Source organism: Arachis stenosperma, chromosome 5 (assembly GCF_014773155.1).
Source record: "Arachis stenosperma cultivar V10309 chromosome 5, arast.V10309.gnm1.PFL2, whole genome shotgun sequence".
Lineage (NCBI taxonomy): Eukaryota > Viridiplantae > Streptophyta > Magnoliopsida > Fabales > Fabaceae > Arachis > Arachis stenosperma.
The window spans coordinates 128,181,939-128,254,027 of record NC_080381.1 but is presented as its reverse complement, the minus strand read 5'-3'; the positions used below and the strand labels follow the sequence as shown (position 1 = coordinate 128,254,027).

Sequence of the window (72,089 nt, the reverse complement as noted above, 5' to 3'; positions counted from 1 at the left end):
AAATCATGGAAGTAGCCTCATTTTTTGTGTGGTAAGGTGCCAAATTGCATTGTATATTATCTTGGGATACAAATGTGTCTAAAGTTTTCATAAGTTGCTGAGTTTGGCGTCACTGCAAGATATTGGCCTGTATATATTTTGGGTGCAGTTTCCTTGACTTGCAATTAGATAGAGTTTACCTTTGTGCTGAAAAATTTCATCCATGATTACTAATTCTTGTTAAAAGTTTACCCTTGTTAATGTTATTGAGGTTTTACTAAAAAATCTGAGTTGTAGTAATTGGTAAATTGATGGATTTAAGTTCTTGTTGAATCAGAATAAATCATACTTTGAAAGTCATATACTTGAACTGAACAGGTGAAAAATCCATTAGAACAGAATTCAGTTGTTGGAATTACAAACTACATTGATTTTGGGTTTGAGCTACAAACAAGGTATTATTTTTGGCTTAACAAGTATATTCAAAGCTTTTATACATGTGTGCTAATGTGGTGAAATCTTTTTTATTTTATTTTTTTGGTGTAAAGTGTTGATGATGCAATAGCAGCAAACAATATCTCCGACTCCACTTTTCAAATTGGTGCATCCTGGCAAGCTAATAAAAACTTCTTGCTGAAGGTAAAACAATATGCAATGTTACATAATTTTCTTTTGAGTAAATAGAAATCACTCAAGTATTTTTTGTCTCATATTTTCAGGCAAAAGTTGGACCTAGTAGCTCATCACTGGCACTTGCATTCAAGTCATGGTGGAAACCTTCTTTCACTTTCAGCATTTCAGGTGCCTATAGTGGGATTTTTCTGTTCAATCATGCTTATTTTCCCGTTGCATGTGTGCTTTATTGGATATGGGGTAACAGAATCTGATGCGGTGACACTGACATTTCTATCCTAATGATTTGCTTTGTATTTATACTCTACTTATCCCAGCCCTGTCATAAACGTTGTTTAGGCTGACATAGATAGTCATATTACAATATTTAATTTAAATTTAATACCTCTTAAAATATTTAATATAAATTAAACTGGTATGTTAGTCTAGACTATAATTATTATTTAACCGTTTGTTATATTTTCAAACATTTTGACATGATCATCTGTGCCCTAAAAGTATTGATTTAGACTTAGATCATAGGCCAATTGGTGGCAATCGAAACTACGAAAGTAATTCTTTTCACCGTTTATTTTGGGTTGGGGGAGGGTCCTTGTTTGCTAATTTTCTTGTGAGGAAATTGTCATCCTTGTATAGTTGTATTGAATTTGAAGTGCTGAGGACGTCCTCTTCTTTTTTTTCCCCCCCGCAGCCACAAGGGATCGTGCTGATGGTAAAGTACAATTCGGGTTTGGTATTCAAAGTGAAAGTCTTCGAGAAGCCAGGTTACTTTCTTTGCAAAATTTGATTTTTTTTTCAATTCAGTTAAATTATCTGCTAATAAAGTATCACTTTTAGTAGACATGCTGGTTTTCTGTTATAAAAATGAGAATTCCTTTCAGCTTTTTGCTTCAATTTCTAAAATTGTACCTTACAGTGGTAAACTTGTACATGTACTTGCACTTTGTTTCACTTGTTTGCAGTTATCAAAGAGCTGATCCTAATTTTGTAATGCTCACTCCAAGCAAGGAGCACCTTGCAGAGGGCATTGTCTGGGAAACAGGGAAGCGACCTATGCTACAATCTGACATAAATGCTGGGCATTTTGATGGCTTGCCAAGAGAAATGAGACCTCTTGATAAATTTTTGTAACTTCTTTTCCTGTTGGCGATAATGTAGAGATTAAGTGTAACAGGTGAATATGCTTTCATAAAGAATGTAGTGTAGAGTCACCGCATTCAACCAATGAGTACCGAGTAGAATGTTAATATGAGATTTTGCAGTTTATGGTACGGATTTTTGCGACTCATTTTTTTTAGTAATGGACGAAGTTGTGTAATAATTTGTTACGGAGAGGTGATGTGTTTTAATCTAATATGAAGGTGTATTTTTTTTTTTAATTGAAATTGCCAAATCGGAGTCCAGATTTACATGAGGCAATATTTGAACGTGGGTTCGAGAAGTAGGAGACACAAATCGGAGATTCCAATTTGTAGGGGGTAAAATTTTTTTAAATTTTCTTCCAATGGCAAATTGGTCGGTCAGTTTATTGAAAAAAAAATTAATTCAAAAATATGAGATTGGTAGGTTAGATATATGAAATTGGTGGGTTAGATATATGAAATTTAAAAAATTATAAATTCAAAAATATCAATTTTGAAGATCAAATTTGTTAGTCTTATGTATAGCTTCACCTGGTCAATTGTACATAGTGCATTTTAAGCGTGGCAAGCATCTGTCCCGTTTCGTTGAAAGTCCGTTTTGCCCTGTCTAATGAGGCAGTCCTAAAATTTCACTCCCATCCCGTCTAACTGCGGGCTGGTGGGATAAATCCGTCAATTTTTTTTCTTATTAATTATTAAATAATATATATAATTTTACAATTATTTTAATAAATTTATAATTTCTAAAAGCATAAAAATTATAATTTTTATATTCACAAACATTAAAGTCTTTGTAAATATAAATATTTAATAAATATAATTATAAACCAAGTTTTCATCCAAAACATAATTATAAATAGTCTCCAAAGCAAAATAAACGTAATCCAAAACATAATTATAAATATTGTCTCCAAAGCAAAACAAACATAATTCAAAACATTCCATTTTCATTTTTATTCTCTTGTAAATTAGGTTGGATAAAGTTGGATTTTGGCAAAAAAATTGCAAAAAATCCCTTGCCAATAAAACACTAAGCCCGACAGGAAAACCTGTCCCGCCCTGCCAAAGCCCGTGGTTTAAGCGGTGCGGATTAGGCGGCCTTTTGCTATTTGACAGTCCCAATTTTTCAGTTTGATCCGCCTTTTTTGGCGGGTTACGCGAGTCGACCCGCTGGGTTTAGCCCCGTTTGCCACCCCTAGTTCATCTTCTTCCCCTCAACTACTTTGTTATTTTCCAACTTCTACTAATAGTGTAAGAATGAGTGACAGTGAGTAAAAAAAAATAGAGAGTTATGTTAAAAATATATTATAATAGTTAGATTTTATTACAAACAGGTGACAGAGTGAAATTTATATGTGAGAATCCGTCTGATGTTGTTCCTTTCACATTATCATTTGAAGAATTAAAATGTGTGATTTGTGAAAAGATAGATTCTTAAATATCAAAGATGGTATCAGGTATTTTGTATAGGCATCCTATATCAGTGTTTGTTGGCTTTGTTTATTTTCAAACAAAGTATGTCACCGACGAAGCAAGCATGCAAGACATGTTTTCAATCTATTATGAAACTAGATCACAAGTGTCATTTATCGAACTGTACATTAGGTTCGAACAATCTGAAGTTGATTGAAATATTGAATGGAGAGACTACAACAGTGACAGCGAGAAGGAATTTGAAATCAACTACGAGGTTGTTGATTGAAATGAAGACCACGATCAAGCTTATGGCACTATGGAAGCAGATGTGGCAGAGGTAGCAAATGAGCTAGCAATTCAACATCCGTTTGAGAAACTATTTTTCATACGTGCGTTGGATTTGAAAGCTATGTTATACACTAGAATTTCCTGAATACTTGAATGCAGGTATGTGATTTGGATAATTAACTTCTTTATATAGTTAGTCAATGACTTTGTAGTTTAAAATAAAATTGGTATTATTAGATGTATAAAATTAGTATCAAAATATTTGCATTTCTTTATTTATTTATGTGTAGTAATGTCATTTATAAATCATATATTTTTTATTCTATTTATATATATTTATATAAATTATAATTTATGTAAATTTATAATTTTTATATTATATGTTTTAATTATATTTTTATTTATAAATTATATATTTATTTATTTGTTACTTTTATGTTGTATAATCATTTAATTACTTACGGTGTTGAGTTGATATGAGGTAATAAATAATGTCAACTAGATAATATTTGTCATTTTTGTATTTATAAATCATTTAATTAAATAATATTTAAGTGTTTATACGATTTTTATATGTAGTTTAAAATTATCCTTCCATTGTGGTAGATGATGAATTCGTTGTGAAAATGGAGTTCAGTACTAGAGAATCTGTAATTGTAACAATCAAATATTACACCATTCGCAAAGGCGTAGGCTATTGGGTGTATGAATCTGAACTCCTGACATTCTATACTAAGTGTACATAGTATGGCAGAATGTGTGATTGATTGATCAGATTTAGCATGATATGATCCACAATATTGTTAGGTGATAAGGAGGTACAATGACAGTTGATGAGCGGATATTTTATACGCTTTTTGACATCATTTTTATATAGTTTTCATCATATTTTGTTTAAGTTTTATTATATTTTCATAGGTTTTAGTGCTAAATTCATATTTTTGGATTCTACTTTGAGTTTGTGTGTTTTATGATGATTTCAGATATTTTCTAGCTGAAATTGAGGAGCTTTGGAAAAAGTCTGATTCAGAGACAGAGAAAGGACTGTAGATGCTGTTAGGATCTGACCTCCATGCACTCGAAGAAGCATTTCTAGAGCTACAGAAGTCTAAATGGCACGCTCTCAACGGCTATGGAAAGCTAATATCCAGGAATTTCCAGAAATATATAATAATTAGCTTTCTTACCCTAAACTAGAGCCATTATTTCTCAAAATCATTCCAAACTGGATTCCATCACAATTGTAGAAGCAATGAAACTCTTGATAAAGGCTGACCCATCTATAAAGGTGAAATATGTCATTGCTGAAGTTTAGTAGAAGTTTAATTACACTATAAGTTATCGCAAGGCATGGTTAGCAAAACAAAAGTCAGTGAAAAAAATCTTCAGTAGTTGGGAAGCTTCTTATGAAGTGTTGTCCAGATTCTTTGAAGCCATGTATCACAAGGAGCCATCAACAGCCATCCATATTGAAACCATGCCTGTATACTAGAGGGATAACCTAGTTTCTGATATCCAGGTGTTACATTGAGTCTTCTGGAATTATTACCCTTGCATTAGAGCATTCAGACACTGCAAACTAGTTGTACATGTAGACGAGACTCACTTGTATGGAAAATATAAGGGTTGTTTGTTGGTTCTAGTTTCACAGGATGATAACAACAATATTGTGCCTATTACATTTGCCATTGTGGAGGGAAGACTTATGATGCATGACACTTTTTTCTCAGTAACTTGCGACAACATGTGGTGACACAGGATGGTGTGGGTCTCATCTCTGATCGAAACGGTTTGGTTAGATCAATCGTTGCTCGCAATAGAGCTTGGTTGCCTCTAAAAGCTTTTCGCATGTTTTGCATTAGGCATATAGAGTCCAACTTCTTGAGAAAATTTAAGGCACCGCATCTCCAAAAGCTTATCGTCAACATAGATAAATAAAAAAACACTAAAATTTTTAATTGTTATAGTTGTCTGTATTGTGATCATTATTTGTATTTAGTAATTGTATGTTTTTTTTCTTATTATAAGATATTCTAGAACAGTAGAAGAACATGCTCATTTCCAGCATTTACGCGAGCAAAGTGAGGCTTACACAAAGTGGCTGGATGAGATTTCTCGCGAACAATATGCTTTGGCATTTGATGGTGGATACCGATGGGTCATATGACCATAAATTTGATCGAGTGCATCAATTCAGTTTTGAAGGGAGCGTGCAATCTCCCCATCACTGCACTTGTGAAGGCAACATTTTATTCACGAGGAAAAAAGATTGAGACTGAGGCTTGAATTAATGTTGGACATGTGTTCTCTGAGCTTGTGACTTCCAAATTTCATGCAAATTAGCGCGCAACGGAAAACATTCAAGTTAATTGTTTCGACAGGCAGAATAAAGTCTTTGAGATGCCCAGTGGTGTAGAGTATGTGGTAGATCTACGTCAGCGACAATGTGATTGTGGTGAATTCCAGGTGGATCGGATTCTATGTCGCCATATCTTTGCTTTTTGTGCAAATCAACTCCTGGATTGGTAGGTGTTCGTTCATGAGGTTTACAAGATAGACCAAGTCTGAAGGGTATATAAAGCTAGATTTAGCCCACTCGAAAATCCCACAACATGGTCTATGTATCACAGACATCGGTTTGTACTAAATCTATTCCTCAAACGAGTGAGCAAAGGATGATTTAAGATAACTCGCTTCTTAAATGTGATGGATACGCGAATGATACGTGGTCTAAGGCATTGTAGCCAATGTGGGATTGAGGGCCACAACTGTAGTGGATGCTGTCAAAATGGTAGTTCAAGTGGAGGTGCTGCACAAAATACCTGAGGTGTATGATTTTGTCTTGTTTCATTAGTAGTGTTGTCCTATCATGTTTGAACTTTTTTTTGAAACATATCGTATATTGAGTTTATGTCATGCATAATTGATAATGCATCATTGATATAAAAATTCAATATCAAACTACATGTCATCGATTATAAAAAATGTAGTCACACACTACTTTTTAATTGCCCACTTCAGCTCTTTGCAACAATTTTTGCACTTTTTTGCAACATTGTTGAATATGGATATGGTGAATCTGTTTGCACTATAGCGTGGAGGATCAAATCTAGAATTGTATCATTTGCCTCGAGTAGATGGAGTTGAGTGGTCACTTGTGGCTGCACCGGTACCACCTACATGAAATATAAAAACATATATATCAACCGAATAATAAAATACTACACAATAGAATATAAAATTTCAACCTAAGAACAAAATACAATTAACTTTAAAGATTTATGTAAACACAAGTACAATACCTGTACTAGCCCAGGGTCATCACCACGGTCATCATCGTCATCAACATCATCATGAGATGTATCAACCCCTCAACCCCCGTCACTCCTACTTGAATCAACAGATAGTTTGCCTCTAGAGTTTTATGAGGTAGTACGACACCAAAATCTCGAATCCAATGACCTCCTTCCTCGGAGAATCACACTTAGGCGCGTTGATGTGGGTGGGAGGACTTTGCTCTAGTTACACAATTGTGATTGGCCCAAATTTGTTGCCATGAATCAAAGCAGTTGGTTAAATGATGCTGGGTCCCCTATTGCACATGTGATACTCCTCAATACTGTTGATGCAGAGAAAATGATGGTGTAAAAGGCGATGTGGAATAGGTCTAAGGAACATATAGAATTGAAAACTGTTGAGGTGGCTCTTGTAGTGGTAGTGACTATTGGGGTTGTTGCAGCTGTGGCGGTGGCTGCAGCACTCGCTGGGGTGGCTGATCGCCACAACATGTCCCTCCTGATATTTTTTTTTTTTTTGCAAGACAAGACTAGACAAGTGCAAGTGATAGCCATATTTCGTGTGATACCAATACATGTAAAGGTTCAATGGATGCTACAAAGGCATAGGATTCTTAGCTAGGACATGTTTGTATCGGTTAGTCCGTTGCATTATCCAAAACAAGTGTTTGATAAACCAATCAAAGTTTTTAGGTCAGGTTAGAACCTCACCATGTTAGCCATCCAGAGACCTCTCCTGATATTAGGACACTCTGCATAAAACCAAATTGTCTCTTGCTCCTATTAGTTGCATGCCACTCAAGAGTCTCGAATGATATCAATGGTACTGTTGCGCTTCAAACCAGTGAATGATGACATATATCTTTTGGGATGACGTCTGGCTCTATTTGATTAATACTGTAAGCTTCCCAAACAAACTGAACGGATACAAAACATAGGATTATTAACCAAATAATATGAAAGTTCAACATACATGGATATCATATCGAGATTATTTTATATTGTTTTATGAGAACATATATGGCCTTCCCCTACCTTATCTAACAATTCTGTAAAATGAGCAACAGTATGAATTTTATATAACCGATTAGCACGCTCCCAGTTACGCCATCTGACGTTATTTTTTAATTAGTAAACATTTTTATTAGACATTAAATACAAAAGGAAATACAGTGTAAAATTATTAACAATTAATGTTACCAGTTAGCAAGTGGAAAATGTCGCAGGACACTAGGAATCGGGATAAGAAATGGCATACGAATCCAAGTCCAGATATATAACGATGTTAGTGGACTGTCAATCTCCTGACAGTCAAAGCGAGATGTGCTACACAATGCTTTTTACAAGTGTGCTAAGGATGCTGGTCCCCAGATGATTTCGTGAATCTGAGAAAAATTATGAAGCAGCGGCATAAATTTTTAGTGAATTGCTGACCCAGACTTATCAGCAAATAATATTGACCCAAACAACAACAAGATATGACACTTCACATACCTCTCAATGGCAAATCGATCATTCAAAAGTAATCCAGTTTTCACATTTCTAATCCTGTTCAATTTAATATAACTTCCTCTACAATCATTAGTCCTAAGAGCAACCCCAAACTAATGCATGCATCTGGCTTCCATGACCTCGTGATTAGTCATGGTTACTTCTGTCACAGGAAGACCATCTATCGAAATGTTTAGGATTAGAGTCATATCTTCGAATGTCACAGCACATTCACCAGTTGAAAGATGAAAGGTACGAGTTTTTAGGTGCCATCTCTCAACTAAAGCTGTTACAAAGGCCACTGACCTTGGATCACTCCAATGTGAAACACATGATAAAATCCAGTGACCTGCAAAAGAGGCTCGACTATTGAATTATATATATCTGATGGATTCATGTGAATACACCTCAAACTTCGTGTATCCTACAAATAATGGACAAATATTAACTCACAATTCTAATTTATATTCTCATACAATCTAAAATAATTAATCAAATTATCTACAAACGCTAAATTAAACTCTATTAACATTGCTTGATTAAATTGTTATGGCACTGACACTGAACAAAAACTACCAAAGATCCCAATATCAAATATTATTAGTAAAATTAACCAACAAACTAAATTCTAATTTCCATCCTAGTCTAACAAATATAATTAATAAAGCTATAAAATAAATCTAATTTTTATTAAGATACTAATTGTTATCACTAACATAAACTAACCAGTTGTATAACTAATATTTGTCAACACACAATATAATATATTCTAATACTACCATTTAATTACTATAAACAACATTAAATCATAAATATTATTTTATATTCATACTAAAAAAATTAGAAAAATTACTTACATAATTAGGTTAACTAAGATAATTAACAATATGAAATTTAAGATAATCAACTTCTTTAATTTTTTGCTTCTTAGGCATTTTGTGGTTTGGCTGAATTAAAAAATTTGGTTGCTAGTGGTGCATAGAGTATAAAGGTAGTTGAGAAAGTGTTGAAATGTTGAGAGTGAAGAAGTGAGGGAGGGAAGAAAGAAAGGAGACTTGCACCCTACGCGACCCAGCCGCATGCGCGACACTTCTACAATGGTGTGCAAATCTAAGGTCCAGAATTGCGGAACACCTCCTCACTGTCCGATTTCATCAGATTCAATCCTGTGCATCCAATTAGTCAAGGTGACAAATTTGAGGCTCATATTTGTGAAGATGATTCTATTTGTCTGATCTCCATCATTTTAAATAGCCGTCCGATTGATGCATGCATTTTTTCGTCAAACGCAAATATAAAAGTTTGATTTGCTCGGAATAATAACCCTCTGATTTGTAGCGAGTTAAATTTAACCCTCTAATTTGTTCTTCGTCATCTTTCATACACAAGAATAACACACCAAGCCTTACTATTGTCACTACAATATAAAAATTTAGAAGTGTAATTTTTGCTTCTTGATTTATTTTATTGTAAGAAAAGTTGGTTCGAAATTTTAAAATTTTTTCATGCTCAAGGTGAGATTTGAATTATCCACGTTTCATAAAAAAAAGATGAGCTCCTTCTATTTAACCACATTTTTGTGTTAATGGATAGAGCACTCTTATCTAAACTTTACTTAAAAGTTTTTTATTTTAATTATTATGATTAATAATGATAAGAATGTGAACATTTTATACAACTAAATATATTTTCATATGAAACTAATAGTAAGGAACTTTTAATAATGTACTTCAAATAAAATTTATATCGATATAAAAGAGTTAATTGATGTTCCATGCAAATTGTTACTTTTTTTTTGGGTAATTCATGCAAGTTGCTAATTGAATCTAAACTTGTTATATTTTATTTTTGGATAAGATATCTCATTCTTAAATCTTGAAAATAATAAGGTATGTTTTTGTCTACAAAAGATATCTAGCTGGGTTGGGCTAGTCCAAGAAACTGAAAGAACATCATAATCAAATTGGCTATGAACTGAGTTCATGACCAAAAAATCAAAAGAAACTTTGAACTGAGTTAGACTAACCGTGAGGTTCTTACTATAACAAAATGAGTAAATGTTGAAAATGGTTCTTAAATTTCAAATTGCTACTCAATTTAGTCCTCAATTTTTAAAAATGACCAACTAAATCCCTGAAATTCCCAGAAGTACATCCCCATTAGTCCATCGTCTAAACATTGATGATGTGGAGCGTGAAGTGTCATGTGGGCATTCTAACTGTATGCTGATATATACCAAACTTGATTTTGATTCAAATTGGTATCTGAAAATTGCTTAATAATACCCAAATTAGTCCATTTTCAATTATAAAGCCTTAATTCCCAAATTATTGTCTTCTTTTCTTCGACCTCTCTGCTGTCTTTTTCTCTTCTTCGATCTCTCTGCTATCTTCCAGTTTATCTTGTTTTCTCGTTTGCATGAGTGATGATGGGTGGTAGGGAGAGAAGACAAAGTAGCTCAAGTAGGAACAACTCTGCAGTGAGACCTTATAACAGCAAAGGAATGCGCAATAGGGGAGGTAAGAATGTTATTTTCTGCAACTGCAGGCTTCAGATAATGATGAAGTACTCAATGACAGCAGAGAATTCTGGTAGACCATTTTATGGTTGTCCAAACTATGAGGTAAGGTTATGTCTCTGAATAAAATTAAGATGGTTTCACTGAGTTTGGATTCACCTGCGTTTTTTACTTTGCAGTATGGAATTCATTGTAATTTCTTCCGCTGGACTGATGGATGTGAAAAATCAGTTTATGCAATACCCATTTCACAAGAAATTTTGCATTAGTTTAATTGGAGGATAATATGCTTAAAGAGTGATGTTAAAACCTTAAAGATGATAATGGTGTTGCTGGCTTTTGTAGTTACCTTTGGTGTGTGTTTAGGTTTAGCTTGTTGGATTTTATCGTAAATAAATGATGAATGTATTATAAAATTTTAAATTTCTTAAGTGGTATGTAATGTCTTGATTAATATGCAAAAAAATAAAATACTAATTTTACATGAGTTCAACTCTTGATTCTCATCGAATTTCTAGATAGTCATTCACCTTCTTTATTGATTGCATATGCCCATTGAATTTATGGACAGTTATTGCTCTAACACACTTCCAAAGCAAGTTCTTTAAGTGAGTCCTTTCATTGTTTCTAGAAGTTTTGCCACAGGAGACACGGCACAGGTGATGCACGCATGGCATAACCCCACACAATGTTAGGATCAGACCCTACAAGATAATAAAATAGTCATTCAATATACGTTACAATCACCGATAACACAGATAACTTAATTCGGAATAGTCTTTCAATTTTTTGTTATTCATACAAAATAGTCCTTCAAATTGTGTTCATTAATTCAAAATGATCCTTGAAATCATATATCGTGCTTCTAATTGAACCTTATAGCCTATAGGTTACCTTCTATATGTTAGAGATGAAGCACTAACTATACTCTGTCTGATCTCCAATATCTTCATGCAAGAGCTCAAAGAACTACTTTCAGGTGCCTTTGTTCTCAACATGAATAGTAGCCCATACAATTGGATATACATGGTTATTTGCGTCCTAACCCATGACGCACAATAACCAACCTCTATAATAGGTATTCAAAAAATTACCATCTAGTCTTACCAAGGGTCTACAGTCACCCACAAAATATTTCTTGCACCCATCTAGACAGACATAAAACCTTTTAAATACACCGTCTCTGTTAGGCATTGGACTAACACCTAATTTGATAATTGAATCCGGATTAGATCTCAACAACTTCTCTGCATAATCTCTGAGTTTATCATGTTCCTACTTGGCTACTTTAGCTTCTCCCCCCACCACCCATCATTACTCACGCAAACAAGAAAATAAGATGAATTAGAAGATAGCGGAGAGGTCAAAGAAGAGAAGAAGACAGTAGAGAGGTCGGAGAAGAGAAGACAATATTTTGGGAATTAGATATTTATAATTGAAAATGGACTAATTTGGATATTATTAAGCAATTTCAGATACCAATTTGAATCAAATTTAAGTTTGGTACACATCAGCATACAGGTGGAATGTCTACATGGCACTTCACACTCCACATCATCAACGTTTAGACGGTGGACTAACAGAGATGCACTTTTGAAAATTTCAAAAATTTAATTGGTCATTTTAAAAAATTGGAGACTAAATTAAGTAGCAATTTAAAATTCAGAAGCCATTTTAGACATTTACTTATAACAAAACAAAGGTTATCAAGACAGGTAATTAGTAGGCAACCCTGATTATAAGTTGTAACCCAATTGTAATATGATGGTTGTTTACATATTAAAATTGGATCACTGCTTGAAATGGTTTGGTTCACTTTCAATCCAAGTCACATATCCTGTTATCTATGAACCAAGCAATGATGGCTGATTGGCTGACCGTTGTGAACAAATGATGTTTCAGGAAGGTTCTCAAATAACTTTGCCTATGTGGTTCAGTATTCAATTCTTTAATTCTAGTCCGCAAAATGTTGGCCGTTTTTAACCTTCCAAAGCCACACAAGAATTCTTTGACAATCTCAAGGGAAAATAGTAAATGAATTTGGAACATATATCTATCTGTATCTAGATGATTTAATCAAATGCTTTCTCTATGCAATTATAAAACAATTTGCCTCAAAATTTATTTATTTAAGATTAAATATAGATGAAAACTTACGTTAAATTAATAATTAAAATGATTAAATAATTAAATTATTATTTAATAATTTTTAACTATTAATTTTACATAAAAATAATAAATACAGGTGACCAAAAACATTTTTAAAATTACATATGCTTGTTACTATTATAGTATTATTGATGTTGAAATATTAATTTATTTTTATACATATTTTTATGTGTTAAAATAAGATCCAACGTAGCAAACATAGGCATAGAGTGAGTGAAACTGAAACCTCAAAAAGTCATCCAACGTAGCAAACACCAAAAAACAGAAACACACAGCAATGGCCACTTCCTGTTCACTCATCTCCACATTCTTCCATTTTTCATCATCACTTTCTCGCTTCACAAACACCAAACCCCATTCTCATTCTTCTCCTTCTCTTCTTCACCTTCCCAGACCCCTCCATCAACCCACCACCCTCTTCTTCCTGCGCCCTCAACAACCTTCTCCATCTCCCTCTTCAAAACCAACAACAACAACAACAACAACAACCCTTCTTCCAAAACTCTCCTTTTCTTCTTCTTCATGTACTTTTTTGGATTCCTGCTTCCTCTTCTGCACGTCGGTGGCGCTCTCTCTCACACTCTTCCTCACCGGTGCTGACTCAGCATCTGCTTTCGTTGTAACCACCCCAAGGAAGCTCCAATCTGATGAACTCGCCACCGTTCGCCTCTTCCAAGAGAACACTCCTTCTGTTGTCTACATCACCAACCTTGCTGTCAAGTAACTATTTTCTCTCCAAAGTTTCAATCTTTCTGCTTTTTCCACTTTTGGGTCTTCATTGTTCGTTCTTCTAGGCTATTGTTTGTGAATGCAATTTGGCTTTTGTTTTTGTCTTTGAAGAATTAGTTCTTTGTTGTTTTAGGCAGGATGCATTTACCTTGGATGTGTTGGAGGTTCCGCAAGGTTCCGGTTCTGGATTTATTTGGGATAAGGATGGTCATGTTGTGACCAATTACCATGTTATCCGGGGTGCTTCTGATCTCAGGTTGGTTGGTTTTGCATCTTTGATACCTTTGTTTTCTTTTTTGGATCCAGCTTAGGTGTCTAATTTTTGGAGAATGTCTAGTTTGATTTATAATTAGTTAGAGAGTACTAGTAGTGCCACACCCAATTCAATGGATGACTATAAGGTGTTTTCATGTGTAAGTTGTATTTGACTTGTTCAAATGCCCATTCTCCCAATAATAAGTGTAAGCTCATGTTAAAATGTTGATAAATCAATGGTATGGTTAATAGATTTGCACATGACCTCCTCATGTGCGATTTGCAGAAGAGGAAGTGCTCTGCGCTCCGCATTACCGGCCAACAATTGTAAGGGTGATACTGGTAAAAATGAAACCACCAATCTCCCTCTATAGTGTTGGCAGGGTAATTGGAACCCCTATCCTTGCTGTGATACCTCTTGTTAGTATAGTTTCTCGCATAGTTACGGGCAAATGTGCAACTTTATTTCGTTTGGTTTCTTGTAACTTCGTCTTGCATTATGGTTGCACCCATTGCAAGCGTCGCAAGTTGGGGCTTTAAGCCTAATGAAACCAACAAAAATATTGCTATGAATAAGAGTAATACTCTAGAGTGTAATGGAATTTCTTCTTGTTTCGAGTCATTTGGTTCAATGATACAAAGTGATAATATTGTGTGTTGTTTTGCTCCTCCTTCAGCAGATGTGTGTGTTGGCATTGAGTTAGATATATTAGGCAATACTGGAATCTTTGTTTATGACCCCATTGAGTCAAGTGTTTAACAGTGAACACACATTCTGGGATGGTTTAAAATATGTCTAATGAATTGATTGCTCATGTTGAAAGAGCTGCTAGTTTTGTGCAGGGTCACTCTTGCTGACCAGTCAACTTATGATGCCAAAATTGTTGGATTTGACCAAGACAAGGATGTCGCTGTGTTGCGTGTTGAGGCACCCAAAGAAAAACTCAGGCCTATACCTATTGGGATTTCTGCTGACTTGCTCGTTGGTCAGAAAGTGTTTGCTATTGGGAACCCGGTGAGATCTTTTATACTGATTGATGGTGACTGAAACTATACATTAACCCTGAATGTTGCAATCTAAAGATATGGAAATCCTGGTTGAGTTTACTGTTATTTTTAGCTCAAAAAGGGGTTGAACTTTAGTTGATAATGAAGATTCAATCTTACTGCAGTCGTCTTTAATCTAACATGTAGTTTGTATAATCATCTATTCAATTAATCAGCAATGCTTGCTAATGTTCACACATTTTTATCAATGCTAAAAATTATGTTAAATAAGGTATTAGTGATCTGAGTTATAAATGCTTTAGAATTTTTACTTTGTAGTGCCTTCCAAACTGAATTATGTAGCTTTTAAATGTTCACAACTTGAATGCCATGTGCTTTAGTTATTGAATGTCAAGGCAATCAGCTATTAATGTATCTGACCTTGATTCTTAACTTGCAGTTTGGACTTGACCACACTCTTACAACTGGTGTCATCAGGTATGAATGCAGAAAATTGAATATTTTGATGCAAATTTCTTCTTTTTTAACCATTACTTAGGAAATGATATTTTCCTTGGATACTCACTTTCCTCTCCTCATGTAAGATCATACTCGAGCCTTTTATATTGGTGTCTGAAAATAGCAACAATTGTCCTGCCCATAATTTTACAAAACTTTTGTAACAAATTTCAAGATGCCATGTTTCATATTGTAAATTATCTGTTTGTCGATGTATGTTTGCAGTTTATGCAAAGGCTATTAAATTAATAACAAATGAGATCCCATCGATTATACCAAAAATAAAAATATGACTGCATCCAATGTTAACCTGCTTCTATGATTGGTTAAAAGCTATATTAACTAAGGGAGAGTAGGATAGGGGGAAAATTAAGCTGCAGAGACATTCGTAACGCGATGAAACATTGCTAACACTATATGTTGAATACTTTCACAAAGGGGAGAGATATAATCATTTCCTGAATTAAAGATGCTATATTCTCTTCCATCATCATGTGTTAAATGTGATTTGTTTTCAAACATGCATATAATGATACTTCCTCAAATATTTCTCATGTTACTTTTGTATTGATTGTCTTTTGCTGGTATATATACTTTCTCAATAGTGGACTTCGGCGAGAAATTAGTTCCGCGGCAACCGGCCGTCCAATTCAAGATGTTATACAGACAGATGCAGCTATTAATCCTGGTAACAGTGGAGGGCCACTGTTAGATAGTGCTGGAAATCTCATTGGTATAAATACAGCAATTTATTCCCCCTCCGGTGCTTCCTCTGGTGTTGGATTTTCTATTCCAGTGGACACTGTGAGTTATAACTCTGACCTTTCTTATGCTTTTCTCATCGAGGCAGCATCTGACGTTCTGCCTAAAGTTGGAAACACTACTTTCTCTGTTGTATTCTCTAAAATATGTCATGAGATTATTGTTTTACATATTTAGGTGAATGGAATTGTTGAACAATTGGTGAAGTTTGGGAAGGTTACAAGACCTATTTTAGGAATCAAGTTTGCGCCTGATCAGTCTGTGGAGCAGTTGGGAGTTAGTGGGGTGCTTGTCTTAGATGCTCCTGCCAATGGTCCAGCTGGGAAAGCAGTAAGTTTTTATTTGTGCGCAATCTTTGTAAAGGAAATTCATTATGATGAAGAAAAGAAAATTATAAGAGTAAACACACTAACTTCTTTTGAGGTTAGGTGATATATATCGTAACATGACACTTCATTTCTAAAAGTATAAACTAATGTTTCCTGTATGCACTAGCTACCAAATTGTAATTTATAAACCAAATTACACCATAGTTAATGTAGTTGTAGGTTGTAACTTGGGTCATCTCTTAGAAGGAAGGGTATATTGTAGTTGATTTGGTTTGAAATGGGGTTTTGGTTTTGTGCAATAAAATAAAGGGCAATTTTAAGCAAGATTGAGAAGCAATTCAAGTCAAAATAGAGGTAATTCAAGAATTGGAAACACTAGCACAAGGATCCTAAGAGTTGAATAGCCTATTCTCAATTTGGCATTTTATCAAGCAGGCATACATAAATCACCTTTCTACAATTGTAATCTCTTGAGTTTTAGTCTGGCCAAGAAGTAGCAATAAGCAACCAAGAATCAAAATCTCAATCCCTAGGAACTATAACCAATCCAACATACAAGATAATTGTATTAGCAATTCTCAATCAAGAACTATTACCCTTCACTATTCATCAAGCATTTGACAACTAATCAATTAATATACACTTAGCAAATCAATTCATTATGCATAGATATCCGTAATCATGAATAATAACACACAATCAACTCACATGTCACATACTCATATCAATTAACATAAAGATATAGGTGGAAGTAAAGGAAGAGAGTGGAAAAATAGAATTATGCATTAAAGTGAAACGGGGTTCAAGACATCTCTATGAATCCCTTGGAAACCTTGAGTTGACATAATGTGTTTAGCTCTCTATGCTTATCAAGTTACAAAGCTCATAATTAAGGCTATGAAATGTAGAAATTAAGGCTAGAAAATTAGTGTAATTACCATGGGAAATGGGAAACAAGAAGTTCAGGTATGTAAGTAAGAAATCTAAGGAAAAATAAAGAGGAAAACAATGGCAAATCTAAACCCCAAGGGAAAATCTAGAGAGAAGTGAGAGCTTCTCTCTCTATTACTATGAACTAAAACCTAAAAATGAGTTATGAAATGAATCAATGTGTCCACCCTTGCCTCCTCAGCCTTTTGGGATCAAACAAAGGGCCCAAATCTCGAGTTCATGTGTTTCATTAAATCTCCGCATGAAACTTTCTTTGCCTAGGCAAAGGTTTGTTGCTTAGATGACCCCTTCGAGTCAGCAAAGGTTGGTCATTTGGTTCTGTAATTGTGTCTTAGAGGAGTTCATCTAACAGGGCTATTCAAATTTATATTTTGCAGGGTTTGCAGTCAACAAAGCGCGATTCGTATGGTAGACTTATTTTAGGTGACATCATCACATCTGTGAATGGTAAGAAGGTGACCAATGGAAGTGATTTGTACCGAATTCTCGACCAGTGTAAAGTGGGTGATAAGGTATGGTGCTCATTCCTTCCCCCTATTCTTCATTTCACCCTATAATGTGTCTCTTGTTCATTTTAATATTAAGGCTATGTTATTCTAAAATTTCTTTTGAATCCTCAAATTGCCAACAAAGAAAAATAAAACTGTAGGAACAAAATCATATAATCATTTGATTTGCATGTAACTAGGCAAGGTAAAATATAGCTTCAAGCAACATGTTCTAGTGTTCTGTTCATTTGGACACTCAATCAAACGCAAATGTGCAACATTCTTGATATACATTATAGTTGTTTAGTCAAACACAATTAAGTTAGCATCTGATTTGTTTTTGTGCCATATAACTTTGTATTGTAAATTCTCTATCATGAGTTTGTCTTGATGAGGATGCAAAACTTAAATTTTGGAGGTGTTCCAAAACATTTATATTTTTTCTTAAGCTGTTTTGATGTGATGTGTTTCTGTCTAATCGCTCTGCACTAGAGATCAACATTTAGGGTCTATTTGGATTGACTATTAGGAGGAGATTAAAATTATTTCATTAATCAACTATAAGGATAATTGACTTCCTCTTCATCAATAATTCGGAAATTATTTCGATGTCTATATGTATTAATATAATTTTACGGTAGTATTTTTTGTTTGAATTGTACAAAATGGTATGAAGTGATTTATTTATTTGATAATAAGATTTGTTACTTGAGCTATGTTTCGTATAAATATCACAATCTTATTATGAGTACAAACTTGATTTATAATAGAAAGCAATGGTGTGGTTTGATCCATGTAACCGATTTCCTGATTTCCGAGGGGTGTTGGCGTTGGTGATGTGATGGTGTTATATGTATACTACACATTTAATAAGATTTTATTTGCCAAATAGCTTCTCTTTTTTGCTCTTTTTCTCATTTTATATGGAAAAAGAAAATGAAATTAATTTGATGATGATGATGATGATGATATTTCAGGTGATTGTGGAGGTGTTGCGAGGGGATCACAAGGAGAAGATCCCTGTGATTCTTGAGCCAAAGCCTGATGAATCATGATACAGAATTCATATTACATGTGTATATAACATTCATATGCCAACGAAGCTATTATTAGTTAATGCTTTTATTCTTAGGTTGTTTCTTGACCAGAAGTTTAAAATGTACATATGTACCATGGCACTAGTTTCTCACTATCCTTGTATCTTGTTTCTTTATTAAACTTTGTATTATAATTCGCCACGTTTATTTGTCCATGATGACGGCCAAACAATGGTTTAGAATTTTCGCAATTCAAAAGCTAGAGTTCGTTATGAATATAGTTCAAACTTAGAAGGTTGTCGCAAAAATTAAATCAATAATCAGGAGTCGAATCCCGAATTATTTTTCCTTGGACTTGCAATTAAATGCACATTATCGGTTATGGAATTCAGGGGTTTTGAATATGAATGCGAAAAAAGTAAGATAACTAGAAATTAAGAGTAAATACTCTTTTCGGCTTCTGTCCTTTTTGAAAATTGACTATACGCCCCATAACCTTTATAAAATACTAAATCGGCTCCTATTTATATACTCCGTGATATCAATTAGCCCTTCTGTTGGTTTCTCCGTTCAATGTTGTCGGAAAACGTTGAGGTGTAACGTGCAGCCCGTGACGTGGCGTTGGAGCATCATACGTGGAATGCTCTGTGGACATTTGGACAATTAAGCCCGTGTACACTCAGCAAAGCGACGTCGTTTTGCTTGGCATCCTTTTGCTCGTTTGGGGTGAAATCTCATTCTCCCCCTTGTGCACACTTCAGTTACCATACATCACCCTCGTTCTCTACTAAAAATTACGAAGAAACCCTAAGAGAACGAAACATTTCCATCTGAGCAAGCTGACAGAGACTTCCAACAGGCAGGTGTTGACGGTGCTGCAGACGGAGGAACTGACGGTGCTACTAAGGTTAGTGTCGCTATCTGATCTTGAAGCTTCGTTAACTTGTGTTGCTCCAATTTTTTTTTTCTGAACTTAGTTTTTGTTAATGATGATTTGGATGAGTGATCATCCCATGCATGTTCTAAAATGTTATAATGAGGCCTGATGGAAGTAGTTATTAAGTTCTAATTATTGCACATTGTTGTTCTAATAGATGTCATATGAAATAGTCCCTGTTTTTCATCATGGGGGGTGGTTTGAACGGGATGAAGATGATGTATTGTACTACCACGACGGAAGTGTTGAGACATTTCCTCCATTAGACATAGATTATGTTAATTTCAAGGATTTGGAGGAAATGTTCAAGGGTTTAGGGTATACAAGCTACAAACAGATGTATTGGTATAATGGCAGTGCCTCTGATTTAGAGTCTGGGTTGCATGTTCTTAAAGGAGATAAGAAAATCAATGAAATGTGTGATAAAAAGAAGGAGAATGTGGAGTCGGATTTGCTGGTTATTTATTTTGAGCATGATGTTAGTCAACCAGTATATGGGCCAGATGTTGTTGAGGTAGATTCGTCTTCTTCGGATGACAGATATGACACAACTGAAGACGAACCCTACAAACCCCCTCCACCTGGATTCGAATTTGATAGAAGTAGTAGTGATGAGGAAGTTAATGTACAGAGGAAGAGTGTGAGGAAGAAGCAGCCTAGTGTGAGGATGAAAGAGGCAATGGATGCTGGACAAAAGTGTACTAAGAAGAAGAGTTGTGTTGGACAACAGACACCTAAAAAGAAGAAGAATGTGCCACCTGGTAGTTTTGATGATAAGGATATGTCTCCTAGGACTAAGAAGAAGAAGGCAAAAATGTATGTTAGAAGAAAAAGAAAACATGTTCTATCCCAACCAGAAGCAGACAATGTGCCAAACAGTGGGCCTAGTGGAGATCAAGGTAATGGGCCAACTGAGGTTGACCCAAATGATGAGGCAAGGGATAAGCCCAATTCAGATCCAGTGGTTGAGGAATTGGACTCAGACCTAGATAAGCCATATCAATATGAGTCTGAGGCATTTAACTCCCCAATATCCAGTTCAGATGAGGAGCATAAGGCAAGATATCCTGACTTCAATGAGGATGCAGAGTATGGTGAGATTCAGTTTCATGTTGGACAACACTTTGAGACCATGGCAATGTTCAAGCAAGCACTTAAGGACTACTTTGTATATGAGGGTAAAGAGCTTATGTATTTGAAGAATGAGCCCAAGAGGATTAGAGCAAGGTGTGCTGAGAAGGGTTATCCATGGCTGGTGTTTTGCACTCATAATAGTCAGAGTCTAAGTTTTCAAATCAAGACATTCATTGGAGAGCACAACTGTGGCAGGAATTTGAGCAGTAACATGGCTGATAGAGCTTGGGTGACAAGTAAATTGGTAAAAAAGTTGGTAACTCAACCTCTAATGACTCCGAAAGAGGCACTAGAGCACATGAAACAGGACTATAATGTCCATATACATTATAGGATGATATACAGAGCTTTGAAAGCTACTAGAGAGCAAACAATTGGAAAGGAGCGAGAACAATATGGAAAGCTACATGACTACTTAAATGAAATTCACAGAAGCAATCCAGGTTCCACTGGGATGATTGATGTAATTCCTCAACCAGAGGGTCGTCCACTGTTCAATAGGTTGTACATTTCACTGGATGCTTGCAAGAAAGGCTTCAAGACGGGCTATCGCCCTCTGATCGGATTGGATGGATGCTTCCTAAAAGGGTACTTCGGTGGTAATCTTTTGTCAGCTGTGGGGCAGGATGCCAATAATAATTTCTTTGTAATAGCATTTGCTGTAGTTGAAACTGAGAACACTGATTCCTGGAAATGGTTTCTTTCAATCCTGCACGATGATCTTGGTCCAGTGGCTGCCAATGGGTGGAACTTCATGTCCGACCAGCAGAAGGTAACATGCATTCCTTCTTTGTGTTTCTTTTTGTTATATGGTATGTGTGTTGTGCTTACTTGTTAATTCAACTCTTGGCTGACTTGTTATTGCAGGGGTTGGCTAAGGTATTGCATGAGGTAATGCCACAAGCCCATCATAGAAATTGTGTCCTACATATATGGAAAAACTTCATCAAGCACTTTAAGGACAAGCACACAAAAGGACTAGTTTGGAAGGCTGCTAAGAGCACAACAATGAGAGAATTCAAAGACTCAATGGAGCTTGTGAAGAAGGTGAACAAGGATGCTTAGGAGTATCTACGGAAATTTGATCCCGGTGCATGGACGAAGGCTTACTTTAGCCATGGCCCGAAGTGTGACAATATCACCAACAACATGTGCGAAGTTTGGAATGTTAAGATCGTGGAGTACAGAGAGAAGCCAATTTTAACTATGTGCGAGGAGCTTCGAAGTTACATTATGCAAAAGATGGTAGGGCACAAGCACAGGTTAAGCAAATGTAAGGGTAAATTGGCTCCAGTTCAACAACTAAGGCTGGATGAGTACATCATTTCTGAGAGCAACAAGTGAACAGCAGAGTGGGCTGGGGATAAAACAAGGGTATTATTTGAAGTCCAGAGGTATCAGACAAGAGTGGCTGTCAATTTGCAAAGACAAACATGTGCTTGCAATATTTGACAACTAACAGGTTTAATCATCTACTTATTGTTTGGCAATAATAGTTATGTGATTTAAGTACATATTGACTCAGTAAATGTTGCATTTATGTATCTATTCTACCAGGGTTGCCATGCAAGCATGCAGTAGCTGCTATATCAAGGTTAAGGAAACAACAACTGAGGCCAGAGGATTTTGCACACAAATGGCTTATAATGGAAGTTGTACGGGCTACTTATGGGGACTCCATTAAACTAGTGAACTCTGAGGAGTTTTGGAAAGAAACGAACAGGCTGCGTCTAGAGACACCAATCATTAAGAGACCCTCTGGGAGACCAACCAAAAAAAGGGCTGTTGATGTGGTGGCTGAGTCTCAAATGCAGCAGCAAGGTCACAAGGTGAGGAAGTCATTCCAAGTAACATGCAGTAAATGTGGGCAAAAGGGACATTACCACATGACTTGCAAAGGTCCTCCTGCAAATCCGAATTGGCAGCCAAAGCGAAAGAAGGCAAGGCAACAACAAAATGCAAACCAATAATCACAGCCACCTCTAGATCAGCAGGAAGTACATGTTAAAGGAGTTCTACATGTTTTTTTTTCATTGTAGTAGTTGTTATTTTCTCCATTAATTGAGCAGTATAGTAGTTGATATGTTATTTTTCATTTGCACAAGCTGGGGAAGGAGTTCCAACAAATGTCCCCCAGAATGTTACTGTCACATATATTGATCCAGTGGTAGTCCACTGTCTTAGATCCTAAACTTACTTAAGTTTTTTTTTCTGTCATGGCTGAACAACTTTGCTTCTCTTGTGTCTTTCACAGGCTAAAGCAAAAAGGCAAAAGAAAAATGTCCTAAAGACCTCCAACCCAAATTCTATCCAATAAGAGACAAGAGTTGAGATCCAATCTTTACAGTCTGCCCCACCACCAGTAGAGGTAATGTTATTTTATAGATTCATGTCCAGCAACTACAAAATTTTTTGGCCCAAGAGCATATACACTAAATTGACTTTGTTTTCATGTGGTTTAGGGTGTGAGCTTCAACAGTGAGCCCTCAACCCCTGCTACCCCAACTAAACTCAACCACGGGCCAAATTTCAGACCTAAGCAAGCAATAACTAGACCTCCAGTACCTACAGTTCACCACCCTCAACAGTAGGCCACAACCGCAACAGTTTAGCAACCTATGCAGCAGGACAAAGCCCTAATAATTCAGCCCCCTCTACAGCAAGCAACAACCCTAACCACACAACCACCAACTCAGCAGCAACTTCCAACTGAAGGAGCAACTGGCTCAGGGACTGCCACAACTCTCTTCACGTTTATCCCCACACCAGGCCTAAATGCACCCTCACAGATTCAAGCCAACATATGGGTTTAGGCCACCAAGACTTCAGAAATGACCTAATCGTAGTTATAGTTATGAATATTTTGGTGTCAAGTTGTAAGAAGTAATACACTTAACACTACTGGAACATGTTTTTTATTTTGTGAATTCAGATATGTGCTGATGTTTTTGGCTGAATATGTACTAGCCTTTGTGCTTAGCAGTATGAATATAAATATTATACTTTTAGCTTATACAACATTGTGCATACTTATCATGGATTCAGGCTTTACATTCTTACCAAAAAAAATTCACATTCAATTCATATAAAATTTGCAATTACAGAGCAAATTAACCCAACTCTTAACCTTGTCCATGCATCACTTACAGCAATACAATATACCTTAAAACACTGCAAACATAATTGCTGTTAACAGAATTAACATTGCCAGCATAACAAATACACCATGGGTATTACTACATTTTTTTTATTTTTCTTCATATTCATCCTCAATCTTGAATTCCAGTTGCTCCAATCTATTCTCCAGCATCATCATTCTTTCTTGAACATCATTGTCATCTTCATGCCCAAAACGTTTAGCAATCAATTCGTCCAGCCAAACAAAATAGTTGCAGTGACGTTGCTCCGTCTGCAATCACCATTATAGTGAATACAACTTGTTAAACAACACAAGAAGTTGAGTACATAAACGGAAGATGGATGCACACTTACGCAATAGTAGGAACAACCCAGGAAAATTCTGTCTGGGTTCTTGGCTGTCCCAGACTCTTGCATGATTGCATACATGCCACACTTGCATTTAGGGTGCTGGAACTTGGCCTTCTTACCCTCACTTGCATTGCTACTCGAACCCACCATAGCCTTCCTCCAGACACGGCGTGTGTTAGAGGTTGAAGATTGCTATGGATCGCTCATACTTGAGGCACTAGTGTTAGGGTTCAGAAATGAGGGAGACTGAGATTTCACCCTAAACGAGCTAAAGGGCTTCTTTTCAAAACAACGTCGCTTTGCTGAGTGTGCAGGGGCATAATTGTCCAAATGCCCACAGAGCATTCCACGTATGATGATCCAACGCCACATCATGGGCTGCACGTTACACCTCAGCATTTTCCGACGACATTGAACGGAGAAACCAATGGAAGGGCTAATTGGTATCACGGAGTATATGGATAGGGGCCGATTTGGTATTTTATAAAGATTAGGGGGCGTATAGTCAATTTTCAAAAAAGACAGGGGCCGAAAAGGATATTTACTCAAAAATTAAAATGCAACCAACAATGAAATTGTAATAAGTAAAAACAATAAGCAAGTAAACAACTATCTAGTAAGCACGCAATTGAGATAGTAACAATTAAGAGGTAACTATACCAGGAAGCAATGGAAAACTAAGAGGCTAGGAGAATAGAATTAATAAAAAAATATGGTAATTTAAATACTTAAAAAGCTTTGACTAAGGTTGAGAATTTAAGCTTCCTATTCTTGTTATCAACTATAAATATGACAATTATTAAGAATTATTCCCACTTCGTCATCTCCTAACATCGAAGAAAAATCAAGTAGACATAATTGATCTCAATCCATAAATCCTAATCAACTTACCAATCAAATTTGGTAAAAGATTAGTGTTAGTAAAAACCAAATCAACTAATAACCCTAAATTACTATTCAGTATTGGACATTGATAATTCAAGGATTCGTAATTACTCAACCCCAAAACAAGAATTCAAAAATCTACATCTCATGGAACACTTGGTGTTGGTGAACAATAAGAGAAAACATTATAAAATTGTGAAAATTAATCAAAATTAAATCTAGTTACTACCAAATATCAAGGCTACTTATACAACAACGCACCATTACAAATTTACATACAGCATTTGCCCTACTCTTAGATATTCCAAAAAATTTAAGAGTCAACCAATAGTCAAATTCAAACGAAGTTTACAATGGCACTGGTATTGAAGAGAAAATAAGTGAACGACTCTCAACAAGAAAACAAAAAAAATATAAAGGAAATGGTTGTCGTCCTTGATTATCCATGTTATGATGAACACGAGCTAAAAGGGGTAAAAATCTACCCCACCTCCCCTTTGAATAGTGTAGTAAGTATACATGAAAAGAAGGTCTATAACAATGAGCACTAAATAAGAAAAACAACAATAAAAAAAAAATCCATCTCTACGACCTTGTAATCTGATCTCCTCAATGAGACGAAATTCCTTAGAGTTTATCCGGAAGACAAAAAAAAAAGATAGTATGAACAACTATTCCTCCTTACTACGAGCAATCCTTGCACGATGTCTTAGTTCAGCTCTTTTCCATCTAACAATCAAGTAACACAAGGAGAAGAGTGTGTTGATCTGCCAGAGACAAAGATACTTCAGGTTAATGTATTGAATAAGAAACGAGGACCATCATTTAAATGAGTTACGTGATGGAAAATACTAACCAGAATTATCATAGCAATGACAAGAAGGGGCCCCGACCAAAGAACAGACATGAATAGTCCATTTGGATCAAAATAATTTTGACTAGAGAAGCTTTTCCAGTTCATCCTCAGAACAGTGTTAAGCCTCTCAGCGAGATATACACCAGCCACTGCATCAGAACATTCTCTCAGTAAGAAATGATACATGAAGAGAAAATTCAAGAATATCTTCAACACTGCCATTCAACCGCACAAGGAGAAGTCTCAATGAATATAATAAAGATGTTTAAATGGAATTACAAATCACGGAGAAATTCATTGATATCTTCAAGATTTAGTGACTTCCACACAGATGTTTATGAATATTACATAACTAGACATCTCAGTTTTTTAAGCTCAAATATCAATGATTCACCTACTTAACAACTTGTTGCAACACTGTCATACTCCCAAGTCCTAAACACATTGCTGCATTGTTGCTACATTCATTTAGTAGATCAAACAATCAAAACGATATTTCATATCAGAATCACTCACCACCGGTTAATGGTTAAGATCATCCTAAACAAATATATCTAGTTTGGTAGGCCCTCTCCCTTATATGACAAGTTTAGAAATGTTCACAATGATCAAAGCAAATACGACAAGAGAGAAAAAGGATTTGCACACATGAAATCAAAAATCAAATCATAATGAAAAACAGTAATCTGAATTTCACATAAAAATTGCACACTATGAATAGGAAAGAAGCTATAGCTAACTACATGAAAGGTAACAGATCATATTCATACATGTGAGAAGGAACAAACACATCTGGAAGTTAGTTTTCCTCCTGGTGATGATAGTCACAAGAAGCAACACTATATGGAACCCAGCCAAACCAATCAACCATGGTTCCTGAGACACAACCAACCAACCGTCTTAACTAACTGGATAGAAATAATAACAGGATCAACAAATCCATATTTCACACTATTAATTAATTAACATGCAGATCCACACAAATTTGGAATTCAATTGCTGAATTAACTTACCTTCCAATCAATGGCGTGGAAGAAGCCGATGAAGTTGTCGTAAGCGGGGCGGAGGCCGGCACGAAGCTCGGAAGAGAGCTTCTGGACGAGATCTGCCATGAGATCCATGTGCTCCTCCACTGCAGATTTCACCTCCTCCATTCTAACTAACTTCAAAGCTATTTGTGAAGTCGATGAATCTGCACTACAATTTGAAACTATAATAATGACTATAGCAATTAGACTCAGCTGCAAGCCTGCAACAACAACTGCAACTGAAGCTAGACTCTTCTAGTGAATCTTCGCCAAACCCCCAACCTTCTTCTCAAGCTTCTCATTGTGGGCCCATAACTGGGCTGGGCCCAATATAAATTTTGGTAACCAAAACAAGACCAAAAAAAAGAATGCTCAATGCTCTATAATGGAGAGATGTTTACTAAGTGTTAGTCAGGATCTAAAAATTGGACTCGTCATTTAACCGTTTTAGTTATTGACTTACTAGTTTATTAGTCTAATTAGTTAACTGTGGTTCAACCAAAATAAACATTTGATAATAAAATAGTAAATAAAATCTAGATAAACATATTAAAATATAATTATAGTCTAATATAAATCATAAAATGTCATTCAAATTTAAAACACTTTATCAATGAGATTACCAACACGATATAATATTTCTCTACAAATCACCTATGTTGGAAACAAATAGTTTATTCTTGACTACAAGTGCAGTAACTTGTCTTTGAGATGAACTGTATCAAGAAAATGAGAACAGAATTCTACTCCTGTAACTTGTCCTTTACATATAATGCAGGTTCCTACGAATAGAGATAACATCAAAGGGCTTCCAAGTCACAACTCACAACCAGGCAGCACAATAAAAGAAATGTATCAATTTCCATGAGTTCAGAGGCATATTCTATTGCAAAGTTTAACATTTTCTTAATGTGCAAAGGATAGAAGTATGGGTTAATAAAAAAATGTTTTATTAGTTACTTGTTATATTACTATTAAAAATTATTTTCAATTTTCTACAACTTTTCAATATCCATGGCACTGCATTTTCTTACTTCAACAAGGTTGTCAATATAAATCATAAAGGAAGTCTAAATAATTAAAATGCAGTAATAATTTATTTTGGAATTTAGATCTAACAAAATATAGATAGATCATGGATTGCTATTGAATACCTCTATGACCATCAAAGATACCAAAAGTATAAAAATTATTTACATTGCAAAATGAAAATTTCTCGTTGCTCTCCTTAAGATTATTAACAAGTCACATTCTCGTTTATAAGTTTTCATAAATAAACACGTTTTTTCATAGCATAGAGTTCAATTAACATGCAATCAGAGTCAGAAATCAATCACCTCTTTCAAACACGACTTTAAATCAAAAACAGAACAACACTCAGAATATGAGTTTTGTAAAAATAAATTAAGTGAAAAAAAATTAAGATAGAAATTAATGGTAAGTAAATTTGTAAAAAAAAATACTTCTATTAATGACAAATAAGCAACACAAAAATTAAAGATAAAAAATAGAGGTGGAGAATAAGTGTTGAGACCTTTACTAATATCTAAGGTTTTGAGAACCGGACAGATTATCAAATTATTCTAGTTACTGGTTCACTAGTTTATTGATCCAACTGATGGTTCAACCGAAAAACCGTTTTAGAATAAAATAATAAAATAAATTATAAAAAACATCCTAACATATAATGATAGTCTAATATAAATCTTAAAATATCTTTCAAATTTAAAACATTATGTAAAATATCATCAACCAAATCCATATGATCTTATCAAATTACAAACTCAAAAGTTAAATAGTAAAAAGAATATCTAAATATTGAATACCAACATGAAGATTTATTTGAGCTTGCATCATAATGAGACTTTATTTTTGGCCAATAAATACTCCACTTTTAGAGTCTTCGATACAATCCAAGGCCTTCTTTTCTGCAAGTGGCTCCATGTATTTGTTCTACTTTTTCTTTTTCTTTATTTTCCCTTACACTTTTCATGAGGAGTCCAACACTGTTTTTTTTTTTAACATTTGCCCATTATAGAGGCAAAATCCTCTTGTTTCTTTAGTAATGTTGAGTGTTTTGAGCCGTTCATGTAGAGGCGTTTGCCAATCATTGGTTTTTTCTTTTATGGATATCCTTTTTTCTCTGACAGAACTTTCAATTGTTCAATGTTCCAAAGCATGTTGTCTATTTTGAATAGTGACTCTACTCCTCAATGTTGCTAGAGTATCTGCATGCTTGCTTTTTGTTGGGGATATATGCTCAAATAAAATTTTGTCAAATACCTTCATCATGCACCAAATTCATTCTCTGCATAAGGCCAAACTTCTTTCCTTCATACCGTACCCTCCTTGAATATGTTGTATTATTAGATTGGAGTCTCCTTTGATATGGAGTTTTTTTACACCAATTTCTTGAGCCATCTTTAGACTGAGTATTAGAGCTTCATACTCTACCTCATTGTTGGTACAACAGAAATCCAATCGAAACATGAAAGATAGATTTCTTCTATGAGGGTCTATAAAGACGACTCCTGCCCCTCCTTGAGGATTCGAGGGTGTTTCATTAAACATGAGAGTTAATATTTCTTCTTCATTGCAAGCATGAACAATCTTTATTGTTCTTGAAATTTGATCCGACAACTCTTCAATTGTTTCTTTTTCAGGAAAAATTGATAAAAGGTCAGCCAAATCTTGGCTCTTAATGGTGATGGGTGTCACCAATTTCACATCATATTTGCTTAATAGGAGTGTCCAATGACTCATTCTCCCGTTCAATATTGGCTTTTCGATTAAAAATCTGAGGCCTTCATTTTTTTATACAACTTCTACTTTGTGTGCTTGGAAGTTGTGTTGGTATCTTTGTGAGATGTACATTTGTTCTGATCCTTTCATGGCTCTATTTCTCTGGTGAGGAATATATTTGTTCTGGCCCTTTCATCGCTCTATTGACATAAGCAATGGGTTTCTCTTTGTCCTCACCTTCTTATGCAATTAACCCACTAATTGCTTCTTCTCCTACTGCTAAGACACCTTCAATGGTGCACCAGGTTGAGAAAAAGTCATGGTGTGAATAGATGTGAGAACGTTCTTAATCTTATCCATTATAATTTGGTGGTGTTATTCCCACTTAAAGGTGTTCTTCTCTCTCAACAAAGGTCTTAGGGGTCCTAAGAGATCTCCTAATGCTGGTATGAACCTTCGAATGTATCCCAGCTTGCCTATGAACTTTTAGAGTTCCTTAATGTCTTTAGGAGGTTTCATGTCTTGGAGAGCTTTAATCTTATCCTCGTCAGTCAAAATACCTCCTTTGTGGACTTTGAAACCCAAGAATTTTTCAGATGACCGCCTGAAAATACATTTCATGGGGTTCATCTTGAGTCTATACTTTCTACATCTAGTGAAGAAAACTCTAAGGTGTTCTGTGTGTTATTTCTCTTATGTTGACTTAAAAACCAAATCATCTACATAGTCTTCCACAAAGTCATGCATTATGCCATAAAATATAGTAGTCATGGCTCTTTGGTAGATTCCTCCGATATTCTTTAGGCCAAAAGGTATAATAGTATAATAAAAGTTGCCTACTAGTGTTCGAAATGCTGTCTTTCTTTATCTCTCGGAGCCATTCTAATCTGGTTGTATCCAATAAATCCATCCATGAAGGATAACCTTTCAAATCCAGTTGTAACATCTACCGTTCTATCGACATCTGGCAGAGAAAAATCATCTTTAAGGCAACTTTTGTTTAGATCCCTAAAATTCACGTAACACCTGATCTGTCTATTTTTCTTTTTCATTGGTACTATGTTGGTTAACCAAGAGGGCTGTTGTATTGGTTTGATGAATTTGGTAGCGAGTAACCTTTTGAGTTCTTTCTTTACTTGAGACTTTATTTCATTGGAGTATTTTCTGGGAGCTTGCTTGACAGGGGCTGCTCCTTTCCACACAGCTAGATTGTGGGTTACCAGGTTTGGATCCAGTCTTGGCATTTCATCATAGTTCCAAGCGAACACATCTCTAAACTCTATTAATATTGCTATCAAATTCTTTTTCTCCATCTCCTCTAGAGATTTGCACACGAACAAAGATTTTGGGTGTTCTCTAGTCCCTAAATTAATATCTTCAAATTCTTCTTCCTTCTGCTTTGCGTTATCTTGGAGTTAGAGAGGGGTGTTTCCTATGTTGTTTTGAAGATGTTCTTTCTCCTGTACATTTAGGATGTTGGGGCTAAGAGAGTTCTAGTGATTTTCTTTCGCTAGACCTCTGAGTTCCTATAGGATACACCACCTATACGCTTCACATAGAAAAATTTCCTTACGAAGTCCTAGGTCTTCAACTGTTGTTGCTTGTCTTTTGGTATTTTCTTTTGGTGTTTTCTCCATCAAGGTATTTTTTCATGCTCCTTTTTGTCTGGGTGTTCTGATGGGAAATTCCCGTACAGGCCTTATTTTGTTGATCCCTAGCAACGTAAGCTCTTCATAAAAACTTGCATCCACTAAATGTGCTTCTCTTGTGTCAAAGGGTGTTACAGTGATTGAGATGCTAATATCCTTTCCTCTCAAGTTAGACTTTATGCATTGTTGCCAACTCGAAAGAACATACCGATGTAAATGAATTCATGGACGTCCCAGCAGGATGTGGTAGCTAGAGTTTTAATCCACTACATGAAACTTATTGTTGGTCTTTACGGGGCCAATTTCTAAGACAACATTAACATACCCTCTGGATCTCACACCCATTCCATTAAAAGCATTGAGCCAAACTTGAGTAGGCCTTATCTGATTAGTAGAACCTCCCATCTCTAAAATATATGAGTGGTATAATATTTACCCCAATCTAGCATTCAGTAAGGCCCTCCTAACCTTCATGTCTTCCACCACTGCTTCCACATACAATGGTTTATTGTGGTAGAACTCCCTATTGAACGAGTCAGGGTCCCAGAACACCATGGTATTTACGTGGGCCTTTGTTAATATTGTGAGCAGAGCGTTGACACCACCAAACTTTTTTCATACTTCTGAATGACTTCTATTAGAGCCAAACTCTTTCTGAATGCAGAGTTCCAAGCCAAGTTGGTTGAACATGATTCTACACCGTCGAGATTTCAAAAGATCTCTTGTCAATGTGTCTTCATCTAAGGACTCCTCCATGGTGACTATCTCTTCTACTTTATCTATGATCTCTGTCAACATTATCTCTCCTTCAACACTTATCATTCCAACATCATGTTGAGGAAAAAGAGTGCTCTTCACACTTGCTTAATTTTGTTCTCCATTTAGGAGTATCTTCCCTTTCTTTACTTGCCTATGGAACATCATCCTTACCGCATAACAATCAGCCAATCCATGGCTTTTATTTCAGTGCACCATGCAATACTTTGGCTCTCTTAAGTCTTCAGGTGTTGGTGGTTCTCTATCTGTTTTGGGGATTAATATTTCATCATCAAACCATCCATTTACAATAACTATGGCCTGAGCTCTGGGGAGTGGTAGGGCCATAGCGGAGGTGGAGGACTATTTCTGTTAGAATTCCTAAAATAGGAACGCCTTCTGTCCCTGCCATCAACAGCACATACCTCTAGAGGGGAAAACTTATTTAGTTCTCCTCCCATTGCGCTTCATTGCCTTGGTTATGCTAAATTCTCTCTTCAAGAGTTTAGAAAAAGTGTTTATATTGCTCATGAAAAGATAAATTTAGGATCCATCTTCTACCTTTCTAATACACTCATACACCAATTGTGACTCTAGAAGGGTGTCCATGCAAAATAAAGCTTGATCTCTGTATCTCTTGATAAACGCCACCAATCCTTCTTCTTGTTTCTGTTTCACTTTTTCTAGGTCCATGATATGCATAGAGTGTTTCTCTTCTAGGAACTTATTGCAGAATTCTATCACTAATTGGTTCCAGGTGTTGATGCTATTGGCTTTCAACTTAACATACCAAGTGAACGTCTGTCAATGACTTTGAGAACTCCCTAATCTTGAGTTCCTGGTGGTTTCTGAACATCCCGAGGTCATCAAAGAATGACATAATGTGTTTCTTGCCATCCTAGTACCATCAAACTTGAGAAAGGTAGGCGGTTGATATCCCTTAAGGTACAATTTTGCCAAAATATGATGTCCAAATGGTGGATTCATCTCCCAAGTAGGTTTATTTGCCTCTCATTTGTCCTTTAGAATACACGTCAACTCCCTACAACTGACGTGGGTGTTCTCGTCTTCTTTCATATGCTCATGATTCATGAATAGAGGCAGTAAGAGGGTTCTATACCTCATTTGATCACTAGCCATCTATTATTTTAGTAATCAAAACTTGCATCTTTGTGTGGTTGGCTATCATATGATTGTACACATGAGTAAAAATGATTACATAAGTGTGTAGACTAGCAGTACCTCCAGTATGGGGTGTGAAGAAATTTGCATAGGAATGAGCTCTTTCTCCTGCACCCAGATTCTACTACTCCATGTGTTCTTTTTTTTGTTGCACTCGTCCTCATTTTGAGGTGTTCCCAAGCTGAGATTGAGATTTTGATGGGTTACCAAACGTCGCCTGGGTAGTCAATTCTACCTAAAATGAGTGTTGTTAGACTCAACCATTATATTGAAGTGTTCCTCCCCAATAGAGTCACCAAATAATTTGGGTGAGTTTTGTAGAAATAGATTAAGTGAAAAAAAATTAAGATGAGAGATTAAGGGTAAGTATACTTGTGAAGAAAATACTTCTATTGATGGCAAATAAGAAACACAAAATCTAAAGATGAGAAATAAAGGTGGAGAACAAGTGTTAAGACATTTACTAATGTCACAAGAGGATGAATGAACTCTTTTCAAGTGAACAATAGTTAATTAATCTTGCCATCGGATGTTCTGGTGGAACACCCAAATGCCAATTTTATGAATTTTTTTTTGAAGTTGATGAACAAAATGAAGAAAAATGAGAAGAATTAGAGGAGACAAAAAATAGATAGGAGTTCTTTGATTTTTCAGAAAAAAAGTCCCCCAAGACAAGTGAGTTGAGCTCCTTTTATAGTGTAAAGTCATTTTGAGGGAGAGTATATTATCCAATGGTTACAATGTAATATTTAGCCTACTCCTTTTATCCCAAAACTTATTATTAAATGTGGTAGTTGGCAGAAAATAATTTTAGATGTTCTCATCATTTCAAGTCTTTTTAACCAAAATTGGGTGTAAGGAGGAAGTTGATCCCCACAAATTAAGTTAAAGTTCTGAACACTGCTCCGGATATCCGTGGTGGGGAGGTGTCTAGGTAAAAAGGTACTCATAACATGTGACATTAGTGAAAGGGCATCTAGTTTGGTTTCTTTTTAACTAGATGACACTCTTTCCACTTCAAATCCAACCAATCCACTTCCAACAATTTAATTTTCACTAAAGAGAAATTTAACTCCTCAAGGTGTTATTTTGGGTTTCATCCTTTTACCCAACACCTCTAGGAAGAACTTGACTCTTTTTTGGTCATATTTTTTTGCCATCTTAAAATTATTTGTATACAAGAAATTCATATTTTTAGTGAACAATCAAGCATTGAGCACAAAAATTGATTTATGAGAAAAACAAACTCAGAGTAGCCATTAATAAATTCAAAACCAAAGAACAAAAAATGATTTATGAACATTAAGGAATGAAGAGTGAACACTGAGCAGTAAGCATTGACGACTCCGAATATGATTTCTGAAGAAAAAAAAACAAAGAACTACAACAATGAGCAGAGTTAAAGCTAATCATTTAGTATTTCAATATGATGTTCGAAAAAAATGAAAAAAAAAAGACAAAGCACAACGAACGAGCAACCATTACCTTTAAGGGACAAGCACGACGGACGAGGCGACCAGGCGACAAGAACGACGAGGGACAACGGGCAAAGTGCGACTGAGCAGCAAGGAGAACAGACAAGGAATAGGGTAATGAGGAGAAGGGATGGAGCACGACGAACAGACAAAGCTCTTGAGTGCGATGGACACCGACAGTGAGAAGAACAGCGACAGCGGTAAAAGAGGCTAGGGTTCTTTTAAGGAAAAGGAAGAGCACCGTTCTTTTTGAGGGAGAAGTGAAGAGAAAGTGAGAAACTGAGATCAATGAGAGGAGTGAAAGGACTTTTTCCTTTTTTTTCTACCAAATGACGCCATTTTTTCTAAAATAGGTCAAGATCCAGTTCAATTTTGGCAAGTTCTCGGCCGGTTCAATCATTTTCAAGCGATTTTTAATTTAACAACTTCGTTTGCTGGATCAAATTGCAAAACCTTCTGGTTTCCAGTTGAATTGGTTCGATCGGCTGGTCTGATCCAGTTTTTAAAATTATGGTCTTACCATGATTTTTTTTAACAAAAAATAACTTATATATATAAGAGTTTAATTTTGATATACTGTCAGTGTATTTTACACAGTTGTGCAATCACATCCATTCTTTTGGATGACCATTCACATGATCAATGTGAAAGATAGTTATTTTTATTGATGCGACGTTACATAATTGAGTACACGTGTAAAACTACTTTACACTGATAGTGCATCAAAATTATAATATAATAATGCTAATTCTAAAATATTTTATTCCGTAGTATATATTTTTAAGGTGTTTGCTTCAGTACGATGATAAATTCATACATACCAATATGATAAAAATGTGGACAAATAACAAAACAACAGGTGGATTATATTATCTACGTCAGCATTTAATTTTTTTAAAAATATATATATCATATCAATACTTTTAGTAGAACACTCTTATAATTTAGTAAAAACAAAAAGGTAGAAACTCAAGTGTAGTTAACTTCATATGAAGTTGATAGTTGAGAAACGTTAATGATTTGATATGTTTGACTAAATTGTCATCTTACAGCTCTCAACTATCAACTTCACATGAAGTTAAATGCATCTGAATTTTTACCAAATATTATCTTTTTATTTAATTTTATAAAAAGATCTAAATATCTTTTTTTATGTTGGACAAAAACTATCATTTAAATTAATCAAATTTTAAAATTCAACGAACTTTAATCTTATAGTTTTAAATTTTAAATAATTTAAAAAATAAAACAAAAACAGTTATTCGTCAACACTAAAGGAGATTGTTTCAATCTTGTTTATGCTCCCCATAAACCTTAATTTCTCATAGTATTCATAAAAAAAAAAAACATCTGAAAAGCTAAAAAATTTAAAGAAGCGCTTCATCTTCACTGAATTTTCTCACCTCATCTTTACACTCTCAAGGAACATCTCTCTCGCTCACAATTTTGAGACTCAAACTTTCTCTTCTCTTTCACTGTCAATAGCCCACTAGAGTCTCGTCTCGTTCACACACACTGACATCTCGTCGTTCGTCTCGTTTCGTCGTCGACATTTTTAGAGCTGTTCATGGTTTGGTTAATCCAAAAACTAAACCTGTTTTTGGGTTAGCCAAAAATAGAATTTGGTTAATTAACCAAATTAGTTTTATGTGATAAAATTGGTTATTAACCGGTTAAAAAATTTAAAAACCAGTTATAAAAATAAAAATCAATTTAAAAAAAAACTGGTTTTTTACATAGAAAAATTGGATTTAAAAAAAAAAATCGATTTTTAACCAGTTAAAAGCCGATTTTTACAAAAAAAATCGGTAAACCAATTTAAACACAAGAGTTGCATAAAATTTGGTTTTAGTTTTAGTTAATTAGTTAAAAATCAGTTTTTAAAATTTGGTTTTGGTTAACGACTTTTTAATAATATGGATATGGTTTTTAAAATTGTTTTATTAAATTGGTTAACTAAAATGTGGTTATAATTTTTTAACCGGTTAACCACAATTTGATTATTTTATGAACACCCCTAGACATTTCAATGTCACGCTGTCTTCCCTGGGATCCTTGTCTCGGGCGACAAAAGCAATTTGTCGGATCGTCGTTGCTCGTCGTCTTCTGATTTCAAGTCCTCGTCGTCGACAATCGTGGGGTCATCGCTTGCTTCATCGCTCGTCGTCTTCTGGTTTTTGGTTGAAAACTAAATGGAGGAGTATGAACAAGATTGAAGTAATCTCCTTTGGTATGGATGAATAACTGAATGTGTATTTATTTTTAAATTATTTAAATTTTGAAATTATAAAATTAAAATTAGTTAACTTTTAAAATTTGTTTAATTTAAATAGGTAATTTTGTCCAACATAAAAAAATATTTTAGGTTTTTTTATAAAATTAAATAAAAATATATTTTTTTATTTTTACTAAATTATAAGCGAATGTTTTCATAAAAGTATTGATATAATATATATTTAAAATAAAATCAAATGCTAACGTCGATAATATAATATAATTTATGTATTATTTTATTATTTGTCTATATTTTTATTGTATCAGTATGTATAAATTTATCGTTATACCAAAACAAACACCTTGCTAGTATTATAGACAACGAGGCCGAATTGTTGAAGTAAGCTAGAAATATTCAAATATGTTGATAGGAACAGCTAATAATGTGGCCAAATTAAATGATGAAAATTTTATTTGCCTTAGAAAAGGATTTCCAACTCTTATTATTAAAGGAGAGGTAGTTTCCAAACTAAAACTAGTTCATAATTTCAATTTCATATATATATATATGATAGATGAAAATCAAAGTAAGCTAGCTTAGGCCTCTTCATTTGCAGACACAGGAATGACCCTAATATAGCTTCCAATGCAGAATCGTGGCCACATCTTTTACCTAAACAAACAAGAAAAATCCATTGGTACGCTGAAACATACACCTTAATTAAATTAACAACAATGTTACAGAATCAGTATAATTTATTATATAGCTTACACACTTTCTCTTCATTTGCTCCTTAATTAAAAAAAAAAAAAAAGAAAAAAAAAAGAAGGAAAGCAACACTTCATTTATTAATTTATTTATACTTGGTTTATTTGTACCAATGGAGATTGATATATATATATATAGTGATGGAGAATCTCCATCAATTAGGCTCATAATGAAGAAAATGAACAAGGATGATGATATAATTAATTACATAGTATGTAGAATGATAGGGGAGTGGGAGAGAATACTTAATTAGGGAACCAAGTAGAAGATGAGGTCATAATTGATGATGTTCATACGGAGAAAGAAGACGAAAGGCCAAACTGAAGGCCCCAGAGCTCAAAAGATCCCTTAACAAAGTCATAGTATCCTCCTTTCAGTGCCAGTGTCTTGTTCACCAATCCATCCCTCACAAATGGATATGTTAGAAGGTTCCCAAGTGAAACATTCACTGCTTCCTGCATTTTCAATTCAATATTCCTAATTTCAGGCACACCATTTCTATATAAAACTATAAATAGAAATGTTTGGTAATAAAACAAAAATAGCCAAAAACAATTAGAATTTGTCTTATTGAATATTTATTAATTATTATAACCATTAATAAATGTTATATAAGACAAATTTTAATTATTTTTTTCTTTTTTTTCTAATATTACTGCTATATAAATAACTATCCTTCTTTTTTAATACAAAATTTAATTTTCATGCATTATCTGCATTGTGTCAGTACAAAACTAACTAATTTTCAAATTCAGTATTTAAAATGTCATCTAAATATATGAATTTAATTAGATAATTTTGTAAAAATTTTTATATTATCAGTGTATCAAAATTTTTCAGTATATTATTTTTTTTTTCTTGTAATTCTTTATTGTCTTATACCTTCTCACAGTGAAAACATTGCTCTGCAAAAGGTGCATCACCATGTTGTGCCTTAACCTTAGTCTTGGCGGGTAAGCCAATTTTGACCCACTCCTCAATAAAATCACTGCACAAGTTAAAGAGAAAATATAAATAAAAAAATATATAGAATGTAAAATTCCTTATGAATCAAAAGTGCACAATAATTTGAATGAAGACTAGTTAGTCCATTTCTTTATACATTCTAATAAAAATGCAAGTTGGCCAGCTAAAATGATTAAAATTGCAACACTGGGTAGTTTATTGTACCAAAAACTGTTAAAATTGAATATTTTTTTATTTTGCTTTCATGGTTATAATAGATGAGAACATAAACATAAATGTAGTGTAATGCAAAAAATAACTTACGTGGAATAGGCTCCATCGTATGGGAAAGACAAGAGTCCCTTAATACCACCACAAGCACTGTGTCCAATGACCACAATTTCGGAAACCTTTGTACAAAAATAACTTGGTTATGCTAATTAGATTTGACTCTTCCTATAATAATCACTATTAATTAAATCAATATCATTTCATTACCTTGAGATGCAGAACTGCATACTCAATAGCAGAACCAGCTCCAGCGTATTTTGTCTGGTACAAAGAAGAGTAAACACCATTAAAATTAACCATCCATTTGAGTATAAAATAATGAAAATCAGAAATGTAATTTAAAACGGACCTGGTCATATGGTGGAACAATGTTAGCAACATTTCTGACCACAAAGGCCTCACCGGGCTGGAAATCTAACACATGAGATGGGCACACTCTTGAATCAGAGCAAGCAAACACCATGAACTGCAAAAACCAAAACCCAACCACCACAAAGTTATTAGCCCAATAATTTAAAAAAAGAAACACTGATGTGAAGCACAATTTTTTATATGAAATTGATGAATAAAAGAAAGAAAAATACCTTGGGGGCTTGTCCTTTGGCAAGTTCACCATACAAAGCAGGGTTCTTGCTGTGGAACAATAGAGAAAATAAAAAACTTAAGGTATAAGAAATAAAAGAAAAGAATAAAGAAATTAAATGTTTAATGAATTAAGTTACTAACTCATATTTCTCTTTCTTGAAGTGAATGAAGCCAGCTTTGATCCTCTCAGAGGCTGCATCAGATGCAGCGATTCCACCGGAAGATGATGTTCCCAATGAAGCTGTTATCTGTTCAACTTTCTCAGCTGCTGTAGCCCTCAGCTCACCCTTCTCCCTGTCACCATTTTTATTTTTTATTTTTTTAATTAATTAATTAATATTCAATCATGATGAAGGTATAATAATACTGTTCTGGAATTTTGCATTGTTCTTAATTGTGTATTTGAGATTTAATTTATTACCTCAAGAGTCTCTGAAGTTCTTCAATAGCCTCCTCGTACTCCTTTCCCATCTCTTCTGTCTTCATAAATCACAAATAAAGAAATATGTGTCAACCTTTAAATTAATAATAAAAATAATGAGTTAAATTAAAGAAACTAAAGTGGGTGAAATCCTTAATTTATGAAATTTTAGCCATATTAGGTTAATAGCTTGATGCTAGCTTAGTAGCATTAAATTTGGTTATGTAAAAAAATATTGCAAAAATCTAAAAAAGATATATTGAAATTGATATGACTTTTTCATAAGTGATGGTGAAAGTATATGAGGAAATTAAAAAATTAGTTTTAGTAAATATTGCAAAACTGATTTATGATGAATAGACCTTTTTCTTTTCTTATGATTAGTTTGGATTTGCTGTATAACCCGCCTTAGAATCCTCCAACAAATAACTAACACACTCTTATAAGTTATAACTATGCTGGCTCCACCATATAAAGCAAAATTTACATTATATAGAATTTAAAATTTTGGTATGAAAAAATTGGTTAATTGTGTGGTGTTGATTGGTGATACATACTAGTGTATGAACATGTCCATGCCACACACCTGTCACTCAAACCTAACTAAGCTACCAATGTGGTGTGGTAGGTCTCTAAAGAAAAAATGAAATGCTGATCCCGTGAGAACTCTTAAATTTTAGAAACTTGATGAAATGTTTATTTTTTATATAGCAACCAAATTAATCTATTATATCTCTTAAGTCCACAGAGAGATCAAATTTTGTAGTATTCTTAGTATGCTATTTAATAATTTTATATTGAGTATGTTAGGTGTACACTAAAATTAATTATTAAAGTCAGTTATTAATATAAAATATATATTAGAATATATATAATATATATTAAAAATAAATTAAATAATACATATATTTATATACAAATATATAACCATTAATTTTAATAACTAATTTTAATATACAAATAATATTTTTAAATTCGGTCGTGTCATGCATGCATATGATTTTTAAGGTAGTTAATTATTATTACCAAAGTAAAAAGCTTTTGACCATTAATAACTAGGATTGGCAACTAATAAAGTCAAGGCGCAAAAACAAATTTGATATTATTTTATAGACATACAATATGGGGAATGACCAAGGAAAAGAATTGATCTTTTTGTTTTATATATATATATATATATATATATATATATATATATATATATATATATAAGTAAAAGAATACGTAGTTTTCACTATATATGTGTCATTATATGTGTTATGTTGAAAATTCGAAATTTCTTTTCGTTTCAATTTTTTTTTTCTCCAGATAATATCATATAAATCTTATTTTGTAACATATGTCAACATATGACTAGAGTCTAGATCTCTATAACAATAATAATAAAAATAATAAGTAATGATAAATAATTATATACTTTTAGTGCATCAATGTTGAATGAAGGTTGTCGAAATAGCCCATGACACACTAACACACATTATAAGCCAAAAGTAGGTTTTTACTGAAATTTAAAAGAAGAAATAATTTCTTTAATTTCATTGTAAAATAATGATTATTTTTAAAAAATTTGATAATCCGAAAATGTAATTATTTTTTTATAAACCAATTAAGAGAGAGAAATTAAAGTAAGAAACTAAACAACAAAAACACAATTTTCATTTGTTGCATATATATATATACCAAGGGCAAAGTTGGGGTGATGATGGGTTGAGCAATAACAGGCCTGTCTTGGATGAGAGGAGGAAAAGAGGAGGAGGAAGACGACGACGAAGGGGTGCCAAGGGCGGCGCAAACGGAAGGGCGCAATGCGGCTCTCCTTACGGAGGTGTTGGCAGCTGGAGAGATGGAAGAGAGACACCAACCGTTAATGGTGGAGGTCGACATTGGTTTGCAATGTTATTACTCAAATTTTGTTTGCTATATAGTATAGTATTGATTGTTGACTAGTATTATTATACTATATGGTCATCAACGTGGCCTATACGTGATTCCATGCACCCTCCCTTATATTGGTGAAATAAGAGGTAGATAATGAAAGTGAAAGCCAAACAAATGAGAGCTTCAATCCTATCCTTGTAGATGAGGTTTGAATGTTGGAGATTAACTACCAAAGAATGACCATAACCCTATGTCACTTTGGATCACCTTTTTCTTGTCACATATATACATACATAACCCTTCTATTTTTTTTATTTTCATTTTCCACCACCATATTCATATTAATTAATGAACGTACATATATCTATTCTCTTGTCTACTACTCACACACACATAAAATTAGGAAATTTTTTTTAAAGTTAATTTCTACATATTGTATTATGAGTGGCATTAGAAGAATTCACCTTTTTTGAGTGCCTAAGAGGGTGTTATGAATGGACATTGCATTGTGTATATAGATATTATCTATGAGATTTTGCGTACGTTAATTCTTATAAGAATAGAAATTGTGGCAATGAGTATTCCAATGGATTTAGAAATTAAGTAATCATTAATAGGTGTAGGGTACGTTTTGTCCCATTTTCTTCTTTTTTTTTTTCTTAAAATAAAATTTGTGTGTGTCATGACATGCAAGCAATGCCGGTTTGCCACGTAGGTGAAAACTATAACCACTTATACCCCATCTGAAAAGCTAAGGGACAAAACATTTTATTGCAATAATATTATTGCTCTACATATAGATGCATCTCTATTCGCTATTTTTGCCACAACTTAGGAGGATCCGTTACATTCTTGCACATAAATCCATACAGTAGGTTGAAATTAATTAAAAAAAATGGAAGTACATATTTTAATACACTATCTTCCACATATGCTTTGGAAGCTAGATAGCATAAACAAAAGGTACTCACACAAGAGTGTATTTAGATGAAAATGATATTAAGTCTATCTACAATCTATAATAGTGTGACATAGTGACATATATTCTAGCCAAAGATTAGATCACTCTACAGTCTACATTTTCCTCTTGCTAATGCTAGCATCTCCTCTTCTGTGCCATATGTGAACTTCAATATGATTGGTGAGATCATGCAGCTGCTAGGAACATTATTGGAGGTTTAATTTTTCCATTTTTCTTTAAGTTATTTGATAAGATCCACACACTCTCATATCACTTAAACTTTGTGGCTTGGTAGAAAAACCTCCAAAAAAAAAAAAGAAAAGAAAAAAAAGTAATAACTTTCAACATCTAGTGCCAAGATTGAAAAAAGAAAGTTATGTGTATGGTCACATGCAGTTTTAACATTCAATAAAAGAAAACAAATTGAAAAATAATTATTCATGTATTTTTATAACCCTTTCTATATCCATAGGTTGAACCAGTGGTTCATATGTGACGGACCTCATAAGGAATGGACTACAAGGATAAAACCCTATCCTTGAATCTTTCAATTTGTGGTTCTCAACATCAAAGTAGAGTTCTTTAATTAGTTCACCTACAATGGTTGAGCCAGTGGTTCACATGTTCTTTTTTGTGACAATTTTTTTTGGGTTTCGAACGGTATCTTCTAACCCAATAAACTAAGAGTTAATTTTTAATGAATCAAAATTTTATTTAAAAATTTGTCATTGGCCAATAAATTATTTTACATACACAAAATAAAATTCAAATACTAAACACTTATTTAAACTAACTTGTAAATTAATCACTAAATCAAGTTAGCTTTTCTTTTTTTTTTTTGTTAACAAAAGGGCTAGAGGCCTAAAACACAGATCAAATGAACTTTATGGGTCAACAATGATATGAGATGCTTTTATTTTTTAGGTCTGATGATATTTTTTTGTTCACATGAAACTTTACCATTCTAGTGGGCTTACATATCAAATACCTCGACACAAACAAGACCCATATCCACAGCTCACGGCCCATTTTTCCAAGTTACAAACAGTGGAAAGAATCTTTAATCGTGTGTGTGAGTGCATAGTATGCGTAAATTTGTGATGTGCAATGATTGGGAGTTGTTCAAATTTATCTTATAAAATAAATAAAGAAATAAAATATATTTGTAATGGAGAAATTTTCTTTATAATCAAGATGTGAGCATACAGTTCCCAATAGCAGACTCATTACGTAAAGAAAAACAGGTGCTCAAAACGGGTTATACAGTGATGCCTATGAATTTGCCTATAAATAACCATGAGAAAGTTCATAAAAAAAAATTTAAAGAAGAACATATACATACTTACCCCAAATTCTTCGAGAGAAGCCTATATATAATTTTTCAAACCCAATAGGTGGCTTTAATTTGTGGTAATCATAACTTATGATATTTGTGATAAAAAGACCAAATATACATTCTCAACATCAATGTTATTTATACCGTTTATTTTCTACATCTTTACTCTACACCTCACTTTTATGACAAAATAATAGAAAAATTTATATTTTTTCCTTTATCATACATAAAAGGAAGGTGCAGAGAATGAGTATAGAAAATGAAGGGTAGAAATAACATTACTGATTCTCCTCCAAATTTTTCAACAAATTCCTTTGTGAGAAACTAAGGGAAACAGCAGTAATAGTAATGCAGTAGCCGCTAGGAACTTGGAAGCAAAATCCAAAGAAGAGAGAATAAAACTTAGGGTTGGTTTTCTCATGAGAAATAATAATGACCAATATGATGTTATATATATTACATACAAATTACGACTATGATAGGGCTATTTGATTTTGATGTCAACATTCAGCGTACACGATGAAGAAATTATGTCGACATTGTTTTATTGGCATGTCTATGTCACTACTTGAATTAATGAATTGTTTGCGGTTAACAGATCGATAATGCATGCATAGCACATGTTTAGATTAACAATTTAATTTAATTTAAATATGAAGTGTATTATTTTCACATGTTTTTGCAAATTTCCTCAGCAAAGGAGAACTCAAGCCGAAGATTTTGGAATTGCATCTATTATGACGTATGTTCTTGTTTTGTCTTGTGAATTAGAGTTTGTGGATATGAGTTTTCTTGTTATGGTATTGGATTATCGATAATTTAGAATAAATGTGATTTGTGATTTTTTTTCGTTGGACAGACTCGATGTCTGCAGAATCACAACAAGATACTAAAATTGCAAGAATTAGGAGAAAAATTACAAATTTAAAAGTAAGATTGAAGGATATTGAATGAAAAGTTAAGGTTGTTGCTGCTCGAGGGATTAGGGATGACAAAACTCTCTGAGATGCGGAGAAGACTATTTCGATTGGAGATCGACTGTGGGGAGTTTTCCTTGCGGGGATGGGGACGGGAAGCAAAATTCTCCCGAGGCAAGTACGGGAATTCCCGCCCTGTCCCCGCTAATCTCCGAAATTTATAAATTTACCTAATTGTCCTTATATATATATATATATATATATATATATATATATATATATAGAGAGAGAGAGAGAGAGAGAGAGAGAGAGAGAGAGAGAGAGAGAGAGAGAGAGAGAGAGAGAGAGAGAGAGAGAGAGAGAGAGAGAGAGAGAGAGAGAGAGAGAGAGAGAGAGAGAGAGAGAGAGAGAGAGAGAGAGAGAGAGAGAGACCATCACCACGTCGTTCTCTATATTCGTGGCGTTCCTTTCCACAACTCTGTCGTCGTGTCTATTCTCCTCTTTGCTGCCGCGTCCCGCACTTCGTCCACTACTCTGTGCTCTAGCTCACCGTGGTGTCCCCCGCTGCGTCATTTTGAAAGAAGTCAGCCTCTTGTCGTTTAGACTTTTTGTATAAAATTTTGTTGCTTTTGTATAGGATGGATACTTTCACCTATATTCCTATGGAAATTAATAATTAGTTAGACAAAGAGATGGGGAATGGGCCCTGTAGAAAATGAGAGTGGGAAGCAATACTCCCCCATGATGGGAACGAGGACAGGGACGGCGAGCAAATCTAAGGGCGAGGATGGGAGTAGGGAGGCATTCTAGTTTAGTGAATTTAAGGTTGTAGGTTTGAATGGTTGAAAGTGTTTCATGTTTCCTGATTATTGAATTGCTGAATGTGTCTGATTATTGACTCTAGTTTAGTGGATTTAAGGATGTAGGTTTGAATGACTGAAAGTGTTTCATGTTTCCTTATTAGTGAATTGTTGAAAGTGTCTGTTGTTCATTGATTGTTGACATTTGGTGCTATTTAAGTTAATTGTTGATAGAAAGAGTTTGTGCACATTCCAGTTATAGATGAACTTTTGTAAAATTTCTATAAAAATCTCTATATATTATGGTTATTTGCTTCTAAAGTTTTAATTTATATTTCCAATTGGTTTATTTGTGGATTGTTGATATGTTCCACTGAACAACAACGCATGTACTCAAGTGATGACCAACATTATCAAGCTGATGTACGGCCATCCCTAGCCCAACTACAAGAAGATCCCCTCTAAAACCAGAGAGCGATGATTTCAGAAATGGGCGGTAATTAATTTTTTTTTAGTTTGTAATCTTTTTAGCAAGTTTATATCTTCTATTTTGATTAACTAATTTTAAAATTTATTTGTACAACTGCATTTTATATGGGACACCTCTCACGATACCCTCGTTAGGAAGATCTACGATGATGATGGCTAGATACTGGTTTAGAAATTCATAAGTTAAAACTCAAGTTTCGTCGTAGATATAATCCTAAACCTGCAAATAACCCTATCAAAGTTTAAAAGATGTCACAAGTTACAAATCAAATAAACGAACATTTCAAATCTTGGATCGTTCTCCCATAAAATTGCAATCGGGTGTACAAGTATTCACTATGAAAAATGGGATTTGGTAGCAATAAACAGAAATTTGAATTACACGAAATTAAAAGAAGCAAAGAAATATCTAAATGACAAAAGAAATTAAATTAAAAGTAATAAATCAATTAACTAGTAAAAGAACGGAAATTCAAATGCTAAAAGAATCTTGACAAGGGTTGAGAGTCAAGGATCACTATCCTTATCATTGACCACAAACATGGTGATTATGAAGAGTTAATCTCACTTAGTCAACCCCTAAACATCAGGAAAAAGTCAAATAGGCATAATTGATCTTAATCAACAAATCCTAACCAACTCACTAATTAGACTTAGTGAAAGGATAGCGTTAGTGGAAACAAAATCAACTAACAATCATAAATCACCAATCAATATCAGATATCAATGACTCAAGGTCACTTAAGTCCTCAATCCCAAGTCAAAAAGAAAAATCTACTCTATAATTAAAGACGACATTTCATTAAACACTTAGAAGGCATATAAACAAAGCATCATAAATTACATGAATTAATGAAATCTACAACTAACCAAAACAAAAATGTAATAGTATCAACTCACTTAAGCATCAATAAACATGAAAATGTCAAATTGCATTAAAAAAATTAGAATTCAACAATTATTTATAAACTAAAAAGTAATAAAATAGAGAAATTAACAAGAGAAATTAGGCAAATTAAGATAGTAGAATAAAAAAATTTAAAGAAAACTACACTAGAATAATATTAAAACCCAAAACTAGAGAGAAATTAAACTAAGAAACCCTAACAACTCTAAAATTCTAGAGAGAGCTTCTCTCTCTAGAATCACCTAAACCATAATAAAACCCAAAATTATGACTACTTTTTTGATCCCCTTGAATTCTTGCTTCAAATGCTTTAGAAATGAGTTGGATTGAACCCAAAATGGATCAGAAATCGCGAGCCATGTGTTCTTTTAAGTGAGTCACGCACTGCAAGTCGTGTGTACGCATACGCACAATCTGGCAAATTTCCAAAACTCATATTCTTCATAAATTCTTTACTTTTACACGCTTTCTCTCCACCTTTTCCAAGTCATTCTTACCTTCTAAATCTGAAATCACTCAACAAATACATCAAAGCATCGAATGGGATAGAGGTGAATTGAATTTTGACAATTTAATGGTCCAAAAAGCATATTTTTAACAATAAATCATAATTAGGAAAAATTCTTAAAAGCATGCATTTTTCATAAATAAGTGTAAGATAAGTTGATAAAATTCACTCTTTTCAACCCAAAAAATCATCATAAAATATGAATTTATTATACGACCATCAAATGGGTCGGCGGCAATAACAGATGCTAAAGAATGTTCATGAGGGGCAAGACTATCTGATGACCTTGCTCTGACTGGGAATAAAGAAGGCTCTGTTAGTTCACTGGGAGACTGATGAGGGGTTCGGGCATTAGCGTCTCACTAACATTGCTAATAAGACAGGCCAGATTGTTTAAGTATACCGGCGGCTCAGCAACCTTCATCAAGACTAAGGCCACACTGGTACATAGTATCCTTAATTTTGTTATTAACTTAGTTATATTCTTTTACATATCATTACTTGGCATCCTAAACATATACAATATGTGTAGTTGAAGTCATTGGATTACGATGCGATATTGGCGAAGACGTTCAAGTACACCCAACGTTGAAGGAGAACAAAGCGATATTTAATGATCAGTGGTCTCAGAATCATTATGTGAGTAAAGATACATCTGATCTTCTGATATAAAATTAGAGATTAACTATATAGTTGTCGTACTAATCACAATAACATGTGTTATACAGGAGTCTTACATGTAGAGACTAAAGGTCGTGACTCAGCAATCTCAGTAAAGTGGGGAGGACGTCACCGATGGATCTACAATTTTAATCGTTGATCCGATGCGGTTTGAGCGCCGTATAAGAACCATATATAGGGGCTGGAGTCATTCTTCACCAGAAGCCTTCGAATCTCCACGTTTAGACCATCATCTGTCCTTCTCTAAGAATGCTTCTTATGTTTAGAAAAGTATTAGGATGACACATCAAATTCAAAAAGAGGATTTTTTTTTTGTGCATTAGCTCTCTTAATCATTTCTTTCAATTTGATTCTTGGTGAAAAGAAGGGCTGTAACGAATTAGCTGTCCTACATCCACATTTCAAATACTGACCTTACTATTGATGATCTTTAGAGAGATGGTTGCTAAAATTTGCATGAGATATACACCATTATACTAACCCTGCTAATTTGTCTTTAAATATTTTTTTATCATCCTGATGTGAAATCTGGGGACATATTGAGTTGGGGATGGGATGTATCAACTTCAAAAATTTTCTCTTCTAGTAGTGGTTACTTATGATTTTACAAGCATAAATATAGTTGGGAGGAGATTGATAATTGACTTTGGTTTTGGAGGACTCATATATCTGAGAAATTTAAATTTTTTATTTAGCTTGTATCTTTAATGGTCTTTCCACCTCTGTTTTTAGACATTATTGTGGGCTTTCTATTTTTGACTTGTGCCCACGTTATTCCCTAGCTCCGAAAATCGTCTTTCATTGTTTGCGTGATTGTCCAAAAATTAATACAATTTGACAAAATTTACAGCTTAACAATATTCATTGCCCATTTTTAAAATAGTGAATAATTGAAAGTAAGAATATGAATACTACTCTTTTTTTCTTTGGTCTTTGGTGAATTTAGAGAGACCAGAATAGTGATATTTTTAATCCTACAAAATCTTGGCCTTTAAGTAAAGTGCTAACTTTAATCTTAGCCTCTAATAAAAAATTAAACTCTTTGTTCACAAAATTTAATGTTGTTCGTTTATTTTGTCCGATTTCATTTTGGTCTCTTTCTTCTTGAGAGTTGTTTAAGATTAATAGTGATACTAGTATCTATGACAATTCTACTGATTTTGACAGTGTAATTAGAAAATTAGATGGTGCTGACACTATAGTTGTCTTGGAATAATACCACTAAAAATGGTGTTTTGTTGTGAATTTTTTATTATTTGGAGAGATTTATTTTTGGTTTGAAAGATAGAGCACAAGTAGATTTTTTTATAAGATGGATTGTTTAAAAATTTTTTTTATAGTTCAGAACGTTTCACCAACATTCAAAATGCGGATCATGTCTTAGTTTCTAAATTTTATAAGAGATAATGTAAGATAATTTAGAGATCGGCCAACTATGTTGTAGATGCTATGGCAAAATTTGGAATAGTGAACAAAATATCTCACACGAAGTTGTTGGAATCTTAGGATGAATTTCGTACCCTGCTTAATAAGGACTTAGGGTGTGTTTGGCAAATCCGTTTGAGAGGATAAAAGTGTGTTAAAGTTCTTTGAACGCTGTATTTTAATGTTTGGCAATCTTTTTCTTCTAAATGCATAAGTGATTTTGCAGCTTAAAAGCACGTTTACTAAAAGCAAAAAATTGTTGCTTCTGCGTTCACTTCAACGTGAGTTCACATTTTATTATTATTATTATTATTGGTGTTTTCCAAAAGAGTTTTCATATTTGTTTTATTATTGGTGTTTTTCAAAAGAGTTTTCATATTTGTTTCAAGTCATTTCAAATATTTTAAATTTTTTTCAATTTTTAGTTTTTTTTTTTATATTTTAGCTGTTTTATTAATTTTGTTATTTTAATTCTATTATAATATAAATTATTGATCTTATTAAAAATGATAAAGTAAATAAAAAACTAATCATACATAACAATGGAATCATAAGTAATAATTAATAATAAATAAAAGAATACTAAGATTACTAATAAAATTATAGAATATGTTTTTGTTTGACATTGTAAAATTTATTATTATAATTTTTGTTCATTGTTTATTATTCTAATATGTTATAATATGTATTATTGTTCCTATTGAAAATGATAAATTAAATAAAAAATTAATTATAAATAATAATAAAAACATAATTAGTAAAAAATTAGAATCTAAAATAGTAAACAAAATAAAATTACTTAGAGTACTCATAAAAAGTACTAAAATATATTATTTTATATCTTATTTTTAATTTAATAAATAAATATTAATTTTTATTAAAAAATTATAATAAACTAAAATAAAATTTTATAAAAAATATTATATAAAAAATATACTAAAAAAAGTATAAAAAAGGATTAAATATATTAAAAAATAATATTATAATTTAATATTATATTTTTTTAGTAATTAACTAATTATCTATCTAAAAGTGATTTTAACTAATATTATCCAAACAATTTCATTTTATCAAAATCAATTTTAGTATAAAATTGCCAAATAAAAATCATGTTGACACAAACTCATTTTTATCCAAAATCAATTTTACAAAATCACTTTTATTCAAATTCCAGTTTGGCCAACTCTAATCCAAACACACACTTAATTGCTGTCTTTTAGGCGACTTTTCTCTCCGTTTGTTTTTTTTTCATGTCTAATCACAAAAAAAATTATTAGTACTCACTACTGACGTAAATTTTTTATCGCAAATTTTTATTATTTTTTAAACTATTTTTGTCCTTGTTATTTAAATTTTTTAAATTTCTCATTAATGACCATCAAAATAAACAAGAGAGATAAAATTTTGTACACTTAATTTCTGTAAATTTACTGATAAATCAGGTCATGTCCAAACTTTTTCAAATAATTGGGATTATAATGTTTAATAATATTAATCCCATTATAAAAAAAAGGAAAAAAAAAATGGAAGAACACTCAAAATGGAGGGAAGGTTCTTCCCATGCCGTTGAGAGTAGCACAGAACCCAACCAAGTCTTGCCTGTACGGTAAATATGACCTCCTCTTATCCACTCTCCTCATCTCTCTATTCCTCACATACAACGCCTCGTGTGCCGACACTGCCGCCGGCGACCTTTTTCCGGTGAATCCGCCGCCGCCGCTTCCACCGCTGCACTCCTCTTTCGATTTCACATTGGCTCCTTTCTTCTTTACTTTCTTCTTCTTTTCTTTCTTCTCCTTTTGCTCCTTCTTGGACGAACCAAACCCTGACAAAAAGAATGACGGCGATGCCGACGGCGTCAAGAAAACCAAGGTGTTCTTTCCGTCGCTTTTGCTCCGCCGGAAAAAATCTAGAATCTTCCACCTCTTCGCCGGCGACGGAGACGATCCTGTCGAATTGCTCTTCTTGCATCTGCTCGGTGATGCCTGTACCGGATTCGGAGTCCACACGCAGTACGTTCCCGGTGGAATTCCGTCCAGATCGTCGTCCACCTCCGACGAAGACGACGACGACGGAGGATCGCGGCTGCTCCGACGATTCTCCGCCTCTTCGCCTATCAACAACTCCTCCATCGAAAATCGAATATCCTCCGCGCCAGAATTCCTATCACCTTCGCCGTCTTCATCGCCGTTAGCTCCTCCGCCGCATTCCGGCGGAATTCCAGCGAGATCTTGGTTGAAGACTGGGAAAACAGGACCGTTGAAGCGATCAAAGAAAACGCCTTCAGCGGCCTTTCGAAACGCTATGAACTCGAAATCGGTGTCGTCATTTTGGAGATGGTCTTGGTGGTTGTAGTTTGGGGAAAGATCGGTGTCGTTTTGAGGAGGAGAGTAGTGCTCTCGTGTAATTTGATCAGCGATGTGTGCGAGTTTGTGAGAAGAGTAAGTGCTGAAGCTTGGGCACACAAGAGAGTACTCCTCGATCTCTTCTTCTTGTTTCCGCATTTCTATAAATTCCTCAGTTTCTCTCGGTTTTTCTCTTAAATTTTAATACAAGATAAAAGAGAATTAATTGTGTTCCTTTTCGCTGTGGGGTTTTCTAAGGAATGAGGAATGAGTTGGTGCATATTTATATTGAAAAAAGACGAAGATCAAGAGGAACTTCAGATAGAAGGTAAAGACTAAAGTCACAGCACTAAAATATTGTAGCTACTACAATGGATGGGAAATGGATGAGCTCCTGTTTAAACAAAAAAATTTTAAATGGATCCTTTTAATTTTTTTTAATAATTGAGGAGGTAAAGTGTGATTTTTTACTGTTAATTTTATCAGTGAAACCAAGAATAAATATGAGAGAAAGAGAACAATAAAAGATTAAAAATCACACTTTATAATTTTAATTTTTTTTAACAATTAAGAAGATTCATTTTTCAATAAATACGCTCTTGTTTAAGAAATCATTATTTTTTTAAATATCTCATCTCATAATTATTAAAAAAAATTTCATAATTTAGAATATATTTTTTACTATTATACTAAATATATACTAAAATTAATTATTAATATAAAATATATATATTAAAATAAATTAAATTACATATATTTATATATAATTATATAATGATTGATTTAGTATTAATTTTTGGTGTGTAAATAATACTTTTTTTAATATTTATTCTAATATATTGATATGTCATAAATATCAAATTTCATTATTCTTTTTATTATTCTCACAAAAAAATATTTTAATTTATGAAAAATGTTATATATACAAAATAATTAACTTTTTGTTTAAAGATAAAGAAACTTAAATTCGTGACTTCTAAATGAGTATGAAAAAATTATACCGTTTGAACTATACTTCGATAGCATAATTAACTATTATATATTGTTAAAATTATTTTTAATATATATTTTATATAAGTGTTATTGATTTTTCGCGTAAAATGTATTCTGATAATAATTACACATTATGTTACAGGCAGTGGCGGAGCTTAGTTCAGACAAGGGGTGGTCATGGCCCCCCAAACTTTTTATAAAAAAATTAGTAGTATTTTTTCAAAAGATAAAAAATAATTCAATTGGTTTAAATACTTTATTATGACTTAAAGTACTCAATAAGTTCAATAAATAACACTTTCTCTATCTTTAAGTTTACATATAAAAAATTAGATATTTTTTATTTATTTAATTTAATATTATTTTATATTTTATTATTTATTTAATTTAATCTTTTATATAATAAAAAATAATAGAATATTCAATAAGTAATAATATTATTGTATTTGTATAAATTGATAAAAAAATTCAATAAATATTATAAATTTTAATATTTGTCCTTCTAACTTCTTCTTTAAATATTCTACAGGATATATATTCAAATTTTTATATAAAATAATAATAAAAAATCAAAGAATTGATGCATTTTTTAAGAGGAAGGCTAATATTTAAGAAGGAAAACATATAATTTTTACAGTATCAACACCTGTAGATAATTCTTCTACTTTAATGAATCACGAAAAAAGTGAGATGCAACCTTTAAAAGTTCAAAAAGTTACCTTAATTTTTTAGAACGAGACGCTGAAAAACAGCTTTAAATTTGGCAATATCACCCAAACTAGAGAGATTAAATTAGACGAACTTATCTTAAATGGGTCCATATCAAAAACATTTTGACAATTATCTTCTATGTGACCCAAAATTTTGTTTTAATTTCCGCCGCTGGTTACAGGCAATCTCTATGTACATTAATTACATTAGATACACTAATAAATTGATGCACTTTGATGCCAAGTGATTTGAGTTTTTTAAAAAAATTCATATTTTTAATATGAGAGAAAAGAAAAACAACTTTTATAAAATAAAAATTATTTATAATAATCGTGATGTAAAAAAAATTAAAGTTTGAAACTTTAGCTTTACATATGGTTTCAACAAGAGAACTAATTTGAACGTAGCTTCTATATAAGTCAGTTTGCTACTTTGCTATGTGATTAAGACTTGAGAGAGGGACTTGTTTGAACCCAAGATGTACTGTACCAAATTTAACTGAATACAAAGTTCAAAGAAAATATAGCTATATTATAAACATAAATTGGGTTTAACTAACAACCAATGAGCCATCAACCATTGTTAGCAAAACCGTATAAATAATATATGTACGGGTTAGAATAATAAATGGCACTTTGTTTTAACATTTTCTGATGTGAACATAATTCCAAACCGTACCAGAGAGGGAGCTAATAGCAATCATCTGGAATTTTCCAACTTTGTTAGTATTGATTCCACTACTTAAAGTGCATGATTACGAAAATTACGTTTTACAATATGTGTTTGCGTGCGCGTGTGGTGATTTAGGGACAGGTAAGGTGTGTGAAATAAATGACACCACTATTTTGGGGGCCAAATGGAGGTCCCAATCAATAGCGGTGGGATATTAAATTAGGTGTCCTCTTACATTACATACGCGTGTCACACACAAATGCAAAACTACTAGCAGTAGCAAATTGCATAGCATATGGATCATAGATGGTTATGCCGTTTCTAGGTTATTATTATTATTTGGCCACTACAAGACATTAGAGGTTGTTCGATCCATGGAGCACCTTTAAATATACTGCACTAGATTTTTATTTTTTATTTTTTTATGTTGTTAACAAGTATTTTTAAAAAATATTGAAGGTAAACTGTCTGAATATAAAATGCAAGTTTAATGTAATTTATTAAAGTTTTATGTGTCTTAAAATTGAAAACAACATCTTTTACTAAATCCTTACTTCTCCTCCTGTATGATATCGTTATTAATTTATTGCCCGTTCTTGAATGTTTACGTGGATTAATTAAGAAAATATTAGAATAATATATTGTGCATGCCTTCAAATAATTTATTAATAATTTTCTGTCTGTTATATTTTAATAATTAATAAATAGCCCATTTCCTGGCATATACATATACTAGATTATCACGCAATAATGCTTCATTGTATTACATTACGCTTAACCTTCTTAAATAAAAAAATATATATTTTGTCCTCTTCCATTCTCTGGAGTTGAGGGATTTCCGGAATTTTTATTATTTTTAATTATCAATAGGCTGCATCAAATTTTGTTCATTTATAGCCATGTTGTGCAACAATATTAAAGCTCAAACCAGATATGCTGCATTATATTGTTTATTGACTCTATACAATTTTAAAATTTGAGCTCAAGCTTCTTGTTGTCCGATTCTAACATGGTCTATTCCCTCACAAGTCACAATCATACTTTCTCATTTTAAAAAAATTTAGCATAACACTTATACACAAATAGAATTCATAAGTTTAAAAATATATATATATATATATATATATATATATATATATATATTTATATAAAACTAATTCCAAATTCAGAATTTATAGGTTACCATAAAATAAGACATAATTATAACAGTATATTGTTCTAAAAATACTGCATATATATTAAATTGATAAGCTTTTTTTTTTTCTTTATATTGTCCCGGGTTTGATCTGTTTAATTAAGTAGGCAACTAAAAATATCTAAACCCCAAACCCATTAAACAAACCCAATAATTAAATGTTGCCAAACACAATCCACCCCACACCATTTCCAGCCCTAACTCTTCTGGAAGATGGTTGTTATGATTCTCCACATCCCGCTAATAATTTCCACCCTTTCATGCCACATTAATGTTAATTCCCCATTCTTGTTCTCAAGTGGCGGCAACTTCTTTTTCTGCCAATACTGGCGTCACATCTATGTACTATATTAGGTGCATCATATTATTAACGTTTTTTTATTTATAGTTTATTTCTCTATTTAAAAAACATGTAAAACATATATATAAATGTATAAACATACGTAATAATTGATTTAATTTCTAGAGTTTATAAGGTATTTTTATCTCAATTGCGTAATATATAAACATACGTAATTAGCTATATATATACTTATAGTATAGTTAACATTAATATATTGTGAATACCAACTTGAAGACTAATTTGAAAGTTAGCAGCCACGTGACTTCTAGAAAATTTGCTTCAATAATCCTCGTAAAGAAAGAAAGTAATAATTGTTTTGAACTTTTGATATAATAATCAGATCATACAAAAAATTTAAATTGAATCCTAGCATATTTATTTAAGTGAATTTTTTGGTGACTAAGATAATAATATTTAAAAGTGACTAAAGATTGACTTACAAAATTAAAAATTGACATGTGAAATAACTGATTACAATAAAAATCATTTTAGGAGTACGTTGTTATGAATTACATTAAAAATAGAAAAGCTAAGTTATAAAGAATAAAAAAAATATACCAAATTAAAGAAAGAAAAAGAGTTTAAAAAACTGTGAAGTTAATAAAAATGAGATTTTTTATTTAAATAAATATTTTATTTATTAAAATAAATAATTATAAAAATTATTATAAAAATATGTCTCTCAATCTTATCTTGTTTATATTATAAATCTGATAATTATGAATATATTTCGTTTATATTATAAACGAGATATATAACATTTGAAAAGGTATATTTATCTTGTTTATAATGTAAACAAGATACATTTATAATTATTTCGTTTATAATGTAAACGAGATATGCGTATTTGTAAAATAAAATTATAATTTTAAAAAATAATAAAAAATATTAATAATTTAAATTAGATAAAACTTTTAAAAATAGAACGTTTCAAATAATAGAAAAAATAGGTGATTTCAAATAATAGGGATAGTTTCAAAATAACAAATAACATATGTGGGTTGGTTTCTAAGAAAATAATGTGTTGATTTTGAATAGACAGTTTTAAATATGTGTATTCAGTGCCCATTAATTAGTTAAAATCGTCTATCTTTTTTGTTATTTTGAAATTGTCCTTGTTTTCTATTATTTAAAACCGTTTATTTTTCTTATTATTTAAAATCGTCCATTTTAAGAGTTTGGTCTAATTTAAATTATTAATATTTTTTATTATTTTTAAAAATTATATTTTTATATTTACAAATACTCATTTATACGATAAACGAAATCATTATAAATGTATCTTGTTTACAATGTAAACGAGATATATTCATAATTATCTCATTTACAGTGTAAACGAAATAAGATTGAGAGACATATTTTTATAATAATTTTTATAATTATTTATTTCAATAAATAAAATATTTATTTAAATAAAAATTTTATTTTTATTAACTTCACAACTTTTTTTATCTATTTTTTTTCTTTTCGTGTATTTATTTTTTTATAATTTAATTTTTTTTATTTTTAACGTAATTTACAAAAATATATTTTTAAAATAATTTTTATTATATTTAATTATTTTACATGTTAACTTTTAATTTGTGAATCAATTTTTTGCCAACGTTCAACACTATTATTTTGGTCACTAAAAATTCTTCATTTATTTAATGTAATTTGCATTTAACAATTGGATTATTAATTATTATATTGTTATTGTGTATGTAAAGATTCCCTTTAATCTTTCACATTCAACGTTGACCTTGGGTAAAGCAAATATGCAAATGATGAAGAATAAAGTTTTCCACAAGCAGGCAGCAGGCAGCAGCCACCATTAATTTCCCAAACAGATTCGTATATGAATGTAGTTCAAGTCCTCTTTGATTCATTCTAGAATGAATATCGAATAAAATAGTAATTAGATACTATAACATAATACTTTACACTGCGATCATATGTAATGTACGTAGACATTTTCTAGAAGAAAATCATGCATGTTATGGACGAATATGATAAAGTACTGCAAGTAAAAAAAAAAAAAATGAAAACCTTGCTTGTGAAGAAACCAAATAATTGATGAATGCGTCCAAGTTGAGGTTGCACGTGTCAAATTAAACCAATTAAATTATATTATGTACTATAATGGATACTACATTAATTAGATTTTTTTTCTTACATATTGGTATAATCTTGGTGTAATACTCAATCATTGGATTTTATGGTATTTTTTGAAATTGTGAGAACAGTACAATACGCCCCATTTGTATTGGATATTTTAAATTAAAATATCCAATACAAAGGGGGCGTATTGTTAATACAAGAGGGGCGTATTGTACTGTTCCCACAATTTCAAAAAACACTATAAAATCTAATGATCGAGTATTATACCCCAATTTTTTTAATATACAAAAAAATTAACCTAATTAATTAATACTACAATTTTCAATTTTCAATTTTCTGTGATGACTGATGAGGTAGTACAATGGACTTTTACCGCATGTTAATAAGTCAATTATGTATTTGGAATTTTCCTGATAGTGATGGTCATTAGATAAGGGACAAAATGATATTTTCAGGGAGACGGGGGTTCGTTGTTATTTTATTACTATTAATATATGCACACCAACCGCTGCCCATTTTCTAGCCCTCTAGAACCTGGATACTTAAAAGATAGTGTAATAATTTGGGCAATTTACTCATTTAAATTTTTTAAAAAATTACGTTATCAGATTATAAACTTTTAAATAGAAAAAATTTAGATAGAGAATGAAAATATTAAATAATATAAATAATAGATATATTAGATGGTTATTTTTTTATTTAATATATTTATACACAATTAATAATAACTAGATGTTCAATTCACTAAATGTGTAGATAATTATTCTAATATTAAAGTTTAAAAGATAATTTAGAAGTAGAGTATTTTTTTATTTTATTGGGTCAATTTTAGAATCTATTGTTCATATTATTTACAAAAATCATTATTTACCTATCAAAATATTTTTAAATATTCACACGTAAATACAACTTTTGCAATACTCACATAATAAGTTATAACTTAAATGGCATAGTTGTTCCATACTTACATAAAAGGTCGTTGGTTCGAATTTTCTTATCTTTAGTTAAAAAAAAATTACGATAAATGGTGTTCATGTAAAAATTACTACATCTTGTAACGATTTATAAAAAAAATGGTAGTTCATAAACTATAAATAAGCAATAATTTATATAACTAAATTCAACATTTCATAAATAAAGGACTATATATTCAACTTAAAGAGTTTTGGTGTAAGAGAGGGACTACACAAGTTACAATATAACATTATACACAAGAAACTAAATATTCTTTGTAAAATTTAAAAAGCCTTATACACATGTACATAAAGTCCCGTACAAAATGAAATAAATATCTAAAAAACAATAAATTAGTTTTTTTTATGATTTAAAATTTGGAGTTGAAACAAATTTTATAAAATTAATTTGAGAGTTTCGAAAATCGTGATTGAATTAAAATATTAAATGTTTTGATTTGTCTTTTTTTTTTCTAAAAAACTCAAACTCTCTCAAACTTCTTTCTCTATCAAACTTTGAAAATTCTCCAAATAAATAATTCGCTATTACCTCAAACAAATTTTATACTCATGTCATTTTCGAAGAAACTATTAGAAGGTGCTGCAATTTTTTCACGCACTAATTTCTTTATGAATCGCTACAGAATATAGCGGTTTCTGTACACACACCATTCAACATAAACACAACAGGGTGAAGTAGTTTACGTGCAACCTAATCCATGGAAGGGTGTTGCAGTTTATATATAATTGCAAAAATTACATTTACGTTTGAATATTTAAAAAGTTATAATTTGGTAGTATATTTCTCCAAACAATTTAAATGAGTAAATTGTCCTAATAATTTAAAGAAATTATTGCATTTTGTATTAAGTTGTGTTGGTTTAATGCTTAATTTATTAATTTGTTTAAACATTAAGGATTAAAAGTTTAAATAGAAATGTTTTGTATCTAAGTGATTTTATCAATCAAGTCTAATCAAGTGATTTAGAATCACTCATTATTTATAACCGACTTTAATGTAAATTTTTTTTTGTTCATTCCTCTTCAATGTGAACCTTTTTTTTATTCCTCTGTGTTTTTTTATTATTATTTTTTTTTCTTTGGATTTTTGTTTTCTTCTTCGATTTCTTTGTGTTCTTCTCGAATTTTATTCTCATTCTTTTCAAATTTTCGATCTGCATTTATCTTTTTTAATCGAATAGTGTAATTAAAATTGTTTAGGTTTTGCGTATTTCAAAACAATAAATATTTCAAGTTCCAATCAGTTGAATGAGAGTAATTTGGATTATTCTTCTAAATCGAATCAAGTGGATGAGGTTTGAATCGTTCTTAATTTTATCTAGTTTCATTCTTCAATAATTTTGAATGTAATGAAATGGAATCAAATGCAATTGAATAAAAAGTGATCATGAATAATTTCATTTTTCTTTGCTAAAATTAGTGTTGTTTATGAATTTGAATTTGGATAGAATGCAGGAATTTCTGAATCTATAAAATGCACAACTTTCTGTTCATTTGTTATTACACAATGGTGTTGTTATAATAATATTTGGTTCATTTGCAGTTCAGGTGTGTTGTCGATAAACAATTTGTCCCAAAAGTTGGGATGACTTTCAAGATATTGAATAGAATGGAATGGAATCTAATGCAATTGAATAAAGTAATAATGAATAATTTCATTCTTCTTCGCTAAAATCAGTGTTGTTTATGAATTTGAATTTGGATAGAATGCAAAAGTTTTTGAATTTATAAAATGCTTAATTTTTGATTCATTTGTTAGTATACAATGGTGTTATTATAATAATATTTAGTGAATTCTACTATGTAGAAGAGGATGTCATTCTATATGCGTAAAAATGTGGTGTAAAATATGATTATGTGATAAGTGTCCCACTAAAAGGCAAAATCTATCTTTATTCTGTCTGTCTACAAACTTGTTACAGTATAGTTTCACGTGATGAAACTGATAAACAACTATGATAATGTGAAATATTAGTAGTAATTATGTTTGCATAATTATGGGCTTGTAAGTTGAGCTTTTTAATTTGTTGGACAAAAAAATAAATTTACGATAAAGATACACGTAGACACAACACAGATTATTTATTATTTTTTTTATTTTTTTCTTTAATTCTCTCTATAATATATATAGAACCATAAAATCGGAGAAACAAAATCTCTCTTCATGGATAATTTAGTCTATTAATTAATATATATATTTATTTTTATTTATTTAAATATTATCTAAATAATAAAAATAATTATTTAAGATAATAACTTTTTAAACTTAATAAATTGTAAACAAAATTTGTGATAGATATATATAACAAAAAATATTTTAGGAACAAAATTATTACAACAAAGTAATTTTAATTTTGGTATATATATATAGTAGATTTTTTATCTACGTTTTCAAACAAAAAGAAATTAAATTTTTCAAAAAGTAAAAAGAAATAAGAATTCCAAATTCATTTTCGTGATTTTTTTCATTCTAATATGAAATTACATGAAATGTTTTTTTCTTCTCAATGACAATTACAAAAATTGCCGTGTAAATTATAATATGTTTTCTTAAGTCTTTAATTCACGAATAACTTACTCACTAATTTTTTAAAATAAACAATTTCACCGAGTAATCAAATACTCTCGTATAATGTATTTTTTATATTTATGTTTTTTATAATTTAGTTTTAATCTAATAAAATTTAAAAATAATCTATTTTAATTTCTAACAATAAAAATATTCTGCAATAATAGGTTAGATACTTACGAAATATTTTCAAATAAAAAAATAATTAAGAGTTTTAACTTATCTTTTTAATTATTTTTTAATTTATAAATAAAATTTTTTAATGTTTTATTTTTTATATTTTTAAAAAATAACATATACATTTAAATTTGAGGATTAATTACAACTTTTAATAATTACTCTAGATAAATACAACTTTAAATATTTTACTATATCAAACTGATAAAATCAACAAAATATTTTTCAAAGACAGAAAAAAAGTATTTTAAAGGGATTAAAATGCCATAAATAAATATAGAACAAGTAAACTTTCTAAAAAACATTAGCAGCCTTTACTATAAAGCCCAAAAAAATAACCTATAAGCCCATAAGCCCACAATTATGCTAACATATTACTACTAATAATATATTTGTTTATCAACCTCATCACCTGAGTTATATTATAATATTCCTGTAGATAAACTGAGCCAAGACAGATTCTACCCCTTTAGTAGAACACTTATCGCTTAGTTATAGCATACAGCGCATTTCTACACATGTAGAAAAATAACCCTTTCTACATCGAAGAATTTACCATAATATTTTTGTTTATTTGCACTCTAGTTGTGTTGACATTGATAAACAATTTGTCCCAAAGAATGAGATGACTTTTAAGACAAATTGAATGTAATGAAATGGAATGAAATCTAATGTAATTGAATAAAGTGATAATATATAATTTCATTCTTCTTTGCTAAAATCAATGTTGTTTATGAATTTGGATAGAATGCAAAAGTTTCTGAATTTATAGAATACACAATTTTCGGTTCATTTATTATTACACAATGATATTGTTATAATAATATTTTTCGATTCTTTTGTAGTTCAAGTGTGTTATTACACAATGGTGGTTTTATAATAATATGTCACGGCTGAGATGTAAGAATATCAAGCAAAAGTTAAGGTAAATGTTCGTTATCTCATAAAAATGCTACATTGAATGATGTCAACAACCTTCAAAGTCTCCCATGTATTAGAAAAAGAGGATGTCCCAAGAATAGATTGGAATCGAATATAGAAAAAACGATCACAAATGCATCAAAATAAAAAAGAAAAAAGAAAAAGGCAACTCTAAATGAGGTAATATTAATTGAAAAAGTCTAGGGGATCAACAATTTTATTGTATTTTGGCCAGCATGTACCCAACAGAAAAAGATGAGCCATTGGATAAAATCTCACACTAATCTCACACCATCAAATCATCATTGATGGCTAGTTGATGGCTACCAATCACAAATGTTGCTGGCCCCCTAGCATTGCTCAATATTAATTTGCTTTTGATTAGGCAAAAATGTGTTTGCGCATGTTAGTACATTTGCTAATATATGATTTATTTCTTTTGTAGTTGATCTTTTTAGACAGTGGATCAATGATTCAGTCAAGCTGCACTCCAGCCTTTATCATGCACAGTATATGAATTGTTAGAATATAATTAGGATCAATTATATACTAAATAATTATAATTGATCATAATTAATCCTAATTATATTCTAACATGAATGATCTAGAGAGGATATGATGCACTATGATAGAAGTTTTGGTGTTTAGTAAAATAAATTTCGATTCATTTATATTTTACTCATATAATATTTTTCTCTTTATTGAGAATGAGGGTTAGTTTTCGATTTGTGTTATGTTTTATTAAATAGTCATTCTTTTTGTTTTTCAAAATAGTTTCTGTAATTGTGTTGTGGTAAACAGTTTAAGTGTTTATTATAATAAATTTTGGTTCATTTATATTTTTGCTGGTGTTGAGATTTGATAAACACATTCAATATATTTAGTGTGAACCAAGATTCATTTAAATTAATATGATCTCAATACAGCCCAAACATTTTTAACAAATAAATCAAAAGAAATTTAAGAAAAAAATTTTAAATATATATAGCGTTAAAAGGATAGCTTGGTGTGGGCTCCTCGAGAGGACGCGTAAAATCTTTCACCAACACAACAATAGCAAGAATATACAGTTTGCCAATCATGACTCATATTTTTTACAATGTGTGAAAAGATTTGGTGCTTCCAAGAATATAGTTTCTTGTATTATTTCTGATCTTGAATGGATTAAACATGAAGGACAAGCTATTGAGGAGGAACATCATAAATCAAGGAGAAGCAATGTATACTCTGTAGTGGTGAGCTAGAAATAGTAAATCATTTATTTGTACAATACAATTTTTCTTCTAAGATTTGATGGTTAGCATTATGTTAAGAGGGATACATTGCGTGTAATTAAATGACATAAAAATATGGTTTATCAATTGTTCGGACTATTTGAAATTGTAGAAACTTGAGAATCTTTGAGAATAAAATTGTTCATTGGACAGAATTATGGAAATAAATAAAGGTACTTGTGAGTTAATGGTATCTGCTTAAAAGAATAGAAAGAAACAAAGATAAAAGTAATGAACAAATTATGAAAGAAAGAAAATGGATTTAGTGAAATTGCGTTATTTTTAAACCACAATCCAAAACACATGTAAAGGATGGTAATTTAAAATATCCAAATGGAATTTTAAGGTGCCATATGGGTGAGTTGGTTGTTGAAAAGATAGAGAAAAAAAACAATATTGATAGGCTTGCAATTGTCATTATAATTCTTACTAGATGAACTCGAAGTATATGATTAGGAGCTAGTAATGGTTGTGAACAATAAAAACATTGTTGAATGGGTCAAAGGTAGAAAAAAACAAGTCGGTACATGCGATTTTTGAAGAATAGAGCTTTGAATTTGAAGCAATGGTTCCAATATGTTGAGGTGGAATTTAAAGGAGACAAAGAGTTCAAATTTAGAAAGGAGTGACTACATATGGTGGATAACAACAATAGTAAGTGGACTCATTAGGGTCATAGAGGAATGATACAGGGATGAGGAGTTTTAGGGAGTAGGGACACGAGGAATAAAAGTGGGGTGTCGGGAAGCATTCAAAGAAAATGAACTATATTGACAAAATGGTAAAGTTTGCATGAAGGACATGAAGTGTTAGTGACCCAAAGGAGCTACAACTAAATCATGCATGGACAATGAAGTTGTGATGGAGTCATTGTTCAATAATACTATATTCTATGAGTTATAAGCTGATTTTATGTGTGTTAGATTTATTTTGTAAGAGAGGTTATTGTGTATATTTGTCTTGCAATAGATTCTAATGTAATTGATGTGACTTGATAAATTCTTGTAGATTTAGAGTCTATCCTTGATGACAAAACCAAAAAGGATGGATTACAAACCAAATGTTTTTCTCCGAGATTTGGATAGATTCAATAAGAACAATCTAACAAAACAATCATGTGACTATCATATCCAAAATTAAGCATATATAATTCCTTACAAATCATAATATTTTGGTCACTAAATTATATTATACTAAAAGAGAAATTCTAAATTTTTTTATCTCACAGTCCTAAATGACACTCTATGTATACTATTATTTCTCACATCCAAAATTTGAAAATTTTGTCCCAAATTAAAATTCCAAATCTAAAATACACTTAACCTTAAGAAAACATCTAATAACCTCACAATTTGTTCAAATCAAGAACTAAAAATGGTACAAATCGTAAAATTCTTACTTGACAGGAACGCAATTGAACAGAAGAATGAGTATCCTATTTGAAAAATGTGAAGAAGAAACTGATCCAGACAACTTGATAGAGTTGGATCTTTTTGCAGACTTTAATGCCATAAAGACGGGAGGGATCCACTGTAACTCGTGGGACGGTAGAGAGGAAGGAACCCATCTAAGTAGGATAATAACAGAGAGAAAGCAATTCCGCGTGGCGATATGACGGTAATAAGAACGCGAGTCCATCTCAACGGAATGGTGAGAAGCGAGGCAGCAATATTTCATCTTGTTCCCACCTATTATGCTCCAGATAGTTTTGGATACCAAAAGAGATATATTAAGGGTTGAATGAATTATATCTTTTATTGAAATTGCACGAGTTAAATCCTTCTTTCTTTGCCAATTTCTTGTCTCGAGTTTGCTAGGATTTTTGGATTTATGCTCCTTTTTCCATATTCATATATTTTTTTTTTGCCTGTTACTGAACATCAGCCATGGAAATTAGATGCGTTGAAGATGGATTGGGAGAACGCCCATCTCCTAGACCATTCAATAGCCTTATGACGGCTGCTTCTGTTGACAGATTTTGTATTTTCACACGAGCCTTGTTAAACTTCTCTATATATATGTTCTTAATATCTTTTCGGGCTCTTATTTTATCCTGACAAACTTGGCACGTATTTTACCTTTTCTTTCTACATGGAAATATGAGCTGCGAAATTTTTGGATAAGTCATTAAAATAAGTTATTAAGATGGGGGCTAGAAAGTTGTCAAACCATTTTTGAGTAGTCTTGGTTAGTGTTGTCGAAAAATTTTTGCAATATCGAGTTGCATCGAAAGCTCCCACCAAGTACATTTGATTTCTAAAGTTGGTGAGATGATGTCTCAGATTGATAGAGTTGTATACAATACCATTTTTAAGTTTTTAGACACTTCTTTTCGCATAATTAGCTTGAAGAATGGGTTTTCACAATCATAATAATAGTAAGTCAACTTGTGGTCATTTCATGCTTTATTGTTTCTGAGTTTAGCTTCTAGAGGTCAAATATTTTCATCAACTTCTTTCTAATGATGCAACTCATGCTACAACTGTTGCTTTGCTTCTCTATGACATGCGAGTTCTACCTCCAACAAAGTCAATCAACATTTTGACATGTACTAGACCCATTAGTTCCGTGGCAATTTGTTAGTTGGGCTCATTTAATTTGATGGGATGAGAAAATGTGGACTTATAGAGCCACGTGGTAAGAAATCAGTGGTGGTTATTGCAGGAATGGACTACGATGGCTCCTAGTTCTCATACAAGACTTTGAATCCGAGGTCTTGTGTAACACAACATTTTTTCTGTGCCATGTGTTTTGGATGCACTTCGAGTCCCCTATAGTGATGTCAATGTTTCAGGGTCTACCCGAAACTTATATGAGAAAGATGGGTCTAATCTAGGTTGTCTAAGTGTGGTAACGCTCCTTGTGTACTCTTGAGACATCAATTCGAGAGTACATAGAAAGGACTCCTATATCCAAGTTAGCATATTTTGGTAGTATTTAGGTAAAAACTAAATAATAATTACTTGAAGTGTGAAGTATTTATAGAGTGGAGTAGCTTGATTCAATCACAAGATAAGAAATTTTCTATTGATGGTTGATAGCTACTTTCTTTATGTATAGATGATTATTGCAGAGTCAGTGATTATTCTACTGCAAGTAAAATAAACGAAGTAATAAGTGGGGAGAGCCACTTATTCGGTCTCCAAGTGAGGTCGAGTCGTGGGTCTTGGAACTCGAATTGAAACCCTTTAATTTCAAACGTATTGACCCGGTCGACTCTTTTAGTAGAAAAGTCTTCCTGCCTTAATAGGCAGTGTTATCAGAACTGGACCGACCCGTCCAGTCGGACAAAAAACCTGGTAAGCCGGTGACCAAGCTAGTCCAGGTGAGCTTGTTGACCGGACAGGAAAGAGAACCAGTAAGAATCAGTTTGAACTGTTCAAGTTTGACTAAAACCGATGAACGGCAAGTTTGATTTAACTTGGACCGGTTCAAACTCTTGATTTTTTTCCTTCACATGAAACGGCGTCTTTTTTATTAAAAAAAAAATAAACCGAGTTGAAGGAAACCCTAGCTGCTCGAAGCCTCCTTCCTCATCCCCTTTCCCTGTTTTCCATATCCATTCCCTTTCGGCCATGAGAGAAACCAACTGAGAGCTGAGAATCTGAGACTGAGAGTGTGAGAGAGTGAAAGAGACCCATTCAGCTAGCGCCACCTCAAAGTCTCACCATGCTCGCAGTCTCGCAACCGCATGATCCACCACAGCCAGCGCCACCTCCATCAAACATTCGAACGTCGTCGGCTCTTGTGTGTCCATTGCCTCCTACTACTGCTACTGCTCGTCGCCTCTTGTCTGGTATGTCCGTCGCCTCCTACTACTGCTCGTCATCGGCGCCGTGCTTCTTCTCCGGCTTCCCTCTTCTCTGTTGGCGGTGCATCAACGAGGTATGTATTTTTATTTTTTAAAAGTTATTCAGTCTTTCAAATTTTTAATAATTTATGTTTTATTTCTGTTCAGTTCAAACAGAAATTGATAACACTGGTTCAATTTGTTGATGTATTTTTATGTTTGATTTCTGTTGATTATTGATTTATGTTTGATTTCTGTTAAGTTCAAACAGAAATTGATAACACTGGTTTAGTTTATTGATGTATTTTTATTTTTTATTTCTGTTGATTGTTGATTTATGTTTGATTTCTATTCAGTTCAAACAGAAATTGATAACATTGGTTTAGTTTGTTAATTATCTATTGTTGTTAGATTGTTGATTGTTGATTATCTGTTATATATGTTGGTTGCTGTTGTATATCATTCTTAGTAGATTATTGTTGTGTATTATTCCTGTAGATTAGTCATTTAGTTCTGGTTGATTAGGAATATAGGATGGCTTCATCAAATACACGATCAAAAACACCAACTTCCCAAGAACAAAGATCAACTCCTGATGCAACAATTTGAACCCCAAAAAAATAGTAATAGAGAAAAACTAATCCTGCATAGGGCAATTGTAAATAAGTTATGGATAAAGAAAAAACAGTTCTGTTATGTATTTATTATGAGAAGCTTATTAGGGGTGGAGGAATTAATCGGGTTAAGCATCATTTGGCTGAAAAAGGCGGAGATATTGAGGTATGTCAAAAGGTGTCAACTGTAGTGAGACACCAATTCAATCAAAATATTGATGATCTTCAAACCAAGAAAAGGAAAACTCAAGAAGAATATGCAGAAGTTTATAATGCTTGTAATGGAGTTGAAAGAGAATTTGATGAGATTGAACGTAATGAGATACGACAACAACAAAAATCAAGGCTTCTAGCACCTATCTCAAGAAAAGAAAAACAACTTAAGAGATTACAATATTTTTTTCCATCGGCAGCAACACCTGTAGCTCAACCAACTATCAAAAGTGTTCTCCAAAGCAAAGAAATTGTGGAGAAGTGTGATATTGCTATTGCGAGATGGATGATGGATGCCAATGTACCATTTAATGCGGTTAATTCAGCTTATTATCAGCAAATGATCGATGTTATTGCAAACATTGGTGCATGGTATAAAGTGCCAAATTATGGAAGAGTTCGTGGATATTTGTTGAGTAAATTGGTTGAAGATGTAAAGAAAATGATTGAATATAATCGTGAGATTTGGAAACAAACTGGATGTACTATCATGGCCGATGGATGGACTGATAATTGTAGGCGTACTTTAATTAATTTCTTGGTTTATTGCCCTAAAAGAATTGTTTTTCTAAAGTCAGTTGATACTTCTCATGTCTTGAAAACTGATGATGCTTTGTTTAAGTTGCTTAGAGATGTTGTATTATTTGTTGGTCTTGAGAATTTTGTACATGTAGTGACGGATAATGCTACAAATTACGTTGCTACTGGAAGGTTATTGAAATCAGAGTTTTCTAGATTGTATTGGTCTCCTTGCGCAGCACATTGTGTTAATTTGATATTTCAGGATATTGGGAAGTTAGAGAAAGTGAGTGAAACTGTGTCACAACTTTCAATGATTACGAAATATATCTATAACCATTGCCATCCTTTATACTTGATGAGAAAGTTCATAGGCAGACGAGAAATACTTTGTCCAACTCCAACTCGATTCGCCACTAATTTCATTACTTTGCAAAGTATTTTAGCTCAAAATGATGCATTGAGAGCTATGGTGATATCTAGAGAATAGACAAGCTCAGCTTACTCTAAAGAAGCCAAAGCTTAAAAGTTTGTGGATCAAGTCTTAGATTCTAAATTTTGGAATCAATACACTGATATTGTTAAGTTTACTGGGCCACTTTTTCGTGTATTGCTTATTGTGGATAGTGAAGACAGAGCTTCAATGGGTTTTCTTTATCAAGCTATTTATAAGGCTAGGAAAGAGATAGTAAAGAGGTTTCAAAAAAAAAAAAAAGAAAGAGGGTTGTTGATCGTTATTTGAAGATTTTAAATACACGTTGGGATTCACAACTTCGAAAAAATTTTCATGCTGCGTGCTGGTTATTGGTAAAATCTAGCTTTTCGATTTAATGCTGAAACATTTGAAAAGAACAAGCAAACAACTTCTGGTCTATTAAATGTCATTAAGAGATATGCTTACGGTGATGCAGATTTGAATTATAAATTGACAAGTGAGATGAGAATCTTTAAGAATTCTAAACAAGACTTTGGAAGACAATCTGCAATACGTGAGTGAAACACAATGGTGCGTAGTAAATTTTTTTAGTAAAATTAGTCTTCTATGATTGTGATATATTTATGATTTAATTTTTATGATTGTGATATATTATTTTTTTTATATTAAGATCAATGTTGGGAATCTTATGGATGTGGACCACCAAACTTGCAAAAGTTAGTGATTCGTGTTTTGAGTCAAATTTGTAGTTCTTCAGGTTGTGAGCGTAATTGGAGCATTTTTGAACACATTCACTCAAAGAAAAGAAATCGGTTAGAGCATCAAAAACTTAATGATCTAGTTTATGTTCATTACAACTTATTAAGGCTACAACAAAGGTACTTTTTATTATTATTTCTTGAAGTCATTATTTTAAATTTTTAGTCATAATAAAAATATTCAAGTTAATTGATAATATAGAAATCGAATGAGAAAGCAAGGTTATGATCCAATTTGTCTTGATGCATTTGAGGATCATTTGGAATGGATAATGGAAGATTCGCCATCATTTTTAACTCCTGAAGAAGTTGATGTTTTACGGAATGATCTTGCAAATATGTCTCTTCAATCAGCTAGCTTTAGATGATTTGGGTATGTTTTTGTTAGGGATGATTTTGTAATTCTTTAACTAAATGTTTTGCTTTATTATTGATTATGATTTATGAAACATTATTAAAATTCTAGGTCAATTGAATTTGGAAGATGATCGAGATGATGATGAAGCTAATAATAATTCTGGGAAAAATGCAAATCAGAATGAAACCAATCAGGATGTAGCTCCAAATTTGTCAGATGAAACTAAGAAAGATATCCAGACTTTAAAATTACTCCTTGAATATAATTCACGAATTATTATTTTCATTGTGTTAAATTGAGATATTAATATAAAGGTACTAACAAATTTTATATTTATTTTTGTATAATTTATTTTTAGGATTTGAGACTTAATGTTTATTAAAATATTATTAAAAATATATTTTTTAAATTTTAATTTTTAAATTTTTGACTATTTTATATATTATATTTATGTGGGATCGTATTAACTGGTTAAACCAGTAATTCATCAATTAAACCAATAATTTAATAAACTGATTAGTTTAATTATCGGTGGCCAAACAGGTAGAATAGTCTAATCTTCGCCTTTCTTTTCTATAGTATAACCTCGGGCCTCTAATATTTTGGATCATATAAGAACATATTTTTATTTGAATTTGAGATCTTATATATATCTTTTATATATTTTCTTCACTAAAATACTTTCTAAAGCGTATATTCGCAGTAGTTTAAAGAAAAATGCTTTAAAAGAATAACTGATGTTAACATTAATAAAAAACATATTTATTTTTTATTTTCTATTTTGTTATTCTCATCAATATTTCATAGTTATATGTTTTATCACTATATATATTTTTCTTTCCAAAGTTTTTCTATGAAAAAAATATGAGTAAATTAAA

At 32.4% G+C, this 72,089-nt stretch overlaps 6 protein-coding genes and 1 long non-coding RNA gene across 8 annotated transcripts in view; 3 read left to right on the top strand and 4 right to left on the bottom strand.

The window, feature by feature from the left end:
* Positions 1 to 1,970, top strand: part of LOC130979544 (uncharacterized) — a 5,985-nt gene extending 4,015 nt beyond the window's left edge. Inside the window, exons 10-14 of the mRNA XM_057903006.1 lie at positions 358 to 434; positions 528 to 618; positions 699 to 780; positions 1,304 to 1,376; positions 1,575 to 1,970. Coding sequence (XP_057758989.1) covers positions 358 to 434; positions 528 to 618; positions 699 to 780; positions 1,304 to 1,376; positions 1,575 to 1,743 — 492 coding nt within the window. The 3' untranslated portion in view covers positions 1,744 to 1,970. The remainder of the gene's footprint in view (positions 1 to 357; positions 435 to 527; positions 619 to 698; positions 781 to 1,303; positions 1,377 to 1,574) is intronic.
* An 11,174-nt stretch (positions 1,971 to 13,144) lies between these two features.
* LOC130979008 (protease Do-like 1, chloroplastic) lies at positions 13,145 to 19,204 on the top strand. Its single transcript, XM_057902350.1, has 8 exons — positions 13,145 to 13,652; positions 13,795 to 13,917; positions 14,760 to 14,931; positions 15,364 to 15,401; positions 16,028 to 16,226; positions 16,362 to 16,514; positions 17,842 to 17,976; positions 18,930 to 19,204. The coding sequence occupies exons 1-8, from the start codon at positions 13,210 to 13,212 to the stop codon at positions 19,005 to 19,007; spliced, it is 1,341 nt and encodes a 446-aa protein (XP_057758333.1). The 5' UTR covers positions 13,145 to 13,209; the 3' UTR covers positions 19,008 to 19,204.
* Positions 19,205 to 25,704: 6,500 nt separating this feature from the next.
* LOC130982258 (uncharacterized) lies at positions 25,705 to 27,563 on the bottom strand. Its single transcript, XM_057906194.1, has 4 exons — positions 27,304 to 27,563; positions 27,061 to 27,166; positions 26,291 to 26,439; positions 25,705 to 26,201 (listed from the first exon to the last, which is right to left on the bottom strand). Exons 1-4 carry the CDS (start codon positions 27,442 to 27,444, stop codon positions 26,106 to 26,108), a joined length of 492 nt encoding a protein of 163 aa, XP_057762177.1. The 5' UTR covers positions 27,445 to 27,563; the 3' UTR covers positions 25,705 to 26,105.
* A 10,217-nt stretch (positions 27,564 to 37,780) lies between these two features.
* Positions 37,781 to 42,340, bottom strand: LOC130981786 (carbonic anhydrase, chloroplastic-like). Of its 2 annotated transcripts, none has more exons than XM_057905489.1 (10): positions 42,028 to 42,340; positions 40,348 to 40,406; positions 40,068 to 40,220; positions 39,926 to 39,974; positions 39,691 to 39,807; positions 39,549 to 39,602; positions 39,375 to 39,460; positions 38,988 to 39,093; positions 38,351 to 38,560; positions 37,781 to 38,009 (listed from the first exon to the last, which is right to left on the bottom strand). In XM_057905489.1, the coding sequence occupies exons 1-9, from the start codon at positions 42,229 to 42,231 to the stop codon at positions 38,396 to 38,398; spliced, it is 993 nt and encodes a 330-aa protein (XP_057761472.1). In that variant the 5' UTR covers positions 42,232 to 42,340; the 3' UTR covers positions 37,781 to 38,009; positions 38,351 to 38,395. The 2 variants fall into 2 exon arrangements, with proteins under 2 accessions (XP_057761472.1, XP_057761471.1); XM_057905488.1 differs by having other exon boundaries at positions 38,402 to 38,560.
* A 629-nt stretch (positions 42,341 to 42,969) lies between these two features.
* On the bottom strand, positions 42,970 to 44,930 carry LOC130979481 (uncharacterized). The gene is made up of 2 exons (XR_009086652.1): positions 44,533 to 44,930; positions 42,970 to 43,487 (listed from the first exon to the last, which is right to left on the bottom strand). It is a non-coding gene; the product is annotated as an uncharacterized LOC130979481 (long non-coding RNA).
* A 6,768-nt stretch (positions 44,931 to 51,698) lies between these two features.
* On the bottom strand, positions 51,699 to 52,834 carry LOC130983052 (uncharacterized). Its single transcript, XM_057907225.1, has one exon. The coding sequence runs from the start codon at positions 52,751 to 52,753 to the stop codon at positions 51,785 to 51,787; it is 969 nt and encodes a 322-aa protein (XP_057763208.1). The 5' UTR covers positions 52,754 to 52,834; the 3' UTR covers positions 51,699 to 51,784.
* Positions 52,835 to 68,192: 15,358 nt separating this feature from the next.
* On the top strand, positions 68,193 to 71,510 carry LOC130981370 (uncharacterized). Its single transcript, XM_057904960.1, has 4 exons — positions 68,193 to 68,408; positions 69,028 to 69,945; positions 71,208 to 71,226; positions 71,320 to 71,510. The coding sequence occupies exons 1-4, from the start codon at positions 68,193 to 68,195 to the stop codon at positions 71,508 to 71,510; spliced, it is 1,344 nt and encodes a 447-aa protein (XP_057760943.1).
* The last annotated feature ends 579 nt before the right edge of the window (positions 71,511 to 72,089 follow it).

What these genes read in the sequence shown, in the direction of transcription:
- LOC130979008 (XM_057902350.1), top strand. Translation starts at nt 13,210, where the DNA reads ATGGCCACTTCCTGTTCACTCATCTCCACATTCTTCCATTTTTCATCA. An exon ending in CGGGGTGCTTCTGATCTCAG is followed by an intron (nt 13,918 to 14,759) that starts GTTGGTTGGTTT and finishes AGTTTTGTGCAG; the next exon opens with GGTCACTCTTGCTGACCAGT. An exon ending in TTTCTATTCCAGTGGACACT is followed by an intron (nt 16,227 to 16,361) that starts GTGAGTTATAAC and finishes TTACATATTTAG; the next exon opens with GTGAATGGAATTGTTGAACA.
- LOC130982258 (XM_057906194.1), bottom strand. Translation starts at nt 27,444, where the DNA reads ATGGAGGAGGTGAAATCTGCAGTGGAGGAGCACATGGATCTCATGGCA. An exon ending in TCCACGCCATTGATTGGAAG is followed by an intron (nt 27,167 to 27,303) that starts GTAAGTTAATTC and finishes GTTGTGTCTCAG; the next exon opens with GAACCATGGTTGATTGGTTT. An exon ending in TCATTGCTATGATAATTCTG is followed by an intron (nt 26,202 to 26,290) that starts GTTAGTATTTTC and finishes TGTCTCTGGCAG; the next exon opens with ATCAACACACTCTTCTCCTT.
- LOC130981786 (XM_057905488.1), bottom strand. Translation starts at nt 42,231, where the DNA reads ATGTCGACCTCCACCATTAACGGTTGGTGTCTCTCTTCCATCTCTCCA. An exon ending in GAACTTCAGAGACTCTTGAG is followed by an intron (nt 40,221 to 40,347) that starts GTAATAAATTAA and finishes AAATGGTGACAG; the next exon opens with GGAGAAGGGTGAGCTGAGGG. An exon ending in TACGATGGAGCCTATTCCAC is followed by an intron (nt 39,094 to 39,374) that starts GTAAGTTATTTT and finishes TAACTTGTGCAG; the next exon opens with TGATTTTATTGAGGAGTGGG.
- LOC130983052 (XM_057907225.1), bottom strand. Translation starts at nt 52,753, where the DNA reads ATGCGGAAACAAGAAGAAGAGATCGAGGAGTACTCTCTTGTGTGCCCA.
- LOC130981370 (XM_057904960.1), top strand. Translation starts at nt 68,193, where the DNA reads ATGCTCGCAGTCTCGCAACCGCATGATCCACCACAGCCAGCGCCACCT. An exon ending in GTTGGCGGTGCATCAACGAG is followed by an intron (nt 68,409 to 69,027) that starts GTATGTATTTTT and finishes TATTATGAGAAG; the next exon opens with CTTATTAGGGGTGGAGGAAT.